This window comes from Oncorhynchus tshawytscha, linkage group LG14 (assembly GCF_018296145.1).
Source record: "Oncorhynchus tshawytscha isolate Ot180627B linkage group LG14, Otsh_v2.0, whole genome shotgun sequence".
In the NCBI taxonomy this organism is placed as follows: domain Eukaryota; kingdom Metazoa; phylum Chordata; class Actinopteri; order Salmoniformes; family Salmonidae; genus Oncorhynchus; species Oncorhynchus tshawytscha.
In genome coordinates this window covers 37,652,258-37,723,248 of record NC_056442.1, presented here as the reverse complement: position 1 = coordinate 37,723,248, position 70,991 = coordinate 37,652,258, and the positions used below count along the sequence as shown (strand labels likewise).

At 41.9% G+C, this 70,991-nt stretch overlaps 5 protein-coding genes across 11 annotated transcripts in view; 3 read left to right on the top strand and 2 right to left on the bottom strand.

Annotated features, from left to right (window-relative positions):
• Positions 1–5,921, top strand: part of slc37a4a (solute carrier family 37 member 4a) — a 20,856-nt gene extending 14,935 nt beyond the window's left edge. For all 5 annotated transcript variants that reach the window (XM_024445341.2, XM_024445339.2, XM_024445343.2 and 2 more), the window contains 4 exons: positions 3,145–3,230; positions 3,319–3,432; positions 3,534–3,672; positions 5,351–5,921. In XM_024445341.2, the coding sequence (XP_024301109.1) occupies positions 3,145–3,230; positions 3,319–3,432; positions 3,534–3,672; positions 5,351–5,517 (506 nt within the window). In that variant the 3' untranslated portion in view covers positions 5,518–5,921. The remainder of the gene's footprint in view (positions 1–3,144; positions 3,231–3,318; positions 3,433–3,533; positions 3,673–5,350) is intronic.
• A 51-nt stretch (positions 5,922–5,972) lies between these two features.
• Positions 5,973–7,411, bottom strand: trappc4 (trafficking protein particle complex subunit 4). The gene is made up of 5 exons (XM_024445347.2): positions 7,208–7,411; positions 6,883–7,057; positions 6,658–6,761; positions 6,427–6,553; positions 5,973–6,324 (listed from the first exon to the last, which is right to left on the bottom strand). The coding sequence occupies exons 1-5, from the start codon at positions 7,380–7,382 to the stop codon at positions 6,246–6,248; spliced, it is 660 nt and encodes a 219-aa protein (XP_024301115.1). The 5' UTR covers positions 7,383–7,411; the 3' UTR covers positions 5,973–6,245.
• A 124-nt stretch (positions 7,412–7,535) lies between these two features.
• Positions 7,536–9,998, top strand: LOC112267171 (40S ribosomal protein S25). The gene is made up of 5 exons (XM_024445349.2): positions 7,536–7,689; positions 8,334–8,429; positions 8,547–8,730; positions 9,579–9,749; positions 9,934–9,998. Exons 1-4 carry the CDS (start codon positions 7,687–7,689, stop codon positions 9,743–9,745), a joined length of 450 nt encoding a protein of 149 aa, XP_024301117.1. The 5' UTR covers positions 7,536–7,686; the 3' UTR covers positions 9,746–9,749; positions 9,934–9,998.
• A 3,508-nt stretch (positions 9,999–13,506) lies between these two features.
• Positions 13,507–34,219, top strand: LOC112267169 (gamma-sarcoglycan). 3 transcript variants are annotated; one of them, XM_024445345.2, is made up of 8 exons: positions 13,507–13,727; positions 17,237–17,434; positions 27,860–27,964; positions 28,735–28,822; positions 29,618–29,734; positions 31,230–31,302; positions 31,445–31,568; positions 33,369–34,219. In XM_024445345.2, exons 2-8 carry the CDS (start codon positions 17,240–17,242, stop codon positions 33,534–33,536), a joined length of 870 nt encoding a protein of 289 aa, XP_024301113.1. In that variant the 5' UTR covers positions 13,507–13,727; positions 17,237–17,239; the 3' UTR covers positions 33,537–34,219. The 3 variants fall into 3 exon arrangements, with proteins under 3 accessions (XP_024301113.1, XP_024301112.1, XP_024301114.1); XM_024445344.2 differs by having other exon boundaries at positions 13,508–13,727; positions 17,240–17,434; XM_024445346.2 differs by lacking the exon at positions 13,507–13,727 and having other exon boundaries at positions 17,258–17,434; positions 27,864–27,964.
• A 6,018-nt stretch (positions 34,220–40,237) lies between these two features.
• Positions 40,238–59,645, bottom strand: LOC112267167 (sacsin). The gene is made up of 6 exons (XM_024445336.2): positions 59,568–59,645; positions 58,944–59,055; positions 58,613–58,759; positions 56,985–58,467; positions 56,737–56,828; positions 40,238–52,840 (listed from the first exon to the last, which is right to left on the bottom strand). Exons 2-6 carry the CDS (start codon positions 58,957–58,959, stop codon positions 41,265–41,267), a joined length of 13,314 nt encoding a protein of 4,437 aa, XP_024301104.2. The 5' UTR covers positions 58,960–59,055; positions 59,568–59,645; the 3' UTR covers positions 40,238–41,264.
• Between the last annotated feature and the right edge of the window lie 11,346 nt (positions 59,646–70,991).

Genomic DNA, 70,991 nt, shown 5'->3' with positions numbered 1-70,991 from the left:
TGTGCTCCGCCATTTCGCGCACCTGTTTCTCAAGTGCTTTTATCTTAGCGTCCATAGATGTAGTTGAAGTTTCCACTGCAGCAATTCTCCCTTCCGCCTCAACAACACGTTTCACAACGCTCTGTATTTCAGCTGAATGGCCTGCTATTGCTTCCAAGACCGTTCTTATCTTAGCATCGATCACTTTAGTAATGTTATCAGTCATCTTTTGAATCATCAGGTCCATTGTGCCTGGATCCGCAATGGTGTTAGCTTCGCTAACGTTAGCTAGCTCCTCATGCACATCCACAGGGGTGGTGGTTTTGGTCGACTTCTTAGTAGTTCTATTGGGCATGTTGTCGGAGATTTTTGCGAAATAGTCGTCAAGACTCATTATATGGTAACTTATTTAGCCAATTCTACCACTTTTTCAAGCTAGGAGATTAATGTAAGAATATAAATTTACGAATGCCACGAGAGCTCGCTGAAACACTGTGTTCTCTCTACGGTGCCATTTTGTCCCCTGGTGGTTCCTTTTAACATGAGTCTTCAATATTCCCAACTAAGAAGTTTTAGGTTGTAGTTATTATAGGACTATTTCTCTCTATACGATTTGTATTTCATATACCTTTGACTATTGGATGTTCTTATAGGCACTTTAGTATTGCCAGTGTAACAGTATAGCTTCCATCCCTCTCCTCGCTCCTACTTGGGCTCGAACCTGGAACACATCGACAACAGCCACCCTCGAAGCAGCGTTACTCATGCAGAGCAAGGGGAACAACCACTCCAAGTCTCAGAGCGAGTGACGTTTGAAACTCTATTAGCGTGCACCCCGCTAACTAGCTAGCCATTTCACATCGGTTACACCAGCCTAATCTCGGGAGTTGATAGGCTTGAAGTCATAAACAGCGCAATGCTTGAAGAATTGCAAAGAGCTGCTGGCAAACGCACAAAAGTGCTGTCTGAATGAATGCTTACGAGCCTGCTGCTGCCTACCATCGCTCAGACTGCTCTATCAAATATCAAATCATAGACTTAATTATAACATAATAACACACAGAAATATGAAACTTTGGTCATTAATATGGTCGAATCCGGAAACTTATCATTTCGAAAACAAAACTTTTATTCTTTCAGTGGGCGGAACAGATATGACAGCTGGTTACACAAAAGAAAAGGGTCTGGGTTTGAGTGAAAGAGCGGGAAGACTGAGGAACAAAGGGCGAAGCTGTGCTATCGTAAATACAGTATCTTTTGCATTCTAAATTACAGCCCATTTGGAAAAGTAAAATGCAATAAATATTTACTCTGAGCTGCGCTTCGGTAGGTTGGTGGTAGATGGAAGGCAGTGTTGCCCAACCGAGTCCTTTGTCCTTTGAAGAATGTCTCTGCTGGTAAATTGAATACGTTGTAGTAATGTCGTTGTGTGGTAGATGGGATACTCTGTCTGTTCCTTCCTACCCTCGTTTGCAGCGGCTGTTGCTAACTCAACGGCTAGGAGGTATCACTTCTATAGTGAATAAGAGTTCAAAGTTCATACCATTTGCAACCAAAGCACACGCTGATGTTGGCTTCGTTCTGTAGTTAATATCTGAACCATTCTGACAACGGACCGTCATCCTCACGTCCTCGGAACAGGAGGTTATATTGTCGTCAAGGCTTTATATAGGAAGGGAGAAAAGGGGTGTGTTTCATAGTTTACAACCTATATCTCTTCACGTGGGCGGGCCACTGAGTCGGGCCTAATTCACTCATGAAATCCCAAATCTCACATTTTAGAAGCTAAAGTCACATTTCATCCCATCACGAATAATTTCGTATTCAAACATTTAAATGGAACAACAATTCCATGTGAATCCGATAACTCTGTATAGACTTTCACTGGAGAGTTTGTCATCTTATCATTGATGAGAATGTCTCAGATGACAACCGAACTGACATCATATTCATTAAGTACCACCGCATGCATGTTCAATTGGTCGGATTACCAGAATATAGTTCATTTCTCCCCACCTTCTGATGTTCCCAGAATCTCTATGTTAACCAAGGGCTTTGCAAATGTAACATCAGTAGGGTAGAGAGAGTAAAAAGGGGGGAAGAGGTATTTATGACTGTCATAAACCTACCCCCCCAGGCCAACGTCATGACACATTGCACAACCTTCAATGTTATGTCATAATTATGTACAATTCTGGCAAATTAATTACGGCCTTTGTTAGGAATAAATTGACTTCACACAGTTCGTAATGAGCCAGGCGGCCCAAACTGCTGCATATACCCTGACTGCTTGCACGGAACGCAAGAGAAGTGACATAATTTCCCTAGTTAAAAGAAATTCATGTTAGAAGGCAATATTAACTAAATATGCAGGTGTAAAAATATATACTTGTGTATTGATTTTAAAGAAATGCATGGATGTTTATGGTTAGGTACACATTGGTGCAACGACAGTGCTTTTTTTGCAAATGCGCTTGTTAAATCATCACCCGTTTGTCGAAGTAGGCTGTGATTCGATGAGAAATTAACAGGCACCGCATCGATTTTATGCAATGCAGGACACGCTAGATAAACTAGTAATATCATCAACCATGTGTAGTTAACTAGTGATTATGTTTAGATGGATTGTTTTTTATAAGTTAAGTTTAATGCTAGCTAGCAACTTACCTTGGCTTCTTGCTGCCCTCGCGTAACAGGTAGTCAGCCTGCCACGCAGGCTCCTCGTGGAGTGCAATGTAAGGCAGGTGGTTAGAGCTTCGGACTAGTAACCGGAGGGTTGTAAAAATGAATCCCAGAGCTGACAAGGTAAAAATCTGTCGTTCTGCCCCTGAACAAGGCAGTAACCCACCGTTCCTCGGCCGTCATTGAAAATAAGAATGTGTTCTTAACTGACTTGCCAAGACAAATAAAGGTGTAAAAAATAAATAATTGCAAATCGGTGTCCAAAAATACCGATTATCGATTGTTGTGAAAACTTGAACTCAGCCCTAATTAATCGGCCATTCCGATTAATCGGTCAACCTCTAGTGCCAGCTAGTGACCACTGCAGATTCATGACTAAAAACGCTAACCTGCCTGTTTTACCAGTATGCAGTAGACTGCGGTTGATAACTCAATAATAACTGCCTCTTGTTAAGTTTGACTGAATGCATCTCTTTTTCACAGGCAGTTCCTACATGAGTGCCCTAGAGGTGGGAGGCCTGTTGGGCAGTTTAGCTGCAGGATACTTCTCTGACAAGGCTGTGGCACAAGTGGGTTTATAGTGGCATCATACACTAATTCAGAGCTCTATTCAAATCACTGCAGTGTTTGTAAGGTACTGTATTTCTTTTTGTACAGCAAGGCATGAAAAGCCATGGAAACCCCCGTCATTTTCTCTTGATCTCAATGATGGCTGGGATGTTTGGTTCCATGTATCTATTCCGGATCACTGTCACGCCAGACAGCCCAAAGGTATAGTAAACACATCATGTTCCATCAAAACTCCTTTCAGAGCCAATACACTATTAGTCTGTTTGTTAGTTCATGTTTTGTTTTTTATGTTATAAATTCAGATGTGGATCCTCTTCTTGGGGGCTACATTTGGCTTCTCATCTTACGGACCAATAGCCTTGTTTGGCGTGATAGCCAATGAGAGTGCTCCTTCAAACTATTGTGGAACGTCACATGCTATTGTTGCCTTAATGGCCAACAGTAAGTTTATCTCAACCAAATTGTCTCAAATTCTAATTAATGCTTTTCTCACATTTTGTTGTATTGTATTCTGGTGTCTTGGCTTTACTAGCAGTACCAGACAGGTACACTACCGGTCAAAAGACCTACTCATTCAAGGGTCTTTCTTTATTTTTACTATTTTCTACATTGTACAATAATAGAGTAGACATCAAAACTATGAAATAACACATATGGAATCATATAGTAACCAAAAAAGTGTTAAACATATCAAAATATATATTATATTTGAGATTCTTCAAATAGCCAACCTTTGCCTTGATGACAGCTTTGCACACACTTGGCATTCTCTCAACCAGCTTCATGAGTTAGTCACCTGGAATGCATTTCAATTAACAGATGTGCCTTGCTAAAAGTTCATTTGTGGAATTTCTTTCCTCCTTAATGCGTTTGAGCCAATCAGTTGTGTTGGGACAAGGTAGGGGGTATACAGAAGATAGCCCTATTTGATAAAATACCAAGTTCATATTTTGGCAACAGCTCAAGTAAGAAATGAGAAACGACAGTCCATAATAAGACATGAACCTCAGTCAATCCGGAAAATTTCAAGAACTTTGAAAGTTTCTTCAAGTGCAGTCGCCAAAACCATCAAGTGCTATGATGAAACTGGCTCTCATGAGGACCGCCACAGGAATGGAAGACCCAGTTATCTCTGCTGCAGAAGATAAGTTTGAGTTCCAATCCCAAATAAATGCTTCACAGAGTTAAAGTAACAGACACATCTCGACATCAACTGTTCAGAGGAGACATTGTGAATCAGGCCTTCATGGTCAAATTGCTGCAAAGAAACCACTAAAGGACACCAATAAGAAGAAGAGACTTGCTTGGGCCAAGAAACACGAGTAATGGACATTAGACCGGTGGAAATTTGTCCTTTGGTCTGGAGTCCAAATTGGAGAGTTTTGTTTCCAACCACCGTGTCTTTGCGAGACACAGAGTAGGTGAAAGGATGTGTAGTTCCCACCGTGAAGCATGGAGGAGGAGGTGTGATGGTGTGGGGGTTCTTTCCTGGTGACATGGTCAGTGATTTATTTTGAATTCAAGGTACACTTAACCAGCATGGCTACGGCAGCATTATGCAGCGAAACGCCATCCCATCTGGTTTGCACTTAGTGGGACTATCATTTGTTTTTCAACAGGACAATGACCCAACACACCTCCAGGCTGTGTAAGGGCTATTTTACCAAGAAGGAGAGTAATGGAGTGCTGCATCAGATGACCTGGCCTCCATAATCCCCCGACCTCCACCAAATTGAGAGGGTTTGTGATGAGACGGACCGCAGACTGAAGGAAAAGCAGCCAACAAGTGCTCAGCATATGTGGGAACTCCTGTTGGAAAAGTATTCCAGGTGAAGCTGGTTGAGAGAATGCCAAGAGTGTGCAAAGCTGTCAAGTCAAAGGGTGGCTATTTGAAGAATCTCAAATATAAAATATATTTTGATTTAACACTTTTTGGGTTACTGCATGATTCCATATGTGTTATTTCATAGTTTTAATGTGCACTATTATTCTACAATGTAGAAAATAAAACCCTTGAATTAGGTGTTCTAAAACTTTTGACCGGTAGTGTAGTTCAACAACTAAATCTGTATATCCTATTTATGAGAACCAGCCTAATTGACATTCCTGTATCGTTCAGTTGGTGGCTTCTGCTCTGGACTGCCGTTCAGCACCATCGCCAAGCACCACAGCTGGGAAATGGCCTTCTGGGTAGCAGAGATGACTTGTCTCATCACTACCATCTGCTTTTTCTTGCTGCGGAACATCACAACCAAGATGGGTCACATCCCCAAGAAGACTGACTGATCACTACACCAACTCTCTGCTGTCAATGTAGGAAATTTAGGATAAGAATGTACATTCTTATTTACTAAGTGTTTTTGATTTGAAAAAGGCTCAATTGTATTGACGGGAGACATGGTCCTGTATATTCTTATTTTAAGAGATGGTGAGACATGGAGTTGAGCGAGGAAATATTTATTTTCACTGAAGATGTATTCAGATGCAAATACATCAACCATGTTGTGTTAACTCTTTTCAATGCTCATGGCATAAAACAGATCCAAGTATTGAAAATGTGTCAATATGATCATTTGAAACCAAGACACTTTATGGTCAAATGTACTGCTCACTTTTTAAATTGGCACTGTACTCATATGGGTGAAATGTGTTTGACTATATAAGACTTGAATAAAATACCTTATGTTGTGGTTTTAGTCAATTATAAAAATAATTACATTGGAAAGAAAGACTAGAGATGATAAATGTTATGGTGTTTATTCTTAAAGTATATACAAAAACAAAACATTCAGTATTTACATTGTATCCCAGTATAGCATATTCTCATACAAGTTATTCAACATTAGTTCTGAAATATCAGCACTGCTTGGAGACATGTTGACCCATATGCAGTGTACTATAGCCTCCCAGTCACAACAAACACAATTCAATGGATTGGCAGAAAAAGAAAAGAAATTGGAGCAATGGATACTCTGGATTTGCCTTCGTACACATTTTTTCAGGTTTGTTTCTGCTCAAGATCCAGGTCCAAAGTTAGCAGCTTTCTCTGCTATCTCCAATGCACCCTTCAAATTCTGATCAAAGAGTTCACACCTGTAACAAGAGGGCAAAATATATCTCACCAGGGTTGCTCATCAATGGCTTGGCTGACTCATGTGAGAGACAGAGGGCAGATATTTGACATGTGACAGTTACCTGATAGGCATCTCCAGAGAGTAGAAGGGGTTCTTGAGGGCGAAGTCTGAATAGATCTCGTAAATCTTCCTGAGGAGTGCGTCAATGCCAGACTGCCGGGGGTCTGCCAGCACAATGAACTTTATACCTGATAAAAAAAGATGTTGGCAGATTTCATTTTTCAAAACAAGAGCATTGCATGTAGACATCACATACAGTGACTGATAGCAGTGTTTGAATGCATGGCTTTACCAGTGAGTGTCTGAAAGCAGTGCAGTTTAAACATATCTGTCTCCAGCATCTCAATTCCTGAACTGCCAACTTCAGGGGACAGCTGTGAACCAATAGCAAACAACCTAGGAAAGAGTACAATACAACATGCAGCAAGATCATGGAAACGCCTATGTCACCATAGATAAATGATTTATTAATGTTAGAGCAGACAGGTGTAATAACTTGAGAACTGTAACTACTTACGAATGAAACATTGAAGCCAACATCAGTTTTTCATTTGAACTCAAGCGAGCCCTTCCGAAACGTATGGACACCGGATAGTTTGTTGAGTCTTTCAAGTATTCGATGATCTCCTTCCCATCCGCCGTGAACTTGCCGTTGACATCCACTCCATTGATGGACAGTAAAGCATGGCCCACTAAATTAATAGAAGTATGCGTGCACAATGTTAACAATAAATATAAAACATACACAATGCAACATTTGAGTTCCAACCATGACATATTACCAGTTATCACTATATACATTTTGTAAGCCTTGACGTTGACTTGCTGACAACTTACTGTACCTCGGATTCCATCGCGTTGACCAAATGATACAACAACTTTCTCATCGTGGATCTTTAGCACCAAATCTAAAGGATAGCTGAATGTTTTCTCTGCTTCTGCTCTCGGTACATAATTGTCATACTGGTAAATTAATCCCCCAGCCTTATTTACAACATACACACTGAATATCGCCATCTTTTCCTTTTTCTGCACAGCTGACGAAATTGTCAGGTGACAGGAAATATTTCAGACAAAATCAAATACAATCTTCAACAGAGGTAACTTTATCTGCGTGTTCATTCGTATTGTTTTTTGTTTAAGATCGCATCTATATTTATTTCGCAGATATTTTAATTATTCATTCTAAAACCAAGAAATAAAAAAATAAAAAACTACATTTCCCAGTACCGTACTTCAACATCCGCATGTACGGGTTCTCTTAGTGGTTGGTGCACGGGTTGAACGTCCTTTCACTCCGACATCTTGACGGTGGGACATCATGGTAAGGTCTTTAGCGTGGTTTTTCATTAAATTCGATGGCGAACAAAACATTTGACTCTGAAAATGTCTGTCTGAATAGATCAGGATGCGTAGTTGGAAAATATACTTCGTCCTGACCGTGGTTGTGGATGGAATGGCTCAGTTATACTAGTTGGATATGCTTGGTAGCTAGCTAACGTTACATGCGGCTGGCAGTGCTGATTGTGCACTGTATGATCAGACGACCATGGCCACATGTGTAGATATCTCAAGCCGACATTTCCCACCAAAAAGTATCAATTGATGAGATTATGCAAACTGCACGCCAGTTCTCTGCAGACCACTATTGGCCTAACTGAAGCCGGTTGTTAACTGACGTTAACAGGCTAGCTTTTAACATGTAACGTTAGCTAGGCCCTAGTTAGTTGGTTTAGGCTTATCTAACGTTTTACATTTGTTACACTAAAATGTTCAAAGATTAACATCATATTTGGTTCAATTCCAATTGAGGGACTCGTGGTTACCTTTTTATTAGCTAACCATCTTATTACTGTTGTCTGTTAGTGCACTGAAACATTTCCAGCTAACGTTAACTAGTTTTGGGAAATGTGTGGTGGTTAATTCAGCATCAGTTGGATAATGGTATTGCGATCTGTATTATTCCAGCCTCCTAAGGACGCCAAGGGGAAGGGTAAGGATTCTGGGAAGTCCAAAAAGGACAAGGATCCAGCCAACAAATCTGGAGGCAAAGCCAAAAAGAAGGTATGTCCTGGTATCAATCTTTTTTTGTGGGAGTTTAGATGTTCCTTTGGGGGTCATAATGGTTTAACTGTCAGGAGTGTGAGCAACATCATCAACTTCTCCATTTCCCCTGAGCAGAAGTGGTCCAAGGGAAAGGTGAGGGATAAGCTCAACAACCTGGTCCTCTTCGACAAGGCCACCTACGAAAAGTTGAACAAGGAAGTGCCCAACTACAAGCTCATCACACCAGCAGTTGTGTCTGAGAGGCTAAAGATCAGAGGCTCTCTGGCCAGGGCTGCCCTCCAGGAACTGCTCAGCAAAGGTAAAACCCTGAACCCTACTCTGATTCCCAACCAGTGTTCACTCAGGGAATTTGGTGAAATTGGGAAGTAGTTGGGTAGCTAGATCTGACTTCAATGCAAGAAAAGTATGTATAGCAGTTACTGAACTCGCATTTCAACATTTAGCTTTATTTTGGAGCCATAATAGTATTGCTTGTCAGAATAGGCAGGCACCATTTTGCATGGATTCCTTCCTGGTTCACTGCTCTGTCATATCTCTACAATAGTGTAGTTTTTTGGGAGGCTACATTATGTGGCAGTCTCCTGGGAGGATGTATATCTGGTTCAATTTTGAGCTTTGCTACAGCCAAACCCAGTAAGTCTACAAGGCACAGACTATATGGGTATGCCACAGAGCTGATGTAAAAATAAATAAAAAAAATCTGTTAAGCCTCATGTACAAATACCCATGTTTAACACTTCTCACTTGCCTTCCAAATGAAACATTAAATATTTTGGCGTTACTACAAAGTGAACACTTTCTAATGCTCGTCAGTTCCCTTTAAAACGTAACTTTTAACCCCAGTCGGCAGTAGTCTTCCTTCAAGGGAAGAAGATACCAGCATTTTGCTTCACCCACTATAATGCCTGCTAAATATGTGATCAATAACATTTGATTTTGAAGATACTGTCGTTTTGGTAAACATTGGCTCTGATCAGTGACTACGAAGACTGGCACTGCAACTTGATGTCTGCTCTTTCAGGATCATGTCTTGTGGATATTGCCTTAACATGTCAGGGCAGTGAATGGGTCAGTTGGTAATGTGGGACCATAGAACTTCAATATCTGTACAAAATAACTGACACGTTCCATTCTGCCCCCCTCTAGGCATGATCAAGTTGGTGTCAAAACACAGATCGCAGGTGATCTACACACGTAACACCAAGGGTCCCGAGGAGGAGGGTGGCGTTGTGGTTCCAGACAAGCCAGAGAAGCCTGAGAAGGCAGCTAAGGCATCGAAGGCAGAGAAGGGAGAGAAGGAAGAGAAAGCATAAACTGGTATGCGTTATGCTAGTATTCCTGTTGGAACTAGCCTACATTCTATTAACAATCACTGAAGATCGCTCACTACAATTCATTGTTGATTTTTAATGTTTTAGCATAAATGTAAACACAACATGTTAACAGGGCATGTTGGAGGACTACTGCTAAGAATCCCATCTAAAACCATGTTTGTTTTCAGGTTGTGCTCTTGTGATTCCTGCATTCAGATGTGTGATGTAAGGTGAATAAAATTCTGAAAATACATTTGCATTACATTTTTTTGTATTCCTTTTAATATTCTGAGGGACCAATACATTTCTGCTTCTGTCCATGTTAGTCTACAGTGGATGGCTGTCGTCTGTGAACTCATCATTTTGAACAGACTTTATAACTCCAGATATAGGGCAATAAGTCATTCAGTTACATTTGGCTGGAGATCTGTGCATCTAGTTTCAGTATGATAACTCCAATTGATATATTGTAACGTACACAGCAATTGATCTAGCAAAATCCAGACGGAAATGCCATTCAATTTCCACAGGACTACAAACCTTGACTTTGAGCAAATTGGGGTTACAATATCACATGCAAGAATGTTGCCTCTGCATAAACACTTGAACTTCATTATCACCCGTCATTGGCAATTCAAATCCAGGACTTCTGACCTGCAAATAACTGTTGATTGTTTTTAAAGTCTTGCCCCTCACATCAAATCAGTTTGAAAATGTAATCCTGGTGGGAGAGGACAGGGCTGTGGAGTGCAACATGAAACTGGTGTGAAGTGTTGTGGTATTACGCTGTCAAAATGGTGCTTTGGGGACAGAAGACAAGCAGGCTGAGGAGTCCCCTTAGAGGTGCCCTGCCAAGCATGTTTACACCTAATTTAATGTGTTGTGTTCAATTAGTATCAATGCTTCCCTTTCCAATGGGACTCGCCCAACCCTACATTTGTGCTTTCACTTGAGCGGCATTTGTTAATTTTGCCACCCATTTTAAATTCAGTAGGACTACCAGGTTCATGCAATGATCGTGTTACTGCATTCCATATAAGGTGGATTGTTTCCAATAAAAATTTTAAAAAGTCTACTTCACTGGGGGGGATATCCAATATGAGGGACCAATACATTTCTGCTTCCATCCATGTTGGAGTCTACAACGGATGGCTGTATGTATAGTGCTGTCACAGGCAACTGAAGGGTATGAGTTATTTATTGACAAATGGCATGAACTAAAACAACTGTTTATGGGCTTGAGTTAGGAATGTGTGAGATGCAGGGTAGTCTACTGATTGATGCTGTAGCTTGTCATTGAGCAGCGTGACATGGGGAAAAAAGCAGGATGCACACTGATAGATTCACAACCTCATCAACCACCATGAATTCCTCTGGCATCCCGCCTCAGAGAGTGACTTTAAAATATATATATATATTCCCTTTCAGAACTTAGTTATTTATATAAATCAATATGTATGCTACGGTGGCCAAATGTCACAATATTTGCATGTCATTTTCTCAACTCCGGATTAATTTATTAGTTTGTCCAGATGTGTTCATTATGAAACAATAAACCAGATAAGATGGGACTTGTTTTGAGTAGGGTAAAAATTGTCTCCAGCTCTGGACTGGAGCAAATAAAATAAACGCATCAAATTACAAGAAGTGTTTAAAGTGAAAATATATTTGAATACACAGTGCATTCGGGAACTTCAGACCCCTTGACTTTTTCCACAGTTAAGTTAGCCTTATTCTTGTTTTTTTTCCCTCAATCTACACACTACCCCTTAATGATAAAGCAAATGTATCAAATAAATTATCGTATTTCCATAAGTATTCAGACCCTTTACTCAGTATTTTGTTGAAGCACCTTTGGCAGCGATTACAGCCTTGTGTCTTGGGTATGATGCGACAAGCTTGGTACACCTGTTTGGAGTTTCTCCCATTATCTGCAGATCCTCTCAAGCTCTGTCAGGTTGGATAGGGAGTGTCGCTGCACAGCTATTTTCAGGTTTCTCCAGAGATGTTCAATCAGGTTCAAGTCCGTGCTCTGGCTGGGCCACTCAACGACATTGAGGCTTTTCCCGAAGCCATTCCTGCATTGTCTTGGCTGTGTGCTTAGGGTTGTTGTCCTTTTGGAAGGTGAACCTTCACCCCAGTTTGAGGTCCTGGGCGCTCTAGCAGTTTTTCATCAAAGATCTATGTACTTTGCTCCGTCCATCTTTCCCTCGATCCTGACTGTTCTCGCAGTCCCTACCACTGAAACATTCCCACAGCATGATGCTGCCAGGTTTCCTCTCGATGTGATGCTTGGCATTCAGGCCAAAGAATTCAATCTTGGTTTCATCAGACCAGAGAATCTTGTTTTTCATGGTCAGAGAGTCCTTTAGGTGCCTTTTTGCAAACTCCATGCAGGCTGTCATGTGCCTTTTACTGAGGAGTGGCTTCTGTCTGGCCACTCTACCATAAAGGCCTGATGGGTGGAGAGCTGTAGAGGTGGTTGTCCTTCTGGAAGGTTCTCCCGTCTCTACAGAGGAACTTGAGTTCTGTCAGAGTGACCATCAGGTTCTTGGTCACCTCCCTGACCAAGGCCCTTCTCCCCAGATTGCTCAGTTTGGCCAGGCAGCCAGCTTTTGGAAGAGTTTTTTTGGTTCCAATCTTCTTCCATTTAAGAATGATGGAGGTCTCTGTGTTCTTGGTGACCTTCAATGCTGCAGAAATGTTTTGGTTCCTTTCCCAAGATCTATCCTCTCTCGGAGCTCTACGAACAATTCCTTTGACTTCGTGACTTGGTTTTTGCTCTGACGTGGACTGTCAACTGTGGGACCTTATATAGACAGGTGTGTACCTTTCCAGATCGAATCCAATTTAATTTACCACAGGTGGACTCCAATCAAATTGTAGAAACATCTCAAGGATGATCAATGGGAACTGGATGCACCTGAGCTCAATTTCGAGTCTCATAGCAAAATGTCTGAATACATGTAAATAAGGTGTTTCTGTTTTACATTTTTTTATACATTTGCAAATATTTTTCAACTCTTTGCGTCATATTATTGTGTATTGTGTGTAGATTTGAGGAATAAAAAATCTAACTTTCTTTTTTTTTAGAATAAGGCCATAACTAACAAAATGTGGAAAAAGTCAGGTGGTCTGAATACTTTCCGAATGCACTGTATTGTCCAACGAAATGCTTACTAGCAGGTTCCTTCTCGACATTGCAACACCAATAATAAAAGTTATGAATACGAACACAGTGGAGGCTGTTGAGGGGAGGACGGAGCTAATAGAATTACATCAAACGCATATAAACTGTATTATATGCCATTCCACTTATACTGCTCCAGCCCCTACCACAACCCTGTCCTCCCCAATGTAGGTGCCAGCCACCTGTGGAACATAATGTAAATGGTGGTAGAATAGAATAAGCATTTTAGCATAAGTACTTAATACATGCTGTAATGTAGTCTGCCTGTTTCTTCTGTCACTGACAGCCCTCCATAAGACGAGCTATGTCTACCTGTCATATTGAAGCTGTCAAGAAGACTACTGCCAAACTCACTAGTGAAAGCTATAAGTGAAGCTTCTTAAATTTGACAAGCTCATGCTTTTCCAGACACTGGTATTCATGGAAGCTAAGGGCTCAAATCAGATTTTAGACAACTGTGATTTCCCTCCTTGACACTTTTGAAAGGATCCCAGACACCCTTCTGTATCTATGAGCAGTGGCTGCTCAGAGAGAGACATGATTTGAGAGGATAATCAAAAGAAGGGAAGCCCAAGGTAGAGAGAGGTACATTGGATATGCAGGAAGTGGGAGCGCCGTCCCGTGGTGATTAGTTGGGGCAGTTCCATGGTTAGATTTATGGCACGCAGTTGTTGAACGCCTGACAGACATCGGAGGCAAGGGCTCCACCGCTGCTACCCCTTTTTCTGCTGCTGCTGCTTCAGAGGAGCTCTGTTTGCTACCGGAGAGGAAGCTCTGTCTCAGCACACAAAGGTAGGCAACATGCTCTGCTTTCTTAACTACTTAATGTCGTTGCTACTGTATGAGTTAGTGCTCTGTGAATATCTTCATCTTTTGAATGCTCTAGTGTTTCAACTCAAGTCTTTACAGTCTAACCTTTGACCTGTCTGCTAGTGACATCGGTATCCCTTTTTGCTTTTTTGTTTCAATTTTTATAGAAAGAGAATATTGAATTTATATGTAAGTGTATTTATTTTCCCTGTTTCATGTGCTGGTAATAATTTTACCATACATCGTCAAGAATATTGGAAGACAGAAAAATGTTGTCAGTGTAACTCAGTTATAATTTATGTTAATTTCCCTTGTTACTGTATCATTCTGTTCATTAGTTTTGCTCATGTTATGTCCTGTGGCTCTTTTAAAATGTAGAACCCAATGCTATGCCCTATGTTTAGAAGTGGAAGCATTACAGCAGATGGGAGATATGGACACAGCAGCTTAGACAGACAAAACACTTAGCAGAGAATGGAGAGGGCTTGGCTTTCGATTGCCTTCTTTCTGACAGCTCACATCTGAGCTCCTCCGAGTATTGTTTGTTCCCCTGCAGTCTTTATAAGTGAACATCCTCCAGCTAACAATTTGAGAAAGTAATTTTTAACTCCCTCCCCGGCTTTGGAAGTTCTGCTGGTGCCTAATCAGGTCAAAGTGAGGTGCTAAGAGAAGCCTGGAATCTCAATTAGAGTCAGACCCTAGTGATTTAGACAGGCAGGCAGCAGTATACACAATACTGCTACAGCCCTTTAGCTTCACATGAGTGAAGACAGAACAGGGCAGTAAAAGTAGCATCACTGGTTTGAGGTTAATGGACAAGGGCCCCAAGATAAAAAAGCAACGGGAAAAGTCTATGAGGTGACTCAATACTCTTCATCACAGGAGGACAGTGAAATCTTATGGGACTATTGGGATTTTGAAATGTCTTTTGAAACCCTTTCATGTGATCGGGCCTCATAAAGAACTGTTCAACTGCTAGGCTTGTGTTCTGTGAAAGGGACATGACTAGCATTTTGTTTCCTAAAGCACATTAGCTGAGGAGGATTCTTTCCATGGCAGTACAGTGGCGTGGTTGTTTAAGGAATGTTTATTTGGGTTGCTATGTGACTGGGCTGGCACTCTGAAACTGGAGTCTGAAAATCACCAGGATGCTCCCCTCTGTTTTAGCAGTAGACCACATCCTAATGCTTCTCTTTAAATTAATTGGGCAGAGAAAATAAATTTTACACCTCAATATTTCAAAATTATTCAACCTGTATTATTCATTTAGGCACTCCACAGAATATTTTTACAGTGTAATTGTTTTAACACATTATGCACTTTCTTAAATTCCTACTGCCAACACACTACATGGACGTCTCTCATTTATATACTATGAGGCCGTTTTTTAAAGCAAGGGTATAAGCCCTGTGTGCATGTTCTTTTTAGTCAGATGTAGTTTGTATTCACTATAAGACGGGTCAAGAGGAAACTCATTTTGGGAACTGTTGAAATCCAATTTGTCATTATGATTCATCCTGATGACTCAGTCAAATTAATAATACAAATGGGCATTGGTATGAAAAATAGATATTCCACACAACAAGGATTACTTCTACAATTCCCTTGTGGAGGTAATCCTTGGGTTAGTTTTTTTTTGCTACATTTGTGTTGTAGTGAAATAAGGGCTATTTATCACTGTTGGGCTCTGGAGCCAGTGTGACAGGTCCTAGGGAGAGGTGGATCCTGGTGGGGAGAGATACTCTGTATCCTTTATGCCAACACGCTTGCTGCCTTTGCCAGTTTGCATGTTTATGGTAACAGCAGGAAACGAGCTGTTTATATACACAATGACTAGGCGTTATCATCTTCTCTGAAATATCTCTTCCTAGGGGACAGACCAAAGCAGGGAGCATGTATACTATTCATCCATTTACCTTTGAAATAGACACTAAGATATACCGCTGATTCATTAATCATGTATTTATCTGAAAAGCCTTTGGCAAGTTTTATGGAATTGGAGGTTACAAATTTGGAGTTTTCTTTTCCACAAAAAGCATTCAAAATTTATTGTGTAACAAAATGTTGTCTTAAACAAAAATGATGAGTTATAATCATAAAACAAAGAGCTATAATAGCGCCACACATTACCAGTTAACTCCCCCAGCCTCTCCAGATAGGCCTAACCTTATCATTATTAGTTGGGAGCCAGCCAAATTACACTGAGGTGCTGTTCTGGCTCATGTCGGGATAGAATTATAGTCCACAATGAAAAGTTGATCTTTAAACATGATGGAAACCATGTTTACTTCTGCAATAAGGCGGAGCATCTGTACATATGTAAATCACCCAAGCTGCTATGTCTCCATTCCTGACTGGCATGAAACAAATCAACTATTTAGTTTTTGTCAACAAGTTGAGATGTTAGTATGAAGTAAACAGCAGATCTTGGGGAAACTTGGCTGATACAGAAACTAAGTTGTTTGGAATGGTTTGTTAATTAAACATGTGCATTTTGCAGTATTGGTGTCGACTGCTGGTGAGGGGAGGACGGCTCATAGTAATGGCTGGAATGGAGTAGATGTTCCATTCCATCTACTCAGTTCCAGCCATTACTATGAGCCGCCCTCCCCTCACTAGCCTCCACTGGTGCCGACAGAGATTAAATGAATTTAACAGATTCATTCATTTGTATCACCTTTATCGGTCACATTTAATCATTGTGTCTGTGTATTCTTTACACACACTCAAAGAGAGTTAAACATGATTCTAGGATTCAGTGTGGAGATTATTTGGTGAATGGGGTTGTTTCATTGTCATTGATCGTGAAAGGCATTTTATTTAGCTATTGTCTACAACTCAATACATTTTCTTCCGGCATTGCCTTGAATGAAAGTATGAATGTTGATTAATACATTTAATGTGACACCAGCCCTGGCTCCATTCCTGTAGGGCAAAAAAAGCTATGGCTATGTACTCAGCTGTCACAGCCTATATTCTCAGCGCATCCTTGTGAAATATATTACTCATGTTTTCTCTGCTCTTATATGACATGAATGTGAAGAAGCAGCAATGCCTTTGCCATTTAGATCTCTGGTATTGTTGATTTATATAAGCATGCATTCCGACAGAACCCAAGAATCATAACAATCACGCTCGGCTCAGTTCTATTTAGTCTGGACTTAAAACGAAAGCCAGTGGAATGAGGAGGAGTTTTCGCTCTCTTGCTGTTAGCCATCTTTAATAAATGTTGGAAATATACTCAAGTTTTTCATCAGTGTTCTGGCCAGATATTCAGCTGATCAGTAGTAGCGTAGGTGTTTAGAATAATAAGAACATGTTTTGTACTGTACATGGTTGCTTATGCTATGAGGCAATTTCCATAAGATGAAGCATGATGATGATGATGATGATATTTATAAAGAGCTGCCACTTCAGGGTGATGTATAGTTGATGTCAAACATGTCCATTGATTTAAACTACCTCTTTTCTTGTCCCTGTGTTTTCCCCAGCAGATGGTGAGGGAGCAGTATGTCACCACCACCCAGGACAGCAGTGTCCCTGCCCTGGTCCCTGACTCCATCTATAAGATCGGGATCTACGGTTGGAGGAAGCGCTGCCTCTACCTGTTTGTCCTGCTGCTCATCATCATCCTCACCGTGAACTTTGCCCTCACCATATGGATCCTCCGGGTCATGTGGTTAAACACAGTATGTGGGGTCACTTAGCTCTAATTCATTCATAACACATGCTGCCTGACCTTTACAGTAGACTACACACAGATTGTTTGGTGCTTGTATGGACAAAACGCCATATAATCTTTCCTGTATCAATGAAAATGTGAGATGTTTGTTTTTGAGACCTTGTCTACATTCTGATTCTGCCCACATTTTTAGACAGTTGTAGACAATCAAAAGACACATTGTGATCAGATCATCCTGCCCACCTCCTTCAGTAGTCAGAGACACATTGTGTCTGGATATCTTACAAGTGTAGACAGATCTGGACAGAAACCATTTAAATCGTCATTATTCTGCCTTCAAAAATCCTTGACAGGTGGCACCATTAACTGATTACTTCAATATGTGTCTTGCAATAAATTCTTATTATTTTAAAAGAATAGCTGTGAAGTCATTTGCATAAAGGAAGAGACCAGGAAATCTGGTCGCAAGGCAGACACAGTTTAAAAAAAAAAATTATTTCACCTTTATCTAACCAGGTAGGCCAGTTGAGAACAAGTTCTCATTTACAACTGCGACTTAGCCAAGTTAAAGCAAAGCAGGGTGACACAAACAACACAGAGTTACACATGGGATAAACAAACGTACAGTCAATAACACAATAGAAAAGTATTTTTACAGTGTGTGCAAATGTAGTAAGATTATGGAGGTAAGGCAATAAATAGGCCATAGTAGAGAAATAATAAAACATGTGCAATTAAACACTGGAGTGATGGATGTGCAGAAGATGAATATGCAAGTAGAGATACTGGGGTGCAAAAAATAAATAATATGGGGATGAGGTAGTTGGGTGGGCTATTTACAGATGGGCGGTGTACAGGTTCAATGATTGGTAAGCTGCTCTGACAGCTGATGCTTAAAGTTAGTGAGGGAGATATAAGACTGCAGCTTCAGTGAGTTTTGCAATTCGTTCCAGTCATTGGCAGCAGAGAACTGGAAGGAAAGGCGGCCAAAGGAGGGAGTTGGCTTTGGAGATGACCAGTGAAATATACCTGCTGGAGCGGTGGTATGGGTGGGTGCTGCTATGGTGACCAGTGAGCTGAGATATGGCGGGGCTTTACCTAGCAGAGACTTATAGATGACCTGGGGCCAGTGGGTTTGGCGACGAATATGAAGCGAGGGCCAGCCAACGAGAGCATACAGGTCGCAGTGGTGGGTAGTATTTGGGGCTTTGGTGACAAAACAGATGGTATTGTGATAGACTACATCCAATTTGCTGAGCAGAGTGTTGGAGGCAATTTTGTAAATGACATCGTCGAGGATCGGTAGGATGGTCAGTTTTACGAGGGTATGTTTGGCAGCATGAGTGAAGGATGCTTTGTTGCAAAATAGGAAGCCGATTCTGGATTTAATTTTGGATTGGAGACGCTTAATGCGAGTCTGGAAGGAGAGTTTACAGTCTAACCAGACACCTAGGTATTTGTAGTTGTTGACATATTCAAAGTCAGAACCGTCCAGAGTATTGATGCTAGACGGCAGTCATCGGTTGAAGAGCATGCATTTAGTTTTACTTGCATTTAAGAGCAGTTGGAGGCCACAGAAGGAAAGTTGTATGTCATTGAAGCTCGTTTGGAGGTTTGTTAATACAGTGTCCAAAGAAGGGCCAGAAGTATACAGAATGGTGTCGTCTGCGTAGAGGTGGGTCAGAGAATCACCAGCAGCAAGAGCGTCATCATTGATGTACAGTTGAAGTAGGAAGTTTACATACACTTAGGTTGGAATCATTAAAACTCATTTTTCAACCACTCCACAAATTTCTTGTTAACAAACCATAGATTTGGCAAGTTGGTTAGGACATCTACTTTGTGCATGACACAAGTAATTTGACCAACAATTGTTTATAGACAGATTATTCCACTTATAATTCACTGTATCACAATTCCAGTGGGTCAGAAGTTTACATACACTAAGTTGACTGGGACTTTAAACAGCTTGGAAAATTCCAGAAAATGATTTCATGGCTTTAGAAGCTTCTGATAGGCTAATTGACATAATTTGAGTCAATTGGAGGTGTACCTGTGGATGTATTTCAAGGCCTACCATCAAACTCAGTGCCTCTTTGCTTGACATCATGGAAAAATCAAAAGAAATCAGTCAAGACCTCAGAAATAAAATTGTAGACCTCCACAAGTCTGGTCCATCCTTGGGAGCAATTTCCAAATAACTGAAGGTACCATCGTCACCTGTACAAACAATAGTACGCAAGTATAAACGCCATGGGACCACGCAGCCGTCATACTGTTCAGGAAGGAGACCCGTTCTGTCTCCTAGAGATGAACGTACTTTGGTGCAAAAAGTGCAAATCAATCCCAGAACAACAGCAAAGGACCTTGTGAAGATGCTGGAGGAAACAGGTACAAAAGTATCTATATCCACAGTAAAACAAGTCTTATATCGACATAACCTGAAAGGCATCTCAGCAAGTAAGAAGCCACTGCTCCAAAACCGCCATAAAAAAAGCCAGAGTATGGTTTGCAACTGCGCATGGGGACAAAGATTGCACTTTTTGGAGAAATGTCCTCTGGTCTGATGAAAGAAAAATAGAACTGTTTGGCCATAATGACCATCATTATGTTTGGAGGGAAAAGGGGGAGGCTTGCAATCCGAAGAACACCATCCCAACCGTGAAGCACGGGGGTGGCAGCATCATGTTGTAAAAGCTTGAAGTCTTGGGTCCTCCAAATGGACAATGACCCAAGCATACTTGCAGAGTTGTGGCAAAAAAGGCTTATGGTTAACAAAGTCAAGGTATTGGAGTGGCCATCACAAAGCCCCGACCTCAATCCCATAAAAAATGAATAAGTGTGTGTGAGCGAGGAGGCATACAAACTTGACTCAGTTGCACCAGCTCTGTCAGGGAGAATCAAAATTCGCCCAACTTATTGTGGGAAGGTTGTGGAAGGCTACCCGAAACATTTGACCCAAGTTCAACAATTTGAAGGAAATGCTACCAAATACTAATTGAGTTAACCAGGACGGCTAGTTGAGAACAAGTTCTCATTTGCAACTGCGACCTTGCCAAGATAAAGCAAAGCAGTTCGACACATACAATAACACAGAGTTACACATGGAATAAACAAACATACAATCAAAAATACAGTAGAAAAATCTATATACAGCATGTGCGAATGAGGTAGGATAAGAGAGGTAAGGCAGTAAATAGGCCATGGTGGCGAAGTAATTACAATATAGCAATTAAACACTGGAATAGTAGGATGTAGAGATGAATGTGCAAGTAGAGATACTGGGGTGCAAAGGAGCTAGATAAATAAATAAATACAGTATGGGGATGAGGTAGATTGGATGGGCTATTTACAGATGAGCTATGTACAGGTGCAGTTATCTGTGAGCTGCTATGACAGCTGGTGCTTAAAGCTAGTGAGGGAGGTAAGAGTCTCCAGCTTCAGAGATTTTTCCAATTCGTTCCAGTCATTGGCAGCAGAGAACTGGAAGGAGAGGTGGCCAAAGGAGGAATTGGCTTTGGAGGTGACCAGTGAGATATACCTGCTGGAGCGCGTGCTATGGGTGGGTGCTGCTATGGTGACCAGTGAGCTGAGATAAGGCGGGGCTTTACCTAGCAGAGACTTGTAGATGACCTGGAGCCAGTGGGTTTGGCAACGAGCATGAAGCGATGGCCAGCCAATGAGAGCGTACAGGTCGCAGTGGTGGGTAATATATGGGGCTTTGGTGACAAAACGTATGGTATTGTGATAAACTGCATCCAATTTGTTGAGTAGAGTTGTGACGTAGAAGTCGCGGGCAGCATTTGGTTCTTTAACGCACACACATATTCATCACTCCTCCCTGCGCCATTATACCATAAGTTAACAATGTGGGTCGACACACAATTTAACTTCTGTCTTGGTGCATGCATTTCACACTTGTCAATGTTCATATTTGAGAGATACAATAATTATTATACTTATCAATGTTGTGGATGAGCGCATTGTTTGTTTGTTCTGTTCCTCTCTCTCCATCTCTGTAGCTTCTGGGTATGCTGGAAAAGGACCCGAGCTAAGGGAATTGGGTTGGCTTTATAGTGCCTGTCCCAAATGGCTCATTAATGCATATGGGCATATTGAAAGATATTGTCAGTAATGATGTAATGTTGTAAATGTTATGTTGTGATATTGTTTAAAACCGTGTTGCAATGTATATCCTTTAGTATGTTTAGTTCATGGAAAATGTAGGTTTGTATTGTTAATTGATTAATTAATTAGGGTTAATTGTTCTGAGGGGAGGGGCTAGCCCTACAAAAGGAGCCTCTCTCCAGTCTCTAAGGGGGATTTTTTTTTGGATTGAGCTGTGGATGGGGCAGCATTGTTGTTAAGCTGTCCCATAAGGTAGACGTTGATGGCAGTACTGTTATTTTCTGTTCCGGAATCACTTGTAAATAAACACCTTTGCACAGAAGAACTTTTGCGGTTCCGCCATCTTTTTATTTTTATAGAGGTTAGGTTATCCAGTTTAGCCATCTGGCCTACTCTACGTGACAAGAGTATTGACGGCTATTTTATAGATGACATCGCCGAAGGATCGGTAGGATGGTCAGTTTTACGAGGGTATGTTAGGCTGTATGAGTGAAGGATGCTTTGTTTTGCGAAGCCGATTCTAGATTTTATTTTGGATTCGAGATGCTTAATGTGAGTCTGGAAGGAGAGTTTACAGTCTAGCCAGACACCTAGGTATTTGTAGTTCTCCACATATTCTAAGTCAGAACCGTCCAGAGTATTGATGCTGGACGGGTGGGCAGGTGTAGGCAGTGATCGGTTGAAGAGCATGCACTTAGTTTTACTTGCATTTAAGAGCAGTTTGAGGCCACGGAAGGAGAATTGTATGGCATTGAAGCTCGTCTGGAGGTTAGTTGACACAGTGTCCAAAGAAGGGCCAGAAGTATACAGAATGGTGTCGTCTGCTTAGAGGTGGATCAGAGAATCACCAGCAGCGAGAGCGACATCATTGATGTATACAGAGAAGAGAGTTGGCCTGAGAATTGAACCCTGTGGCACCCCCATAGAGACTGCAAGAGGTCCGGACAACAGGCCTTCCGATTTGACACACTGAACTCTATCAGACAAGTAGTTGGTGAACCAGGCGAGGCAATCATTTGAGAAACCAAGGCTGTTGAGTCTGCCAATAAGAATGTGGTGATTGACAGAGTCGAAAGCCTTGGCCAGGTCGATGAATACGGCTGCACAGTAATGTCTCTTATCGATGGCGGTTATGATATCGTTTAGGACCTTGAGTGTGGCTGAGGTGCACCCATGACCAGCTTTGAAACCAGATTGCATAGCGGAGAAGGTACGGTGGGATTAGAAGTGGTCGGTAATCTGTTTGTTAACTTGGCTTTCGAAGACCTTAGAAAGGCAGGGTAGGATAGATATAGGTCTGCAGCAATTTAGGTCTAGAATGTCTCCCCTTTTGAAGAGGGGGATGACCGCGGCAGCTTTCCGATCTTTGGGAATCTCAGACGATACGAGAGGTTGAACAGGCTATTAATAGGGGTTGCAAAAATGTCATCAGATAATTTTAGAAAGAGGGGGTCCAGATTGTCTAGCTTGGCTGATTTGTAGGGGTCCATGTTTTGCAGTCCTTTAAGAACATCAGCTATCTGGATTTGGGTGAAGGAGAAATGGGGGAGGCTTGGGCATCTCCATAGAGACTGCCAGAGGTCCGGACAACAGGCCCTCCGATTTGACACACTGAACTCTGTCTGAGAAGTAGTTGGTGAACCAGGCAAGGCAGTCATTTGATAAACCAAGGCCGTTGAGTCTGCCGATAAGAATGCGGTGATTGACGGAATCGAAAGTAGAGGTCAACCGATTATCATTTTTGAACATAGATACTGATTATAGGAGGACCAATTTTAAGCCGATACCGATTAATCAGACGATTTTTATATATACAGTGCCTTGCGAAAGTATTCAGCCCCCTTGAACTTTGCGACCTTTTGCCACATTTCAGGCTTCAAACATAAAGATATAAAACTGTATTTTTTTGTGAAGAATCAACAACAAGTGGGACACAATCATGAAGTGGAACGACATTTATTGGATATTTCAAACTTTTTTAACAAATCAAAAACTGAAAAATTGGGCGTGCAAAATTATTCAGCCCCCTTAAGTTAATACTTTGTAGCGCCACCTTTTGCTGCTGTAAATCGCTTGGGGTATGTCTCTATCAGTTTTGCATATCGAGAGACTGACATTTTTTCCCATTCCTCCTTGCAAAACAGCTCGAGCTCAGTGAGGTTGGATGGAGAGCATTTGTGAACAGCAGTTTTCAGTTCTTTCCACAGATTCTCGATTGGATTCAGGTCTGGACTTTGACTTGGCCATTCTAACACCTGGATATGTTTATTTTTGAACCATTCCATTGTAGATTTTGCTTTATGTTTTGGATCATTGTCTTGTTGGAAGACAAATCTCCATCCCAGTCTCAGGTCTTTTGCAGACTCCATCAGGTTTTCTTCCAGAATGGTCCTGTATTTGGCTCCATCCATCTTCCCATCAATTTTAACCATCTTCCCTGTCCCTGCTGAAGAAAAGCAGGCCCAAACCATGATGCTGCCACCACCATGTTTGACAGTGGGGATGGTGTATTCAGGGTGATGAGCTGTGTTGCTTTTACGCCAAACATAAAGTTTTGCATTGTTGCCAAAAAGTTAAATTTTGGTTTCATCTGACCAGAGCACCTTCTTCCACATGTTTGGTGTGTCTCCCAGGTGGCTTGTGGCAAACTTTAAACGACACTTTTTATGGATATCTTTAAGAAATGGCTTTCTTCTTGCCACTCTTCCATAGAGGCCAGATTTGTGCAATATACGACTGATTGTTGTCCTATGGACAGAGTCTCCCACCTCAGCTGTAGATCTCTGCAGTTCATCCAGAGTGATCATGGGCCTCTTGGCTGCATCTCTGATCAGTCTTCTCCTTGTATGAGCTGAAAGTTTAGAGGGACGGCCAGGTCTTGGTAGATTTGCAGTGGTCTGATACTCCTTCCATTTCAATATTATCGCTTGCACAGTGCTCCTTGGGATGTTTAAAGCTTGAAAATCTTTTTGTATCCAAATCCGGCTTTAAACTTCTTCACAACAGTGTCTCGGACCTGCCTGGTGTGTTCCTTGTTCTTCATGATGTTCTCTGCGCTTTTAACGGACCTCTGAGACTATCACAGTGCAGGTGCATTTATACGGAGACTTGATTACACACAGGTGGATTGTATTTATCATCATTAGTCATTTAGGTCAACATTGGATCATTCAGAGATCCTCACTGAACTTCTGGAGAGAGTTTGCTGCACTGAAAGTAAAGGGGCTGAATAATTTTGCACGCCCAATTTTTCAGTTTTTGATTTGTTAAAAAAGTTTGAAATATCCAATAAATGTCGTTCCACTTCATGATTGTGTCCCACTTGTTGTTGATTCTTCACAAAAAAAATACAGTTTTATATCTTTATGTTTGAAGCCTGAAATGTGGCAAAAGGTCGCAAAGTTCAAGGGGGCCGAATACTTTCGCAAGGCACTGTATATTTTTAATAATGACAATTACAACAATACTGAATGAACAATGAACACTTTTATTTTAACTTAATATAATACATCAAAAAAATCAATTTAGTCTCAAATAAATAATGAAACATGTTCAATTTGGTTTAAATAATGCAAAAACAGTGTTGGAGAAGAAAGTAAAAGTGCAATATGTGCCATGTAAAAAAGCTAACGTTTAATTCCTGGCTCAGAACATGAGAACATATGAAAGCTGGTGGTTCCTTTTAACATGAGTCTTCAATATTCCCAGGTAAGAAGTTTTAGGTTGTAGTTATTATAGGACTATTTCTCTTTATACGATTTGTTTTTCATATACCTTTGACTATTGGATGTTCTAATACGTACTTTAGTATTGCCAGCCTAATCTCGGGAGATAATAGGCTTGAAGTCATGAACAGCGCAATCCTTGAAGCATTAGTGAAGAGCTGCTGGCAAACACAGGAAAGTGCTGTTTGAATGAATGCTTACGAGCCTGCTGCTTCCTTCCACCGCTCAGTCAGACTGCTCTATCAAATCATAGACTTAATTATAATATAATAACACACAGAAATATGATCCTTAGGTCATTTAAATGGTCAAATCCGGAAACTATCATTTTGAAAACAAAACGATTATTCTTTCAGTGAAATATGGAACCGTTCCGTATTTTATCTAACGGGTGGCAACCCTAAGTCTAATTATTATGTTACATTGCACAACCTTCAATGTTATGTCATAATAATGTAAAATTCTGGCAAATTAGTTCACAACGAGCCAGGCGGCTCAAACTGTTGCATATAGCCTGACTCTGCGTGCAATGAATGCAAGAGAAGTGACACAATTTGCCTAGTTAATATTGCCTGCTAACATGAATTTCTTTTAGCTAAATATGCAGGTTTAAAAAAATATACTTCTGTGTTGTGATTTTAAGAAAGTCGTTGATGTTTATGGTTAGGTACATTCGTGCAAGGATTGTAGCTTTTTTGCAAAGGCGCTTTTGTTAAATCATCGTCCGTTTAGCGAAGTTGACTGTCTTTGTTAGGAAGAAATGGTCTTCACACAGCTCGCAACAAGCCAGGCGGCCCAAACTGCTGCCGATACCCTGACCCTGTTGCACAGAACGCAAGAGAAGTGACACAATTTCCCTAGTTAAAAAAAAAAAATTCATGTTAGCAGGCAATATTAACTCAAAATGCAGGTTTAAAAATATATACTTGTGTATTGATTTTAAGAAAGGCGTTGATGTTTATGGTTAGGTACACATTGGTGCAATGACAGTGCTTTTTTTCGCGAATGCGCTTGTTAAATCACCCATTTAGCGAAGTAGGTTGTGATTCAATGATAAATTCACAGGCACTGCATAGATTATATGCAACGCAGGACAAGCGAGATAAACTAGTAATATCATCAACCATGTGTAGTTAACTAGTGATTATGTTAAGATTGATTGTTTTTTGTAAGATAAGTTTAATGCTAGCTAGCACCTTACCTCGTCTCCTTGCTGCACTCGCATAACAGGTAGTCAGTCTCATGGAGTGCAATGTAATCGGCCATAATCGGTGTCCAAAAATGCCGATAACCGATTGTTATGAAAACTTGAAATCGGCCATTCCGATTAATCGGTCAACCTCTAGTCGAAAGCCTTGGCCAGGTCGATGAAGACGGCTGCACAGTATTGTCTTTTACCGATTGCGGTTATTATATCATTTAGGACCTTGAGCGTGGCTGAGGTGCACCCATGACCAGCTCAGAAACCAGATTGTATAGCGGAGAAGGTACGGTGGGATTCGAAATGGTCGGTGATCTGTTTTGTTAACTTGGCTTTCGAAGATTTTAGAAAGGCAGGGTAGGATAGATATAAGTCTGTCACAGTTTGGGTCTAGAGTGTTTCCTCCTTTGAAGAGGGGGATGACCGCGCCGGCTTTCCAATCTTTAGGGATCTCAGACGATACGAAAGAGAGGTCAAACAGGCTAGTAGTAGGGGTTGCTACAATTGCAGCAGATAATTTTAGAAAGAGAGGGTCCGGATTGTCTAGCCTGGCTGATTTGTAGGGGTCCAGATTTTGCAGCTCTTTCAGAACATCAGCCATGTGAATTTGGGTGAAGGAGAAATGTGGAGGCTTGGGCAAGTTTCTGTGAGGGGTGCAGAGCTGTTGACCAGGGTAGGGGTAGCCAGGTTTAAAGCATGGCCAGCCAGTAGACAGATAACAGTCACATTTTAATACCATGTGTAGACACATTTCTGGAAATGTGGGCATAACCAGAAAGTAGACAAGATCAGAACAAAGGACTAATGTTATACACCAGGTATAAAGGGGGCTTTGGGGTAACTGAAACAACACAACACACCCTGGGAATATAGTGACTGCATTGGCAGAGCAAACACATCTCTGCTGCTTTAGTTTGAGTTTAGCCTCAGCCCTGGAGGGTATAGACACATGTATCTTATCCTTGGCATCCAATTGCTGCCTGATGGGATGAATCAAATTCAATATTTCCCCTCTAGTCGGGTAAGCTTAGTTTTATACACATTTCATGATTTCTCCGTCCTTTTGGAATATAGCCTGAGAGAAGTAGTTATTAGATGGAATTGAAATCAGATTCTGCTTTTGTTTCACACTATTGGATCATTATCAAAGTAATCATATATTCACTGCAGTATGGTTAACTCCCAACACTAAACCAGCAGAGACTGTCACCTGAAATAGATTCATTCACCATCCAGAATTAAAAACAACACATGGTGTCACAAAAATCCTTGGGGACACTATGGTCATGGTTAGTGAGTTCATTTGTTGCATTATACCCTTTGCAATGTCTTTTCTCTGATGTATTGTTGAGTTCATTCTTTCTGCTTGTCATTTGAGGAAGGGATGGGACATCTAAAAGTAACAGCGGAGGGAGTGAGGCTTGAGGACGGCAAGTCAGAGTTCCTCTTTCCTCTCTACGCCCAAGAGATCCACTCCAGAGTGGTAAGCAAACAGGCTCCTACACTCCTCTTCCTTCTTCTCTTCGTCCCTCTCCTGATCCTCCTCCTCAAACACCCACACCCAGTCCAATAGGTTTGTGTGGAATAAAGTGGTCTGCCTGCCCAAGCTCTGACTCACTGTCAGGAAACCATAGAGATCAAAGTTGTTTGTTTGTTGAGCGGTTCCTGTTAAGAACGCTGGGCAATTACATCAAAACAACTTTTCTGAGGCATAGTCATTAAATTCGGCATATTTTTATATCACTCTCTTGCGTAGTTGGGAAATGTGTCTTACTCAATGAGCTTTGGCAGTCCCTGTGGATGCACAATGCAGCGAGTTCCTTATTAACCTCCTGAATATTTGTGGTGGAAAACAGTTGGTGTGCAGCAGATGGCAACACTTTGCAGCAGTTGTTTACATGTTATTGTTTTTCCTCACTCTATCTTTATGAGCTTCATTAAAAAGGAAATGTATTCACCATTTATGGACTGACACATTCATCAATGAAGTCTACAGTTTCTAACGAGATTCAGAGTTCATTATATACAACCTGATTTTCACAACCTCCCCAAATAGGTTACATCTGTTTAGCCCATTGTAACTAAATAGTGTTTTCTGGAAGGTAAGAGGGATGACCAGGGACTTGAACCTGTGAGCAGAACGATACATTTTTTTGTAGCGTTCAAAATGTTCAATTACAGTCCTGTCCAGTGATATCTGATAATGACGTGCACAGGATGCTCATTGATGACCGAAGAGTTATTTTCTTCCAGGACTCCTCTCTCCTGGTGCACTCATCTGAAAACGTCACTCTCAATGCCCGCAATGAAAATAATGATGTCACAGGAAGTCTCTCCGTAGGTAAGAGGACAGAAAACACACATACCTACTCACATAAATCATGCTGGTGATGTTCATATAGATTCAACTGATATGTGGAGAATTCAGCAATGTCATTAATGGACTTGTCCTGCAGCTCTACTGTATGTAATACAACATTAGCAATGACAAAAACGCATATCCCCTTTCATATTCCATCAGATTGCCATTAAAACCCCATTTAATCAAAAACACAGCTTTCTATCATCAGCACCAGAATGGCCTATCTGTAACACCAAGGCCCTCAGGCCTACACAGACTATTATTTGCACACCTTTTATGGCTGGCCAGCGGGGTTCGTTGACAAGTGTACCATAATTAGAGGGGTAACAAACGACTTAACTAATTATAGTATTTCACGAGGCTGTTATGTATTCTTGGTTGTTATGCCATAAAAGGCATTGACCCGTCTGTGACTCTCTGTAAAGGAAGTTTAAGACCGTTGAAGACCAGTTATTTGGTCTATTCCCCCTCAGACTTAAATAGTTTGGAAAGAACATCTTGCTCTGTTCTTCTATAGAAGATGGTATTGAAGTGTTTTAAATATCTCACTGCCCAGAGGCAGTTGTACAGTAGGTATACCTGCAACTTTTGCTTTTTTTTCTATGAGAGAGGTGACAAAGTGGAAAAATTCATTCAAATGTTAAAGCTGCGTGCATAATTTAGATGTTTTAGTGATACAGCATATAATATCTCAATTATTTTAAGCCTATGTCTCCCGTTCCCACAGCTTTGACTGATTTTGGTCTCTAATAATTCTCCCTGGTGTCATTTCAGGTCCAGATGTGGCCCAGGGAAATGCACTGAATTTTGTCATCAGCTCCAACACCAAGACGCTGTTTTCTGCAGATGACAAAGAGGTGGTTGTTGGAACAGACACACTTCGTGTTACAGGTACAATCATGTCTGCAGTGTCAGTGTCTGTCACGATCGTTGTAAGCATACTCAGACCAAAGCCTAACGCGATATGGGTTCCACATTTTTTATTATAAGTGAACCGCACAACAAAACAACAAATAATAAACAAAACGTGACATTTTGGAGTGCTCACGGTCAACAACACAAAAACAAGATCCCACAAAACACAGTGGGGAAATGGCTGCCTAAATATGATCCCAATCAGAGACAATGCTAAACAGCTGCCTCTGACTGGGAATCATACCAGGTCAACATAGAAACAAAACAACCTAGATAGGGACACCCCCCCTAGTCACACCCCGACCTAACCAAAATAGAGAATAAAAAGGCTCTCTATGGTCAGGGCGTGACAGTGTCACACCACTTAGCCCATACATGTGTATACAGCATTCTAGATAGGACCTACGAACATGGTTTTCATTCATTTTCTTGTAATTTAAAGGAATGAGAGCAATGTACTGAATCACTCAGTATTTTTCTTACACACCATGTCAAATAAAAAGTAATGACTTTGATAATGACTGGACTGGAGCAGTGTGACTTTTTCAGCCAAGTTGTCCTTGAAACGGTATTGAAAGTCAGAAGCTCATTCCTCTAAAATTAGAGGAAAGGTGACAGAAACACTGCTTTTTAATCGAAGATGATTTGTAGTAAAGTATCTTTATAATATAACGTAAATTGAAGCTAACTAATGCTACATGCTCAAGTTGCCTATTTTCCTCAAATATATTTGTTGTGTCCAGTTTTAGAATTGGTGGGAGGTCAGTGCCCTCATGCTGTGTGGGGTAATTAGCTGAAGAGAGTGCCTGTTGATACCTTCATTATATCTCAGTCATCTGGACCCTGACTGACCGCTGAACAGTGACGTTCATTTCATTTTAGCAAGACACTGAATGCTGTAATGTAACAGCAGAAATACAGAGCAGAAGTTAATACAACCTTCGCCAGAAAACCATGCACAAACAGAACAAAGCTAAAGTTGTGTATACTGTCGCAATAGCACTCTAAGACCTAGTGAGGCTCTATAGTGTGATGTTAAGTGAGCAGCTTTGCATGCTATGGTAACACATGATTGGAAAAGGCTGATGGTAATAATGACGCAATTAGCTAGGCAAGGGAGCTGTCACCCACAGTGACTAAAGCACTGCAAACATATTCTCTCCTTCAATCCAGGGGGTTGGAGGTGACTGAGCCAGTGCACATGTCATCCTCTCGCTAACACCAGATGACAAGCACCTAGGGAAACAATTGACAGTCAAAAACTGTAGAACCACTCACACTACATAGTAGAATTAAATAGAACACTATTTAATGACTGTAAGTGGCTTTGGAAAAAAGTGTCTGCTAAATGGCATTTATTATTATTATATATTATTATTATATATGATATTATATTACAATATGTAACATGTATCTCCAATGATGTTTCATTGTAATTAACTATCCACTTACTGTGTTTGTTTTTATTTAGGTCCAGAAGGTGCTCAGTTTGAACACTCTGTAGAGACACCCCTGCTCAGAGCTGAGCCCTTCAAAGACTTGAGGTAGATGTTGAATCTAATAATCACTGACCTCTTGGAAGAGGCCGATATGAAATATGAACTCTTAATTCCATGCAATTTGTTGATTCTTTCATCACAGTCACACGTGGAACTGATCAAACTGATGTTCTCCTGTGTGTTCCAGGCTGGAGTCTCCAACCCGCTCTCTCAGCATGGATGCACCAAAGGGAGTCTTTGTCAAAGCACTGGCCGGGAACATCGAGGCGGCATCTAACATGGATATTCTATTGCACTCCAGTGAAGGACTGGTGAGGCAATGTGTGATTTACTTGCTATTGACTGACAGTACTGTACTTACATTTTACACTACATGTGGCAGAGACATGTACATTTACTCACTGGCCTTGATATTTATAAATAGCAGTCATGCTGTCCCCTAATGGCATGTAAATGCATTTCAGTAGTGTTGTGTAATTGTATGTGTTTCAGCAGTGGCGTGTAATGTATGTGTTTCTGCAGTGGCGTGTATGTATGTGTTTCTGCAGTGGCGTGTAATGTATGTGTTTCAGCAGTGGCTTGTAATGTATGTGTTTCTGCAGTGGCGTGTAATGTATGTGTTTCTGCTGCAGTGGCGTGTAATGTATGTGTTTCTGCAGTGGCGTGTAATGTATGTGTTTCTGCAGTGGCGTGTAAATGTATGTGTTTCTGCAGTGGCATGTAAATGTATGTGTTTCTGCAGTGGCGTGTAAATGTATGTGTTTCTGCAGTGGTGTGTATGTATGTGTTTCTGCAGTGGCGTGTAATGTATGTGTTTCTGCAGTGGCATGTAAATGTATGTGTTTCTGCAGTGGTGTGTAATGTATGTGTTTCTGCAGTGGCGTGTAATGTATGTGTTTCAGCAGTGGCTTGTAATGTATGTGTTTCTGCAGTGGCGTGTAATGTATGTGTTTCTGCAGTGGCATGTAAATGTATGTGTTTCTGCAGTGGTGTGTAATGTATGTGTTTCTGCAGTGGCGTGTAATGTATGTGTTTCAGCAGTGGCTTGTAATGTATGTGTTTCTGCAGTGGCGTGTAAATGTATGTGTTTCTGCAGTGGTGTGTAAATGTGTGTGTTTCAGCAGTGGCTTGTAATGTATGTGTTTCTGCAGTGGCGTGTAAATGTATGTGTTTCTGCAGTGGCGTGTAAATGTATGTGTTTCTGCAGTGGTGTGTAAATGTATGTGTTTCTGCAGTGGTGTGTAAATGTATGTGTTTCTGCCGTGGTGTGTAATGTATGTGTTTCTGCAGTGGCATGTAAATGTATGTGTTTCTGCAGTGGCGTGTAAATGTATGTGTTTCTGCAGTGGCTTGTAAATGTATGTGTTTCTGTAGTGGTGTGTAAATGTATGTGTTTCTGCAGTGGTGTGTAAATGTATGTGTTTCTGTAGTGGTGTGTAAATGTATGTGTTTCTGTAGTGGTGTGTAAATGTATGTGTTTCTGTAGTGGTGTGTAAATGTATGTGTTTCTGTAGTGGTGTGTAAATGTATGTGTTTCTGTAGTGGTGTGTAAATGTATGTGTTTCTGCAGTGGTGTGTAATGTATGTGTTTCTGCAGTGGCGTGTAATGTATGTGTTGCAGTGGCTGCAGTGGTGTGTAAATGTATGTGTTTCTGCAGTGGTGTGTAAATGTATGTGTTTCAGCAGTGGCTTTGTAATGTATGTGTTTCTGCAGTGGCTTGTAATGTATGTGTTTCTGCAGTGGCGTAATGTATGTGTTTCAGCAGTGGCTTGTAATGTATGTGTTTCTGCAGTGGCGTGTAAATGTATGTGTTTCTGCAGTGGTGTGTAAATGTATGTGTTTCTGCAGTGGCTTGTAATGTATGTGTTTCTGCAGTGGCGTGTAAATGTATGTGTTTCTGCAGTGGCGTGTAATGTATGTGTTTCTGCAGTGGCGTGTAATGTATGTGTTTCTGCAGTGGCGTGTAATGTATGTGTTTCTGCAGTGGTGTGTAATGTATGTGTTTCTGCAGTGGTGTGTAAATGTATGTGTTTCTGCAGTGGCGTGTAAATGTATGTGTTTCAGCAATGGTATGTTCTGCGTCTGACCCCGCCCTTTGTTGTCTGTGTAGGTAATTCTGGATGCCGAGACGGTGCGTCTGCCGAGTCTCCCCCTGGGACATGGAGGGGTGTCTGGAAACGCTCAGGTACTCTACGAAGTGTGTGTCTGTCCTAGCGGAAAGCTGTTCCTGTCCAAGGCTGGGGTCACCTCCATGTGCAGCGAAAGCCAAGAGTGCTAGCGAGTGTCTTTGCCATCAGATTATACCATATTGAATGAAAATGCCTTTAAATTGGGTACTCTGACACACTTTCATATAAAGCAAAAAAACGATCACAACTTTTCAATTCTGAACAAAACTGCCAGGTGAACTGCAGACATATCCTCCAAGTAATTTATCTATGGTGCATATTATTGATGGAAGTTACATTTGAGACTATTTTACTATGTAACTGAAACAGTGACATGACAACTTTATACCACATTAATAAGTGGCTTACTTCTGCAGTATAGTTGTTGATACCATTTTATGTTTACACTGAGTTGAGATATTTTATAATTACGGTATTATGGCTGGGCAATGAGGAGCTGGTTAACAGATTATATCCTATGCAATGTGTTTTATGTGGGCCCGGTTTCCTGGACCCAGGTGAAGCTTAGTCCACAATGGAGAACCTCCCAATGAAAGTGATTTTTAGTGTAGGCTTCACCTGAGTCCGGGAAACCGGCCCATAGTGTATTAATGTTGGGCAAATGGAGAGAAAAGGATGATATGATCTAGTCTGTAGATATATACCAAACATTGGGAACACCATCCTAATATTGAGAACAGCCTCATGGTGTCAATTGTTCCACAGGGATGCTGGCCCATGATGACTCCATGTTTCCCACAGTTGTGTCAAGTTGGCTGGATGTCCTTTGGGTGGGTCATTCTTGATAGACATGGGAAACTGTTGAGCATGAAAAACCCAGCATCATTGCAGTGCACCTGGCACCTACTACCATACTCCGTTCAAAGTCACTTACACCTTGTGTCTTGCCCATTCACCATCTGAATGGCACACACACAATCCATGTCTCACTTGTCTCGAGGCTTAAAAATTCTTATTTAACCTGTTTCCTCCTCTTCATCTACACTAATTGAGGTGGATTTAGCAAGTGACATCAATAAGGGATCCTAGCTTTCACCTGGATTCACCTGGTCAGTCTATGTCATGGAAAGAGCAGGTGTTCTTAATGTTTTGTATACAAATGCAACCTAGTTATGGTCTAAGAAAGATCATATAAAATCGAGGTACAGTGGAGTGTGTTTGTGTTACACATTCATTATGCAGCGTTAAGCAATCTGATACATCTGTTGCTGGAGATCTTAAAAAGGGACTGTTTTCGCAGGTACTTAATTTCCTCTCCCAGTTCACCAGCTGCCACTGTGTTTCTGTAGTTCTTTTCATTCATGCATTTATTGTGTTTGCTTAACATTGCAGAATGAATGTGTTACACAATCTGTTACATCCAATCCTGTTGCTAGAGATTTTCAAAAAGTGACTGTGTTTTTCCAAGTACTTAATTTAATCTCACAGTTCACCAGCTGCCACTGTGTTTCTGTTGTTTTTTAAATGTATGCATTTATTGTGTGAAATGTATTTATTTTTATGTTTTTTTGTGTGTGGCCATATATCACAAACCCCCAAGGTGCCTTATTGCTATTATAAACTGGTTAACAACATAATTAGAGAAGTAAAAATAAATGTTTTGTCATACTCGTGGTATACGGTCTAATATACCACGGCTGTCAGCCAATCAGCATTCTGGGCTCGAATCACCCAGTTTAGATTAGTCAGTCAAACTAATCAGTATACTGTAAGTAATAACTTTGCAAGAATAGGAAATTAAATGGATAGTGTGACATTTTGGCAACTAAGCCCTTTGTTCTACTTACCCAGAGTCAGATGGATACCATTTGTATGTCTCTGCGTGCAGTATGAAGGAAGTTGAAGGTACTTTCTGGAACCATTGCTAACTAGTGCTGTGACTGGAAGTGTACAGGAACGGCTAGCATGCATTTTCATCAATCTCTCAAATTTGCTATATTTTCTTTTTAAATACATGGTTGTGTTTCTATCTCCTTCCTTGGTATAGGCCACGACATTAAATATGTTATGATGTCTCACTTCTAATCCTATTGCACTGCAATACTGTAGCCTACCCATAGCCAACTGTCACATAATGTCAAGGTTACCAGTCTATTTACTTTTGCGCATGCTTGGCTATTGAATTAACAATTGATAAATGGTAGCCTACTATCTGTTGTGTGGCGGGAATAATTTAAACCAGTTATGTCAGAAAAGGAAACACGTCCTGCAATGTGATTATGATATAGGCATATATAATAAAAGTAAAATAAACACATTAGATGACATGCTGCTATGCAATCTCTTTACCAATGCATCTGTTTTATCATTAGGCCTACGTTTTAATGTTTTTATTAGCCTACCATCATAAATCCCGTACATCAAACACCTCCCATTTTCCCCAAACGAGCAATAAACCTATTTGTTGCAATGCAGTTGATCAACCTTCTAAAAGTTGTGTACACAAATGGTTTGAGATTTGCGTGGAGATAGGCACTTTCCTGTCATGTTCACAATTGATAAATACAAATCTTTGCAGGAAAACTAGCGCTCGCAAGGTTCAGAGTATTTTTTTGTGCATAAGCCCCTGTAGCCTATGTGTTCTATTTTAGGGAATATTTATTGTACATTTTGATTTTAGAAAAAAATGGTAGCTTCTTAGTTATCTTGTCACGACCTTGACTGTAATATAGATTCTAATGCGTTACTGTTCACCCATGTTGTATACATGTTCGCTTGTTGTCCTTATACAGTAAATATTCTAGAATTGTCAGTGAAGTTGATGTTTTGATAAAATTGTGGAACATGTTTGCCAGGTTTTGTATGTTTGAATAAAACATTTGTGCTATTCTTGTAAAAAAGCTCCTGTCTTTTTAACAGAATACCATGTATATACAGTGGGGAGAACAAGTATTTGATACACTGCCGATTTTGCAGGTTTTCCTACTTACAAAGGATGTAGAGGTCTGTAATTTTTTATCATAGGTAAACTTCAACTGTGAGAGACGGAATCTAAAACAAAAATCCAGAAAATCACATTGTATGATTTTTAAGTACCGTAATTAATTTGCATTTTATTGCATGACATAAGTATTTGATACATTAGAAAAGCAGACCTTAATATTTGGTACAGAAACCTTTGTTTGCAATTACAGAGATCATACGTTTCCTGTAGTTCTTGACCAGGTTTGCACACACTGCAGCAGGGATTTTGGCCCACTCCTCCATTACAGACCGTCTCCAGATCCTTCAGTTTTCGGGGCTGTCGCTGGGCAATACGGACTTTCAGCTCCCTCCAAAGATATTCTATTGGGTTCAGGTCTGGAGACTGGCTAGGCCACTCCAGGACCTTGAGATGCTTCTTACGGAGCCACTCCTTAGTTGCCCTGGCTGTGTGTTTTGGGTCGTTGTCATGCTGGAAGACCCAGCCACGACCCATCTTCAATGCTCTTACTGAGGGAAGGAGGTTGTTGGCAAAGATCTCGTGATACATGGCCCCATCAATCCTCCCCTCAATACGGTGCAGTCGTCCTGTCCCCTTTGCAGAAAAGCATCCCCAAAGAATGATGTTTCCACCTCCATGCTTCACGGTTGGGATGGTGTTCTTGGGGTTGTACTCATCCTTCTTCTTCCTCCAAACACGGCAAGTGGAGTTTAGACCAAAAAGCTCTATTTTTGTCTCATCATACCACATGACCTTCTCCCATTCCTCCTCTGGATCATCCAGATGGTCATTGGAAAACTTCAGACAGGCCTGGACATGCTCTGGCTTGAGCAGGGGGACCTTGCGTGCGCTGCAGGATTTTAAGCCATGACGGCGTAGTGTTGGTTTTCTTTGAGACTGTGGTCCCAGCTCTCTTCAGGTCATTGACCAGGGCCTGCCGTGTAGTTCTGGGCTGATCCCTCACCTTCCTCATGATCATTGATGCCACACGAGGTGAGATCTTGCATGGAGCTCCAGACTGATTGACAGTCATCTTAAACTTCTTCCATTTTCTAATAATTGCACCAACAGTTGTTGCCTTCTCACCAACCTGCTTGCCTATTGTCCTGTAGCCCATCCCAGCCTTGTGCAGGTCTACAATTTAACCCTGATGTCCTTACACAGCTCTCTGGTCTTGGCCATTGTGGAGAGGTTGGAGTCTGTTTGATTGAGTGTGTGGACAGGTGTCTTTTATACAGGTAATGAGTTCAAACAGGTGCAGTTAATACAGGTAATGAGTGGAGAACAGGAGGGATTCTTAAAGAAAAACTTACAGGTCTGTGATAGCTGGAATTCTTACGGGTTGGTAGGTGATCAAATACTTATGTCATGCAATAAAATGCAAATGAATTACTTAAAAATGATACAATGTGATTTTCTGGATTTTTGTTTTAGATTCCATCTCTCACATTTGAAGTGTACCTATGATAAAAATTACAGACCTCTACATGCTTTCTAAGTAGGAAAACCTGCAAAATTGGCAGTGTATCTAATACTTGTTCTCCCCACTGTATATATTATTGTTTGAAATGATGTATCTGAAAATACATTTTCCATGAACAGTATAAATACCATGGGGAAAAAAGGATGATCAATCTCTTTATTTTAAAAGTTCCATGATCACCTTCCTTGCGACAATAAATATATTTAAAGCTTTTCTACAATGATGTCCAATGCGTATTACTTTCTTTCCATAATGTATAGCACTGATGCACTCTAGTGAGGCACTTCTGCAACAGTAGCACAACATAAAAAATCCCCCAGCCATGGCTCAAAGAGACAAAATAGTCAAACATGCAGTATTTCCTGGTCCATGGACAATCCCATGCCACTGCCTATAGTCACAGAATGCATGCCCATACATTGGGATACTTGTTACTTCTCCAGTGTTTCTGTACTTAATTCCTGTAGCTGTTATAACAAATCCTTTAGTTACGCCATTACAGTTCAAATAAAACAAAATATATAACATATATATATATAAATGTGCCAGCAACTGTACCTTTAATTCTTTAATATATTCTCACTTTTACGGTTACCATTAAGTGTATTTTACTGGTTATGCATTATATAGAAGAAAGGTTGAGTCAATTTATTTGGGGGAATTTATTAACTATGGCACTGCATACATCAAGATATACATTTTCCCCTAGTAAAGTTTGTCAAAAATCTATTCAAAGAATTCCCCTTGGCTGCACATCTCAGGATTATTAGAGGTGTAATAAGACAAACAGATATCAAATTAAAAACATGAGCAACAGTATGTGGACCCCTGCTCGTCAAACATCTCATTCCAAAATCATGGGCATTAATATGGAGTTGGTGCCCCCTTTGCTGCTATAACAGCCTCCACTCTTCTGGGAAGGATTTCCACTAGATGTTGAAACATTGCTACGGGGAATTGCTTCCATTCAGCCACAAGATGATTAGAGAGGTTGGGCACTGAAGTTGGGCGATTAGGCCTGGCTCGCAGTCAGTGTACCAATTCATCTCAAAGGTGGTCGATGGAGTTGAGGTCAGGGCTCTGTGCAAACCAGTCAAGGTCTTCCACACCAATCTCGACAAACCATTTCTGTACGGACCTTGCTTTGTGCATCGGGGTATTGTCATGCTGAAACAGGAAAGGGCCTTTCCCAAACTGTTGCCACAAAATTGGAAGCACAAAACCGTCTAGAATGTCATTGTATGCTGTAGTGTTAAGATTTCCCTTCAATGGAACTAAGGGAACCATTATTCCTCCTCCACCAAACTTTACAGGTGGCACTATGCATTCAGGCAGGTAGCGTTCTCCTGGCATCCCCCAAACACAGATTAGTCAGTCTGACTGTTAGATGGTGAAAGCATGATTCATCACTACAGAGAACGTGTTTCCACCGCTCTAGAGTCCAATGGCGGTGGATTTACACTACTCCAGCCGACGCTTGGCATTGCACATGGTGATCTTAGGCTTGTGTACGACTGCTCAGCCATGGAAACCCCTTTCATGAAGCTTCCGACTAGCAGTTATTGTGCTGACATTGCTTCCAGAGGCAGTTTGGAACTTCACAGTGAGTGTTACACTATTCAGCACCTGGCGGTCCCATTCTGTGAGCTTTTTGTTTGCCTACGACTTCACCGCTGAGCTGTTGTTGCTCCTAGATGTGTCCACTTCACAACAACAGCACTTACAGTTCAACAGGGCAGCTCTAGCAGGGCAGAAATTTTACGAACTGACTTGTTGGAAAGGTGGCATCCTATGACGGTGCCATGTTGAAAGTCAATGAGCTCTTCAGTAAGGCCATTCTACTGCCAATGTTCAACTATGGAAATTGCATGGCTGTGTGTTCGATTTTATACACCTGTCAACAACGGGTGTGGCTGAAATAGGCAAATCTACTAATTTGAAGGGGTGTCCACATACTTTTGTATGTATAGTGTATCAACAATATGCTGCCAGTGTATTTATAGTCCCAAAAATTATGAATGAATATTAAAACATGAAAAGAGTAAAGATATTTGACAAAAACAAGCACCACACAAGGATGCCACCTGCAATATTCCTCTAATATGAACAGATCAGACAACCAAATGAAACAAAGCTTGATTCAACTTTGGCAAAATATAAGTGTTACATTATCTATCCATTGAACACCATGGTTCTTCATTACAGTGAACTACTTATTTATCATGAGTCCTCCAAAAACTACCTGATATATCATGGGGCGGCAGGGTAGCCTAGTGGTTAGAGCGTTGGACTAGTAACCAAAAGGTTGCAAGTTCAAAACCCCGAGCTGACAAGGTACAAATCTGTCATTCTGACCCTGAACAGGCAGTTAACCCACTGTTCCTAGGCCATTGTTGAAAATAAGAATTTGTTTTTAACTGACTTGCCTAGTTAAATAAAAAGTTTTTAAAAAAAAATCATACATACTCATCAGTATACAGATAATTACAGTAGATGTAGTGTACAATTGTGCTCCTAAAAGACGCCATTCAAAGTCTGATAAACGGACAAAGAGTCCAGTGGAGAGACATTAAATGATGATAAAACATAATCTAAAGTATAGACATATGAAACCTAGATGTACTGTAACATTAATCATTTTCCATTCAGTCTATTTCTCCCAATCTGCTGCGGTGTCACAAACACTCTACAAGTGCAAGTACCGGAGGAGTTTTCAGAAAGTGCTTTGGCCATTTACAAGAAAAGGCTATGATACAGAACATTTACAACTTATTAAAAATAAATATTAACCAACCAACCATCAAAATATAAAATAATTCTGTTTTAAAAGTACAAATATTATTGTAATTTTGTTAGTTCATTTTCAGATGTTGCAAATAGAACACATTGCATGACAACAGTGACAACATGAGAGAATTGGCTAAAATCAATAAATTTGACTCTTTAGATGGTAACAAAGAAAGCACAGACAAATGGTTGTCTATGGCAGGAAAAATATACTTGTATAAAAGGTCAAGTAAAAAAGCAGCATAGTTGTACTCAATTATCTGACAGCAAATATATTCAACATGGGACTTTGATTTAAAAAAGTATTGCTGGGGCAATTGTATGTATAGCATTGCAGCTAAAGATAATTTGTGTCTTTGTAAAATGGTACAGCCACGTCAAATTACTTTCAGACAGCTTGGTGTTAGGATATGAAGAGCCATTCATGTATACATTCTGCATTGGCCACTGAACCAATTGGCTTACTGCATATCTAAGCTGCCAGCTGGATACTTCATTTAGCCTCAAAACAATAATATACATATCACTATTGCACACAGCCACTGTAATCTTCTATTGTTCAGAGGATCTATGCATATATTTTTTAATTTAACATATCTGATATGTTCCAATACCATGGCAGAATTAGATTTTTTGCTGCACAAAAGTTTCAAGTTTGATGATGATCCGTGCTGTACATTCCATCACTCTCATTGCCACCTCAGACGTGAATCTGTCATTGGGGATCTGAGGAAAGGGTAAGAGGTCAGGATAGCGAGTTCTTAGGCTGTCCACACCATACCCCTCCAAGATGTTGACATCTTTCGCAAGTCCTGCTAGCTGTGGGTTGTACTCTTCCACTTTCTGTGCCAGTGATGTGGGTTTCACATCCTTGTCTGACTTTCCTCTAACAGAATAGTCAGCAGCTATCAAGGCTAGTTTTGTAGCCAGGTAGCATTTGAAACACACCCACTCATTGGCATTTTTGTGAAGGTCATTCCGTGCAGAAGAAAAATTGGCTCTTGCTTGCCTGAGCCACCTGCGGGCTTCCACAGGATTGCCAACAGACTTGAAGGTCGGGGGCACAAAGAAGCGATTAGAATGTGATGAACCTGCATAAGTAGTGAACTGCTCCCGGAACTGCTGTTTCTCAGACCTATGGCTTGTTGCCTCTTGGTTCCACGATGTGTAAAATCTTTGAAATGAAAACTTCTCTGACTGGAAGCGGGTGGAAGATGTTGAGAAAGTTCTCCTGGATGCTCTGTCGGTGTTCTGCTGATCTGTCAGAGTCTGCTTCTCCATCCTGTTGATTTCATTCTGTAAGTGCTTGAAGACCTCTGTAGCCACGTCTAGATTCTCTGCATTCTTGTCCGGATGCCACTTGAGATACAACCGGCGAATGATCTTCTTCCTTTCCGTTTCAGCGAGCTTCCAAGCTTGCTCAATAACTAAGGTCACATCTTTTAGGATTTCTGGCAATGCACTAAGTCTTATCTTTTTGGGAGATTGTTTTGTGGGAGGGACTTTGTGATTTTCCTTTCTAGTGAAAAGGGGAGGCACCAATCGTGGACCAGGACCAGGAGAGCGACATTCTGGGGGGGTTGTTGGAGTCGATGGGGCGCTGCTGTCTCGGATATGAGCACTTTCCTCTTGTCTAGAGAATTTGTATAGATCAAGAGAACTGACTATTTTGTACTCCGAATATCCAATGTCAATTTGGAAGCATTTCCCAAGGAAGCTTGGGTTGTCCTCTTCTTCTTTCTCCACTTCTTGAACAATGATGGCATACGTGTACGTGGGCTGATATCCGCCATAGACATCCCCTCCTTCAGAGTCCACAAGGTAACCCACATATTCTCCTGGGTAAAACACATTCATTGGATCCATGAGGAGTATATGGTGTATCTCAGCTGGTATGGGTGTCCCAGGGAGAGGAAGCTCGAGTTTTGAGGGCTCTGTGGAGTCATACTTGACGCCAAGGTTGTCCAGCTTCTCTGTGATTCTGTAGATGTCGTTACAGCCCAGCATAGCAATTAGATAGGAGGTGTCAGATATCAAGTTGTCTGTTGCAGATTTAAGTGTCATCGCCAGCGCTAAGAGAAAATTAATGTCTTTGCTGTCTGAGTGTTGGATGTACAGATGAATAACAGCTGTACCATACCTTTTCAGGAAGGCAAGTGTTTCACTCCGGCTGTGTGGGATAGGGTTGCAACCTTTGACTCTTAGTGTTGTCTGGAGTTTCTCAAAACAAGACACCTTCAAACCCTCACAAAGTGCTTTGCACAATCGTATGGCTTTTTCCTCATTCACAAGGAATGCATTGTCATTTTCATGCTTCATTATTCGTATCAGTCCTGTGATGAACTGTTCTGATGACAGTAGAAGCTGAAGGCGACCCTGAAGGGAACAGAGAGCTCCAAACTGGCACATTTTTGGAGAGTCCTCATCCAGCTGCTCCTCAAGGATACTACTCAGGAGTCTTGGCCTTAGCTTCTGTGGGAGCAGCATGATCAGCTTTGTGTGGAAGGAATGGTCCTTGCCAAGATAACACTGACTCATGTCCACAAGCATCTGAACGCCTACATTACCCTGAATTCTGCTCTTGTAGTGTGGGGCATCGTCAAACACTAAACTGTTGGATTTGGCTAATCTACCATCGTGACTTGGCAGGTAAAATATCAAATCTCTGAGGCTCTCAAGGTCTTTGCGTATCTGAACTGGCTCATTCTGTAGGCTTTTGAATAGCCCTGAGACAGCCCTTTTCACAGTTCTCATTTCATTCGGATCGAGCTGCTTACCCTCTGAATTTCTGTGAATGCGGCACAGCACTTCAACGTATTGTTTTGTTGATACAACATCCTCTGTGCCCAAAAGCTTAAACAGCTGATGAAAGATGCCAAGCTCTAGTGGTAGTTTGTATAGGTACGGCTTGAAGTCCGATTCATTGTCCAAGTTGATGACAACCTCCTCTGGCTTTAGAAGTTTCCAGCCCTCCTCAACCATGATGAAACTCACCCCTCGTAGCTGGAAGCGAAACTCTCTTTTATCTGCATTGAGAATTTCGTAGGTGGATCTCAAGACTTTGTTTCTTGTTTTCACCATATCATCATCAGGATTGGATATGTTGCAGATATTTTTGCAGTTGCTTATCACTTTGTCCAAGGGGGGTTCCAAGTTGACACTTAACATGGTCAGCACTAAGTTCAGTTGTTCTTGGCCAGTCAGCGTGCTTCCCTCCTGGTCTTTAATGGCTACTGGTGTGGCCTTCTCTGGGAGAATGGGACATGATGTCCATAGTAATTGAATGATATCAGTTTGCTTGAATTTTGGATTGACTTGAGACCCACTGAAACGTATCAGAGGGAGAGTGCCATTCATCTCTTGGAATTGAGCATGGAGCCGGATCAGCTCAGTGGGTGCACGCTCAGGACAAAGGAATGCTATCATTGACAGCTCTTTGAGGAAAGCGCCAACCAATAGGTCTGTCCTCTCATTGAATATGTGGTTAAGGAGAACATCAACAATCATTTGGGCTTTTTCTTTGGACCAGTTCTCTGTCTGAGCTTTGATGCTGACTTCTTTTGCATACTGGAGAATTTGCTGCTGAGAGACAATGTGTTTGAGGCCTATATTCCTTAGGAATGTGATCCATGAGGTGAGAAATGCTGTCCCATTTTTTGGCTTTGACACTTGCTCAACCTTCTTGAAAAAGTCATTGGGTATGAATGTTTTTGGAGGGAGCATCACTTCGAACACCTTCACTGTTTGATCATAGAACATTTTGGTAGACTTGAGTCTGTTTGTGTAGTCATAGATGAATGACAGACCTTCTAGTTTCTCATACAGATGATCCTTCATCCCACATGACTCCTCCATTGCCATAAGTCTCTCCTTCAGATAGACAAGGTGCTCAATTCTGGCATCGTATGACAGGTTGTCAAACTTTGGTAGGAGATGCCTCAGGTAGACTTCCAGATCATCAATTGGGCAACATCCAAGGAAACTGTACAGTTCCTTCAACTGTGGATTGTCTACGAGAAAGGCGAAGGATGTTGTGTGAGCCCATTTTTCCATATCTGCAGAGGGAATGCTTTTTGCCAGAACAAAGCATGACCCAAAGTTTGCAATGCTGATGTATCTGCCACTGACTGCTTTAAAGCATGGGAGCAGTTTCAGAGTTTGAGCGTCCTCTTGGGTGAGATTGATCAAATTGCAGTTGAAGTACAACAGAAGAGCCTCAAACTCTTTGTCAGTTAAACTTCCTGTTTTGAAAGCTGCCGTCTGAATCATGTACTCCAGTGCTTTCAGGATGCTGGAAGGATTGTCTATGTTTGCTGTATGCTGTGCCAAAAAAGGCAGGACAGGATTCTCTTTGAAGCATATTTTGTTGATGGCAAGCTGAATGCATCCCCCTTTCATTAGGATGTGAAATATTTTGTCATTTTGCCCATTTGGAAAGATAGCTGCGCTTATCAAACTCAGGGGTAGTAACACATCGTGATCAGGGACAACCAACTTGTTGCTTGAAACCATGAATTTGATTCCTGGCAGCAAAGCCCAGTCTTTCAGTAGGTCGAGTACAGTCTCAAAATTGGGTTTGATGCCTGCCTGTTCTTCCTTGACTGCAATGTTCTCACTGATGAAGTGCCACGCACCTTTCAGCCAAGACTCACTGGCATAGCTGTCTCTCCACTTCACAAGGATCCTTGTTCTGTATTCACGCGGTAGAACAGAACTCAAAAGTTCCCCGAAACTGCTGATGTCGAAGACCTTTGCAACACCTAAATTCATCAGGATGTTGTTGTACTTCATGTATAGTGTGTTCATGAACAGCTCTTTCCTTGATGAGACCAGTTCATGGTGTGTTGACAGAAACTTTGGTTTCTTGGAATCAAACACCTGGAGTATGTTGTCCATTGTCATCATCAGTGGTAGCCCCTCTATGCTGATTCCATCCTCCTCTACGTCTTTGAAGCAGTAGTCAACCAGAAGCTTCAGGCTGTGGAAGAGCTTGTAATTTGACTGCTGGAGTCGACAGGGAAGTTTCCCAACTTGGCAAGATGTGTCTGGGGACGAGAATGTGAGGAGAAAGTTTCGTACATCCTCTGGGGTAACATAGCTCACGGGAATGCCTGCATCATCCAAACAGATGTAAAGACTGGCTGTTTCGTCACAACTGTGGACCAAGTTGAACCCCACATCCGAAAGCAGGGCCTTGAGTCGGAAGACATTTTCTGCAACAGACTTGCGTGAGGAGATGTTGTATTCTGAGTTTTTCAGATGTTGAAGTTCATCTTGCAGCAGATTGTCAAAGAATGCACGACCTTTGTTGGCAGAGGATGTGTTCACCCAGGAGATGTATACGGCAGAGTGCATGTCTGTGTTGTCAATGTGGGGAGCCCTAACCACAGGAAGGAGACGTTTCAGGTCAGCATGAATGCAGGTGTACACTGCTTTGACAAGACAGTACCAATCTGGCTGGATGTCAAGTCTGTTGACTGGGAAGAAGTACAGGAATTTCCTCAAAGTGTCTTTGACAATGTGAATTGGTGTTCCCTGTAACACAGTCATGGTGGGATCGGGTCCCGGGAAGTATCGTCTTTTCAGCTGAATCAAAAGCTCCACATAGGCAGGAGCTATCAAAGATGTCATCAAGTTGTTGTTCCAGTCACTCCTCACTCCTACTCCATTGTCATCTCTCCATAGGTTTCTCCTGGCAGAATCTAAGGCAAAATGCCCATTAACATGAAAGGGCAAGCCAGTCTCCAAGGAAAGGGGCAGAAAGCAGAATGCTCTGTGGGGCTTCTTGTAGTTGTGGCTTACACATGCAGCCACCCCTCCACGTGGAAAGAGAGTAATGTCTTCATTTTTGTGGGCTGAAATCACACTCTTTGAGACTTTCTCTATGCAGGAGAAGCCAGATCGATTGCAGACCATCCAAGTTGTTAGATTGCCATCGGAGTCCTCTATATCCATTGAGTAGGTTATCTGCTGGACTGGGATTTGAGTGAGCTGCTTCTTTTTTGTCACACTATCCACCACTGAGGCATGAAACTGCTTGCGTTTTAGACGGTCACCATCTGTGATTTTAGCAGTCACAGAGTATAGCACCTTCAGGTCACCTGTAGCTTTCTCTATTTCACAGATGGAAATTTTCTCCATGTGGTTGAGGAACATGAGGAGTTCTGCCCCATCGGTTTTTAGTTTATCCAGAAGGTTTTGCACCATTCTGTCTGATGCAGGAACAGAGCTGATCTCTGATATTTTGGCCATTTCTGTTGAGCGTATGGGGAATCTGAACATTGTGCATCGCTCTAGCCTGAAATGAGATCCCAGGTAAAGATTTAGCACATCAGAAAATTGAGATCTAAAGTCAGAGTCCAAGTCCCTAAACATTCTACCAGGACTAACAGATGTCGCCCCGGGTGCAAATCGTGCATGTGGATCGAAGATGCAAAGAATGTCATTGTTTGAAATGAAAGACGGGCAGTCTGTGATGTGATACACAGAGTTGAATCCTATGCCATATTGTCCAGTTTTACCAGGATTTGCTTCTTTTGTTCCTCTTCCTAGGTTCTGGATTCCTCTGACATCATCCTCAGTGAAAGGCTGATTGTTGTAGACACAAAGTGATGGGCCTTGCATTGGCAACCATTTATCATCAAATATTCTGTCTGTGGGGTGGATTCTTGGATCAAAAATAAAGTAGATTTCAGTGGCTTTAGCATCATCTGCATTCTGCAGGAGCTCCTTTAGCATTTCCTTCTCTGATGGGTAAGCGTTGAGGATACTTTTAATTCTACTTGTGAGTTTCTCTTTTTGTCCAAACTCACTTCCAAGTGTAGTGAAGCAGATATTTGAGGCATACCTTTCCAGGGCTTTGTGGCGTTTGGGAACTGCTCCTAATTTCACAGCAACCTCCCTTGGAATATCTACATGGCAATATTTCACAGTTGTGTCTCTGACTTTGATCCAAGGACAGTCATTGTAACACAGAGACTTTGATGGCTGCAGTGTAAGATGGATGTCAGGAAGGAGAATTTCCCCGTAGGTAGCTTGGCAGAATTCTTGGTTTTTGTCTCTGATTAAGCCCCATATTCCTTCACTAATGATTCTGCGAGAGAGCTGAAAGTAATCCTCAGAGAGGGCCCTTCTCCCACACTCCTTTTTCACTAATTCAAGGACTGCTGAAAAGTTCTCAACTGTGAAGCTTGACTGAACCCCAACATTCTCAAAGAGCTCACGGCAACTGTTTCTGTACTTGTTGGGAAGCTGGTAGAGATATGGTGCTGCATCAAAGTTCTGGTAGAATGCAACTTTGGAGGGCTCAACATAAGTGTTCTCCACCAGAATGGAGCAGAAGGTTTTCAGCTCCTCATTGATCTGTGTCTTTGCTTTGGCATCCTGGAGCATTTCTTCATGTAGGTATTTGTAGCAGGCATTGGTGATATTTTCCTGATACAAAGTAACTCCGTCAAATGACTTAGCAAGTTCCTTAAGTTGACTGACAACTAGTCCAACTGTTGGCTTTCTTATCAATCCGAGAGAGTCTTTTACTGCCAATGTGATTGTGCCGCACCCTTTGAAAGATGGAGAGTTCTCATTAAGGATAGGCTTTATCAAGCACACTGTATCCTGGTGGTCAGTCGTAAAAAGCTCTTTGGCAGAAAACATGGTGGACGGGTGGAAAGTATTCCCATGCCATGGTAGTGAAAACCCTGCAGGCTTTGTCAGAAATGGAAGGAACTTTATGTCCTGTAGCTTCTCCAGTAGTTTACTTGCTCCCGAGTCTGTCATTTTCAGCTTCTCATCAATGAGACTGAGAATAATGCTGCTCCGAAGACATGCAGCAGTGTGATCATTTTCATTTAGATCGAACACAGATTCTGCACGTTCAATCAAATCCTTCCAAGAAAGGTCATCTTTGACCATTCCCAGCTGTACTAGCTTGACCAAGCAGACTGGATTCATGTAGTCTTTTGAGGTTCCTTCTGGAAATCTTCCATCTTCAGCGTTGTACAGTTTTGCAACTCTTCCTTCTGGATGGATTAGTCTGGATGGTATGACTAATTGATGAGTGGGGCCAGAGCATGGGATGCATGGAGTCTCTCTAAGAATTGATGCAAATTCATCCAGTTTGCCATTCAAGACATAATGCATTAGTGGGTCACGAAGTTCTTTGTCGATGTCTTGAATATGTGGGAAAAAGACATCTAAGAAGAACTGCTTTTCAGTCAGGGTGTTCTCTATCAGCTTCCCTTTGCATCCAGCATCATCAAAACCTTCCTTGACCCAGTCAGGCAGCTCAACAGCACAGAGGTCTTGCGAGCTGCTCTTCTTGAGGTATTTTAGGAATATCTTGAAGGCAGCAGGGCCAATGTCTGGTCTACAGAGCAAGGAGTCATCTAGGAATCTGACGTACTTGATTGATACCCAGGTTTTGCCATCTGAGAAAACTTTTGCATGGTCCCCGTCACCCCCTTTGGCGATCTCTTGGTAGACTCCTTGGCTGATCACTGTGAAGTCATCGTGTACTACACTTGGATCAGGCCATGCTACATAGTAGCTGTAGTCAAGCAGTTCTCCACTTTCTGCCATCGAACGCAGCATATTGAGTGCTGCTAGGTATGCCTGGACAATCACGTGTCTCATGAACACTGAGTTCCAGTGTCCTTTGGTGTCTGTCTTCCAGATCTCTTTGCGGTTAGATGTCACAGCAAAACAGCCATTTATGTGGACTGGCAAACCTGTTTTGATTCTGAGAGGTAAATAGCAAAACACTTCTCCTATCGGGTTGATGTGGTTGGTGTTATCCTTCACTGTCCATTTTCGATTATCCTCCTCTGAGAGCAGAACAGCTACACCCCCACAAGGCACTAGTCCAAGTCGTTTTCCATTCTCACCGAGTGAAAATTTTAGAGCTTCGGTCACATCCATACATGAACAAATGAGCCAGTTTGTGAGATCAACTGCCTTTTGGGGCATTTCGTCTGTGAGTCGTCTGTTTTTTCCGTCTTTGGCAGCCATTTCAAAGTACGAGGAAGGATCCTCCTCTGAACCTCTGAAAAGGGGTGACTGGAGATCAACTATGCGCTTGAACACATTGTGAAACTCCTCCACCACAATGCGTATGATACAGCCAGACTTGGGAGTGTCAGCAGGTACCCTGTTGGTGGCTGCCACCTTTTTCATGACTTTTGCTGCAGATTTCAGAATGCTCAGAGGCCCATATGCAGCTTTGGATGACCATACACTTTTGTTGATAGTGACAACATCCTGTGCTGCTGCTGGATTGGGCTCTTCATATTTCAGGTACTTCAGTACCATGGAGCCAACATGCTGAGTGAAGAGAATGAGCCGGTGGCCACATATGCTGAACTCATCAACAAGGGAGTAGATGTCTGGGGTGTTGTAGTAGACACTGCTGATTTCACTCACTGATGCCTCTTGCTCAGTCCTGAAGGGGAGTCTGAACAGTGTTCCATCGTACTTGTACGGAGACTCTTGTGCAAGAGGAAGTTGGCAATTAAAGACATTGATGAAGGGTTTGAATTGATTGGGGAACTTTCTCAGCCGTTTCTGCTGTTTGCTCCAGTTGATCTTAATTCCCGGGTTTGACCTGTCTTTAATGTGCTTGCTGATGTGGTTGATGTTTGGATCGAACATGATCATGAACTCTCTGCTCATTATGATGGGGATGTCAGTGATGTGATAAACTGAGTTGAAACCTAGGCCAAATTTGCCAACTTTGTCTGCCTCACATCTCTTCATTGAACCACCTAACCTTGTTATGTTCAGAAAGTCAGTGTCAGAGAATGTAGAGTTGTTGAATGACCATAAGGAGGGGCCATGGCATATAAGCATGCCAGGGTCAAGCAGGTTCTCTCGAATGTCAATATTCTTCCTCATGTCTATCAGGAAGCTACACTCCGTAGCACTCGCATCATCAGCATTCTGAAGAAGTTCTTTGAAAATATCTGCGACAGATGGATATTCTTCTAGAATGTTCTTTATTCTCACTGTCAGAGGCTCCCGTTGGCCTGATTGTTCAAAGCCAAGGTTTTCTGGGTTTATCAGTCTCGTACTCAAACAAGGCACGTTCAGCCATTCTGCTGTTTTCATGGGGATATCATCATGGACTAAGATAATGGGCTCTGATGTATCATCAAGCAAGTCATGTAGATCCTCCACTTTAATGTCACAGTAGGTGCATTCATGAATGGGTTTCATGGCCAGTTTGCTTGGATCCTTGTAGCAAAGGATTGGTACATGCATGTCAATGTCCACAGAAATTTGACTGTTATACAGCCATCTCAGAATATTTATCAGGAGGAGGAGATCATGCTTACTTTCCTCTTTAGTAATTTCTTCATCACACCTTTGCCTTACTGTTTTGATCACATCGAACACATGGCTTGGGACAACCTCTTCAACCGAACCACAGAATTTGAAAAGTTTGTGAAACTTTGCAATGGTTTTTGGCAAAGAGTACAGGTAGGGTTGCAAATCGAGGTCAGAAATGGGTTTTAGAACTGTGTGACTAGGTGATGAAAAGGTCTTGCCAGTCCACACCCAATCAAATGGCAGTGACTTCATTGCCTCTCTTGCATCTTCAAGGTGTGCTTGCATGAAGTCATAAATCTCAATAAGGATCTGTTGGAATTGATACCAGTCTTCTGTGGTAAATGCTTGAGATCTGTGCCAGTCATTCACTGCCTTTAAATGCTGTAACACTTGATCAATCTGTGGCTCTATAGATAACTTCAGGGCCTTCTTCATGCCGGCAGAAGTGCGCTCCACAAGTGCAACTGAAGAGCCTACCAGCACTGCATGGGATATATCGCACATTTCTGAGAATGAGCAGATGTTATGGGTGTCTCCCATCCAGGCAAGTGACTTTGGGTAATTTACAGGTCTGTCCTTGCAAACTGGCACCCATTTCAGTTTTTTCAAGGAATTCTGTGCTTCTGAAGACTTTACCAGCTTGGTTTGTCTATTCAGTATTTGCAGCAGTGTTTTCGCTTTCTGTATAACTGGTTCCCATTCTGGCTCATTGCCACCCTGCAATTCCTCAATCTTCTGTGCCACCTGGAGTACATCTTTTTCGCTGAGTTGTACTTCGTTTTTCAGTCCAAGTTGTCTCAGTGAATGTAGCATATCAGGAGAAGACGTATATGTACTTGTGGGAAACCTATTATTTTCCTCCATGTAGAAAAGATTCTGTAAAATCTCCAGCTCAGGATCAAAAAGGTCTGTAGTTGCAACAGTTTTCCCTGCAGATGTATGAATGAACTTTAGAGCCGAAAGCCATCCAATCACAGCTTTGTTTTCATTCTTTAGGAATGACAGATGCTTAAGGGCCCAGAGCATTATCTTAGTGATATCCTCTTTTGAGTAAAACCCTTTCTCCATGTCTTGAACAACCAACTTCAAGCAGTCAGTGGTCTTCACCTGTTCCACGTTCAGAATCTTAATGAGGCGAATGGATGCCTCATCACTGCAGCCCACAACATTGATGGATAGTTTGACGTCTGGTGGATACTTCGCAGTATGGTGTAAAGCCCTGGCTCCTCTCAGTGAGGTATATGTTGGGATGCCTTTCTCTGAACAGGGCCCTACTTTCTCAAATATTGTCAGCTCCAGGAGGATACGCTTCTCTTTCTCTGTGATGTCAGACAGTCCTGCCAGGAAGTCCCTCAGTGACACTTTCTGTTTGCTAGAGAAGGATGAGACCAGGCTTGCCACTCTCTGGGTTGACGACCTGTCCATGATTTGCAGTAGCATACTGGGAGATGAAGGATGGATGTAGTTCTTCAACAGAGGATGCTGCAAACACAGGTCCAACTTTTTCATCACTACTACCCCAAGTTTTTTCATGATTTCAAGAAGGCTTTCAGAAATTAGGGCCTCTTGCTCATCCACAATGATAATAGGGGATGGGGTTTTGAGACGATGGAGCTCAATTGAGTCCACACTTTCTTCAAGGGGCACATTTGGGATCAATGGCATGTCTTCAAAGGTACTAAGGTCATCAGCAAAGTTTATATATAGATGCTTCCAAACCATTTTAAGCCAAGAGTGTGTAGGATGCTTCTTCTCTCGGTTCCCATGGTCCCACTGGACTGTGAAGTCTCTGGTAGGCCAGACTGTCGAGAGGATCTCCTTTATGAGTCGAGCTGACCGTTCAGGAGTTAGCACTTGTACCTGAGTGCAGGGTCTTCCTGTAGAAGATAGAAAAACGCAAGTTAATATAACCTTAATGATGACTTTCTCAATGACGATTCATAGGAACTACATATATATAGCCCAACGTTTCATTTAACAATGTTTGTCCTGCAGGTATTCTAGGTGATTTATTAGCTTTACTGCACAGCCCCAGGTTCATTCCCATCAACACCACATGTATCAACAAGATAAATTCGCATTTTGGACCTGGAATGTAGTAGGGATCGACAGGGCATTAGAAAATCAAGTAGAGTCATATACACTGCTCAAAAAAATAAAGGGAACACTAAAATAACACATCCTAGATCTGAATGAAATATTCTTATTAAATACTTTTTTCATTACATAGTTGAATGTGCTGACAACAAAATCACACAATCAAATTTATCAACCCATGGAGGTCTGGATTTGGAGTCACACTCAAAATTAAAGTGGAAAACCACACTACAGGCTGATCCAACTTTGATGTAATGTCCTTAAAACAAGTCCAAATGAGGTTCAGTAGTGTGTGTGGCCTCCACGTGCCTGTATGACCTCCCTACAATGCCTGGGCATGCTCCTGATGAGGTGGCAGATGTCTCCTGAGGGATCTCCTCCCAGACCTGGACTAAAGCATCCGCCAACTCCTGGACAGTCTGTGGTGCAACGTGGCGTTGGTGGATGGAGCGAGACATGATGTCCCAGATGTGCTCAATTGGATTCAGGTCTGGGGAACAGGCGGGCCAGTCCATAGCATCAATGCCTTCCTCTTGCAGGAACTGCTGACACACTCCAGCCACATGAGGTCTAGCATTGTCTTGCATTAGGAGGAACCCAGGGCCAACCGCACCAGCATATGGACTCACAAGGGGTCTGAGGATCTCATCTCGGTACCTAATGGCAGTCAGGCTACCTCTGGCGAGCACATGGAGGGCTGTGCGGCCCCCCAAAGAAATGCCACCCCACACCATGACTGACCCATCGCCAAACCGGTCATGCTGGAGGATGTTGCAGGCAGCAGAATGTTCTCCACGGCGTCTCCAGATTGTCACGTCTGTCACATGTGCCCAGTGTGAACCTGCTTTCATCTGTGAAGAGCACAGGGCGCCAGTGGCGAATTTGCCAATCTTGGTGTTCTCTGGCAAATGCCAAACGTCCTGCACGGTGTTGGGCTGTAAGCACAACCCCCACCTGTGGACGTTGGGCCCTCATACCACCCTCATGGAGTCTGTTTCTGACCCTTTGAGCAGACACATGCACATTTGTGGCCTGCTGGAGGTCATTTTGCAGGGCTCTGGCAGTGCTCCTCCTGCTCCTCCTTGCACAAAGGCGGAGGTAGCGGTACTGCTGCTGGGTTGTTGCCCTCCTACGGCCTCCTCCACGTCTCCTGATGTACTGGCCTGTCTCCTGGTAGCGCATCCATGCTCTGGACACTACGCTGACAGACACAGCAAACCTTCTTGCCACAGCTCGCATTGATGTGCCATCCTGGATGAGCTGCACTACCTGAGCCACTTGTATGGGTTGTAGACTCCGTCTCATGCTACCACTAGAGTGAAAGCGCCGCCAGCATTCAGAAGTGACCAAAACATCAGCCAGGAAGCATAGGAACTGAGAAGTGGTCTGTGGTCACCACCTGCAGAACCACTCCTTTATTGGGGGTGTCTTGCTAATTGCCTATAATGTCCACCTGTTGTCTATTCCATTTGCACAACAGCATGTGAAATTTATTGTCAATCAGTGTTGCTTCCTAAGTGGACAGTTTGATTTCACAGAAGTGTGATTGACTTGGAGTTACATTGTGTTGTTTAAGTGTTCCCTTTATTTTTTTGAGCAGTGTATTATCATTTGCATCAAGACCATATGGGCTCAATTAGGCAAACAACAAGCATTTTATTACAAATATTTCTAGTTAAGAGAATTTGATTAACTACAACACTCAAAAAATCCAAAGCACAGCAAAACATAACAATTATATTAAGTTACCATGCACAGCATGGCAAGCACAACACACACTTAACAAGCTAATATTTAATACACTCAATGTCACATCACAAGACTGCCATCAAATTCTACAATGAGTTCTAACTAAATGACTGATACACAAAGATTGTGCAAATTCCTGCAATGAGCAAAGACAAAGTGCGTTCCAGTGACATGTTAGAATTCACACTGCCAGAGAGACACACTTTTCTGGGAACTCACACAGCTAAACAAATACAAAAACATTATGGGCACTATGAAATGTGATGTTTTTCAAATTGGAGGGAAGGGAACATAATATTTCAAACGCTCCCGCCTCCATAAAGGTTCAGTCTTTATCAATGTTGAGGCAATGTTAGCTACTGTTCACATTAAATGTATGATACAGATTAGAGTTTGTATAGTGCCCATTAAAACAATGTATTGGTTTGGGTTAATGTAAAAAATGATTCCAGGACACAACACCACATGTCAAAGTACCTACCTGAACACCCCCAAAGAAATTGTTGCACTGCAATTACATTACATGACATGTTTTAGACATTTAGGTTAGCATGTTGATAACTACATCCTCCAATTCCCCAAAATTAAATGATGTCATTATAGTTGTATCAATGTTATTTTAAAATGTAACTGTAATGGATTTTACTTTGATATACTAGCTTGCATTGATAGCAGAGGATACAATCAACCTGCCAAGAGACTGTGAGGACAAGGGGGTGATTCTGAGGATGAGTCCCCAGATCACACATGGGTAGCTACAGTGGCAGACAGTCAATGCCTGCAACAGCCACAGTAGGGCAGCGATCATATAACACCGCCGAGGTAGGGGAATTCTAGTGTCTCTAGCTGAGGATCATACAGATGTCGTTCTCAATGGCTATGTGTGAAGGGTCTATTGTGTGAGAGGACCTTCTATGTGACCCACTTAATGAAGTGTAATGAGGATAATTCAATCTCTGATGCATGTAGCAGCACCCAAGGCTGTGTCCTAGCTATGAGGTGGCAATGACAGACCAGCAGAGAGCCAGAGAGGTGTAAGGAAAATTACTTAGGCTTTGAGTAAAGTAGAAAGTTGGAATTCTGTCAACTCGTAAAATTAAAGTGATAAATATTATTCAGGATTGCAGTATTTTTCTGAAAGGCAATATTCCAAATGAATCCATGTCTATTTACAGAAATATACTGGATACAGTTAGAGCAGCATATTATTGCCTCACTCCTTCAATCTAGCTACCACTAGCAGTCAGAATGATGGAGTGTACCTCTCTGCCCTGGATAGACCTTTCTACTGTTTCACAGAGAACTCCTAGCTCAACATGAAGAAGACTTCAATGCTATATTATGTCCAGATTACACACACTGTGAAAACAATGTTTGATTCTGAATTTATTTGTTATGTGGCGCTCAGGATGTGGACAAGTTGTGTTCTCTGGACCGTGCAGCAAAGGGCTTTAATTGACAAATCTGCATATTCCCCCTGACTGGCTCCAGGCCCTTTTGGCACACTCCTGGTTGGGTATGGGAGCAAGCATGTCCAGGATCTGATAGCAGTGAACAGAATGTGAGTCACCCCCATCTGCCAGCTCACACACGCACTCAGCAGTCATAAATTATCTATCAGCAGTGCACCAGGTTTAATGTCCCCCGGGGGCAGCAGGGGAATGGGGTGACCAGGAGTTATTACTACCTGGCTACGAACCTTACACATCCCTCAAAGAACACAGGGTGAACTAGGCAGTGAAGGCAGTGAAGCTACCGTGTAACAATTTTAATCTGCTGTATGTTGAACTACAGTTTAGACTGCATGTCTTCTAGATTCATCAATTCTATTTCCTAGAATTAATGTTGGTGTCCAAATCTAATATTAGGATTAAGGTGGGATCCTCCGATGACTGACACACCCCAGACATGTGAGTGGGGGATTTACCTCTGCTTTTGGCTGCATCCTTTAGGCTGCTCATAACTGATGGTTTAATGCCCTCCAGTATGAATCGTCCCTCCAGTCCAGGGTAAAGAGACCTTAACACAAAACAAAGAGAGAGTACACACTTTTATATATTAGCTCACAGGCTGCAATCTAGCATATTGCTGATAGTCAACAATACTTGCATTCAAATGTGTTTTTGTGTGGTTTTGCTAAGGCATAGAGAAAGTCTGAGGACTTTAATTCTGTACCTGGGGTATTCTTCCGAAGCAATGTAAATTGCATCCTTATCACTGACAGAGGAGGAGAACGCTGCAAATGTCTCATCTTGCAAAGGCAGCAGCTCTAGTCCAATGAGGTCGCTGTAACCTTTGTCGCTGAGGACAAACTCCAGCAGAAGCAGCTTCTCCTGAGAGGTCCCTTTATGTTTGGCCTTCCTGATCACCTGCCGCACCAGATGAGGGGTCACCTTCTTCACAGAGGCAGGCCCCATTACGTATGTGTCCAGGACCGCGTCTACAGCGGCAGGCACCCTGGCCACCTGCATCCCTGAGCTTTGGAGGTAGCTGATCACCGTCTCTGTGATGTCCACATCCATGTCCAGCTCTGAAAACACAGCATCGTCCACCTGGATCCAGCTGTTAGTGAGAGAGTAGACGACCTGCTGCTGTAGCAAGTCATGAAACAGAGGCTCCAGTATGGGCTTCCAGCGAGGCCTGATCCGGTTGAGGTCTGGCCAGGCCCCGTAAGTACCTCTAGGGAAGAGGGGGAAGTCTTGGTCCTTCTTGGTTTGGATCCTCTTGATGGCCTCCATGATGAGGGTGAAGTAGGCCCTGGGGATGATGGTGACGATGAGGAGTTCGTTCCAGAGCGCTGCAGGGTCCCTCCACTGGTCCACCTCCCGCCATTTGATGCTTCTGCGATTGTCTGTGAGGCCAAAGAAGCCACTGACATGGACCGGCAGCCCCGTCAGGCTCTCCTCTCCAGGGGGGAGAGGCAGGAAGCAGAAGGCTCGCCCCAAGAAACAAGACGTGGCACCCTTGTCCTCGTCGATGCGGGTGAGAGGCAGGGCGATGCCGATGGTGGGGATGAACTTCAGGTCATCTGCCAGGGAGTCCAGGTCACTGCACAAGCCCCGGCCCCCCACTCCATTACACACAAGCCAGGTGGTCCTCTGGATCTCCTTGGCTGTCTCGTCCTGGGTCTCGATGTTGACCTGGTAGGTGGCGCACGTGACAGTACTGCTGGGTACTCCATTGCTGTAGCTGTCTGTGGCCAGTCCCAGGGTCTTTAGAGAGTTAGGACGCTCTAGCTTGTCTTCTGGGTTCTCTCCTGCTGTCACCTGGAAAAGCATGCGTTCTGTACCGTCTGACTCACGCACATGCAGGGAGACCTTCTGAACGCTCTTGAGGAAGAGAAGCACAGTGTCAGCGTCGGCTTTGAAAGACTCGAAAAGCTCCAGCACCTTCTCTTTGTTGTAGATGTTGGCGCTCAGCTGGGAGGGCTTAATGCGGAGGGGGAAGCGGAACATAGTTCCAGAAAAACTGCCGTCCTCGATGGGTTTACCGGAGTTTCCAAATAAGCCGATGAAGGGCGCAAACTGGTCGGTGAGCTCTGTGATCTCCTTCATATCTGTCTTCAGGTTCCAACACTGCCCAGACTCATGGGCACCAAACAGCGTCTGGTGAGGGTCCAGCATGCCAATCTGTTCCCCACTAAATATACTGGGGACATCTGAAACAAACATTCAAACAAAATGTATTTATTTATTGATTAAAGGTAACTTAAAAACGTGCACATTGAAAGATATATCAAACATAATACTGAATAATCACCTTACCCATTTGCAGGTAAAATAATATTTCAATAAAAGCCTCACCTGTTATGTGGTACACAGAGTTGAACCCAATACCAAATCTTCCAACTTTCAAAGGATCCTCTCTCTTTCTGCTCCTTGCTATCTCCTGAATTCCATTCCAATCTTCAGTCGTGAACACCGCATCATTGTACACATACAAGGCCGTTCCTAAAACCGAAACAAGATCATCCAAATAAGATCATAATCTTGATGACAGTTTTTAGATGTTTGCTGCTGCTATGGAAAAACCAACAAAACCATTTCTCACTACTCTGCGACTTTTCTTACTGGAAACAAAAATGTCCCTATATCTGGTCAACTGAATAATCTGTGAGAATGAATAAAAACCTACCTTGATACTGAGCCATGTCATGTGACCAAAGTGACTCCACTCCATACTCTGTCTCATCGTACAAAAACTTAACCTCTGTGGCTCCAGCATCCTCAGCATTCTGTATCAGCTCCTGCAGAGAAAAACATTGAGATCTTTTAAAACAATATAAAGGCTCAGGGCTTTGTTTTGTGACATTAAGATACATACATACTGTACATACATAAATACATATGATACATACTGATATAAAGAAAGATGTTATGTGCATACAGGGTTTTGTGCATGTCGATATCAGTGCATTATCACACTATTACATTGTCACAGAGCTTCTGAACCATCATCTTCACGGAAAGGTTCAAACTTTTGGAGCCTTTCCTTCCCCCAGAGGTATTGCATCTTCCAGGGCAGTGTGAAATGAGTGGAACGTCGCTAGGTAATGAGCTTCCATTGTCTTAACAGTGAGAGTGAGTGTCAGGCCTATTTTCGGAACCAAACCAATGTGTTTTCCTATAATCACCTTTGCCTGGATGTCATACTACTAGGAATGGTTGTTCATCATCACCATCAATGAGTCCATGTATTTGGCTACTATGGACTCTTACAGTAAGTTAAAGCCAGACAACATGAATACATTGTACTTACTTTCAGAATCTGTCCACCTTCAGGATACCTTCTTAGAATATCTTTCAAAAACTCGACCAATGGTGGTGTCGTCTGTCCAAATCTCCCTGTAAAAATAGCAGTGAAATAGAATGTTATGTGAAACATATACTACCCATGAAGAACTAAACTAAAAGATTATGAACACCTATGTGAAAAGTAAGAATTGATTCATCCCAGAACTGTTTCCAATAATCTATTATCTTACCTCCCCCTTTCAGGCCCCTTCCCTCCAGTGTCATGCATACTTCAAGGCTTCCCATGGGCACCATGGTCCCAATCTGTACTTTGTCATCCAGCTGAAGTGAGGGGAGACAGAACACACCATGAGTACTATACAATATGCTTGTCCTTAAGCTTTAGTAACTGCACTGGAACTGTAATTAACATCTTGTATGCAAAACCCTAAATATGATTGCTTCAAACGATTAATAACCTGACAAATATCTTGAATTGCACATCAGATCACATTTATTTATTCGCTGCCATATAGGCAGCCTATGATCATAATGCACAAGACCATTAAATTGAACAATCTTCACAGCATAATGAAGTACATTTGACTGTCAACCAGGTAAAATCTTGGGGTGGCGTTATTGCACAGGTGTTAGTGTGATACACAATCCCCCTCTGCACCTAACAGGATCGATACTGAACAGAGCAGGCTGGACGTGCACCAGCAGCAGGCAGGTAGGCTTACACTAAGACCATTATCTCTCGCTCTCCAAGGTGAAAACCCTCATCTGCAGCGTCACTTGCTTCGCTCAGCACTTCTGGCACATGAACAAGCAGTCCAGCACGACGAGCCCTGCTCTGCAAACCAAACCTCTCATCACAGAGGCCGTCTGACTACTCACATACTGGTACTGACTGGCTAATACCGATTGTCACTTTTTCTTGCTGGCCATGGTTTGTACAATATTGTTACTGATATGTAAACGATTAGTCTAATAGTTGAAATGAATGAGGATGGCGCCGGAGGAAATGGCTGCCGTTTTACAGGCTCCCAACCAATTGTGCTATTTTATGTGTTTTTTCACATTGTTGTAACTTATTTTGTACACAATGTTTTTGTCACCGTCTTTTATGACCAAAAACAGCTTCTGGATATCAGAACAGCGTTTACTCACCTCAAACAAAGATTTTTTCTTTAACGAGACACAGACTGCTACCCCTCGTCTTACCGGAGGCATCTGTTCAGTCTTGCTGATGCGCGGTCTGTGTCTATTTGTCAATAATAGCTGGTGCGCAAAAACAAATATTAAGGAAGTCTCAAGGTTTTGCTCACCTGCATAAGGGGCAGAGTGGCATTTCCCGTATGGTTGATTAGGATCTCCATATTGCAAATGTACGGTCCCTTACTAGACGTCCGCAGGTGTTATTAAAATAGGCTGATTCCACCAGATGGTGACTGGCTGCTTATTGCAAATTGACAAAACATCACCAAACGGACACGGACTTTTCTTGTAAATGGAAAAGACTTCAAAGATGAAACTTGGTGAGCACAGGTTTGGCCAAATGTACTTTTAGCCCAGAAACAAGATGGTGTCGAAGCCGCAACGCTCTGAGTTAATGCCCATTTTCTAGGATTAAAGGTGAAAAACGGTAATACAGCGCTAATTTGACCACTTCACATTAAAGTACATAAACCTACGGTGTAAGGAAAAAAAGAACCAGACATTTATCTATCGTAATTGACAAGAAATCATACAACGTCCGTTTAGTGATGGCTAAACAAATGTGCTTTTTTCCAAAAAGTTACAGATCCAGTTAAGGCGAATTTCATTAAGACGGGTTTCAGGTGCTCTATCTGATTTCTGTGATTTTCTGTACTCACCCACCCACACAGTCATTGTGGAGTGACACAGTGTGGGGCTTACTGACACAGCCTACAGCCTGCAGCCTGCAATAGTTACCTGTGTTCGAACCATCAAAGAACCGTCAGACCTAGAGCTCTGAAACGTTATAAACCTGTTCTAGGTATACAGTTGGTAGTGCACTGTGAGTTATGTGGCTCTAAAAAGTTCTCATGCCGAGAAACAGCCTTGTCCATTTGCACTAACCTCAATTCATTTTTAACGTCGCAAAATTGACGTCACTTAAAAAAGTCCCAGAATTACAAGACAGCCTTGGACCCTAAAGTTTCTGTCCGATAGCTCTTTCAGAGAACCTGTAGCAATGCCCGGACAAAGTGAATTTTCAGCACTAATTAAGGTCGCTACTCGGGCTCTGAATAACCTATCGACCCAAAACTCGGGATCCGGGGTCGCCTCAGCTAGTCCTACACATAATGTCAGAAGAGGATCCGCAGCTCAAATGTAACTATGTTTTTTTATGGTTTTAACCGAAGGCGCTATGAATTGTGGGCCAGCTCTGAAATATGTGATAGTTGGCTTCTAAAAGAGTTGAACAAAGTAAGCTTGGTGTCAGTAGGATATCTTATTGACTGATGGCTGACTTGATGGCTGTATAATATATTGGCATTGTACATTTTATATTATAAATGGACAGTGTACATTTCCAATGTATTTAATGAGGGATTTTCCATCATCAAATGGACAGGCTGAAATCAACACCAACGAGCGATGGAGAGGAACCACTATCACTGCTCGGCCATCCCGAGTTCAACGAACCGGTCAATTGGGCATTTCTGCAGTATATTAGAGCATGTCCAATTCGTGATGGTAAATGTCCATTGTAAGACATTGCAAATTTACAGCCGTGCACCTGGTAATTGAACAGGTTACTAGGAGCGTATTTTTAATATGGCTCCAAATGTCGTCAGGGGGATGTTTTTCAAAAACATTTTTAAAAACGACAGTCCCACTTCTCTCTCATTGCACCAACGAGCAATGGAAAGGAACCACTATCACTGCTCCGTCCATCCCGAGTTCAACGAACCAGTCAATAAGGCATTTCTGCAGTATATTAGACCATGTCCAATTTGTGATGGTAAATGCCCATTGTAAGACATTGCAAATGGACAGTTTACATTTGTCCATTTCCAATCTATTTAAACCGGGATTTTCCATCACCAAAATGGACAGGCTGAAATCAACATCAACGAGCGATTGGACAGTGTCCATCACACATATGCTATACCGTCAGTGTGAACATGCTCTTCTGCAAGTGGACAGTGTCCATTGCCAATGTATATCCATATGGACTTCCATTACGAAATGGACATGCTGAATCAACATTAATGAGAAATTCTTACTTCCTATGATCAAACATGACAAATAGACCTTCTAGGTTGATTCAGGGCTTAACATAGTGATATATATCATTTGGTTAGTATATACGACATTTGGACATTTCTTATGCCATTTGGACATGGTTCACTGACTTTTGGGTTTGGAAGCCGATTTCCTATGATCATATATGACAAATGGATATAACATCCTGATTTGGTACCTTCAATACTTATATATTCCATTTGGACATTTTTATGCCATTTGGTCATGGTTCACTGATTTTTGTGTTCAGAAGCCGAACACATATATGATCATATATTGCAAATAGACAAAACATAGGCCTTGTGGACAAACTCAATAAAATAAGACAAATGTATGTCCATACGTCCAATCCAGACGCTTATAAGAAATCCCGCTATGCCCTCAGACGAACCAACCAAACAGGCAAAGCGTAAATACAGGACTGAGATTGAATCCTACTACACCAGCTCCAACACTCGTCAGATGTGGCAGGGCTTGTAAACTATTATGAACTACAAAGCCAAGCCAAGCCACGGGCTGCCCAGTGACACAAGCCTACCAGACGAGCTAAACGACTTCTATGCGCGCTTCAAGGCAAGCAACACTGAAGCATGCACGACCAGCTGTTACCAGCTGTTCCTGACGACTGTGTGATCACGCTCGCTGTAGCTGTTGTGAGTAAGACCTTTAAACAGGTCAACATTCACGAGGCCTCAGGGCCAGACGGATTATCCGGGCATGTGCTCGGAGCATGCACTGACCAAATGGCAAGTGTCTTCACTGATATTTTCAACCTGTTCCTGGCTGAATCTGTAATACCTACATGTTTCAAGCAGACCACCATAGTCCCTGTCCCCAAGAACACCAAGGTAACCTGCCTAAATGACTACTGACCCGTAGCACTCACGTCTGTAACCATGAAGAGCTTTGAAAGTCTGGTTATGGCTCACATCAACACCATCATCCCAGAAACCCTAGACCCACTACAATTTGCATACCGCCCCAACAGATCCACAGATGACGAATGATCTCCATTGTACTCAACACGGCCCTTTCCCACCTGGACAAAAGGAACACCTATGTGAGAATGCTGTTCATTGACTACAGCTCAGAGTTCAACACCATAGTGCCCACAAAGCTTCTTTATTTTTACGCTGCTGCTACTCACTGTTTATTATCTATGCATAGTCACTTTACCCTACCTACATGTGCATATTACCTCAATTACCTCAACTAACCTGTACCCCGGCATATTGACTCTGTACCGGTACCCCCTATATATAGCCTTGTTATTTCTCTTTTATATTTGTCTTAAAACTGCATTGTTGGTTAAGGCTTTAAGGGCTTGTAAGTAAGCATTTCACAGTAAGGTCTACACCTGTTGTATTTGGCTCATGTGACAAATAAAATTTGATTTGATCATGTGCAATCACAAGATCTCACTCAGCAACTAAATTCAACACAGGTCAGGTACTAGGCTAGGCCTAAATGAACTTTCCATGTAATCTTGTGAGTGAGAGTGCATTAAGGTTGCTGGTCTTAACCTGCCAATGAATGGCCCCATTGTTGAGCCAATGAGATGTGTATAATAATAGCACAAAATGGTGTAAAAGGTTGAAAGAGAAGGCAGGGCTTTCAATCTGATTGAAGCAGGCATGAATCGTAGTATATTCTGACTGACCATAATAGGCCTACTAATACAATACTGGTAGTGGTGCCATGTCCTACCTCTGAGCTTGAAAAGCTTCAAAGCCCCTAATTCTCCAAAGAACTTTAATGTTTTCAGTTTACAGTTGACATTCAGTGTTTTTTTCTCCTTCAGATGGTTACTTAACCATCTTAGTTAATGATTTTTTCAGAGTCAGCGGACTCTCAGAGGCACAATGAAGAATATGGAGACTAAGTCTAAACTTGTTACACCCTTAAGTAAGACATTGCCAAGCTAAGTATGGACGCTGGGACAGAGCCAACCCTTCAGATAGATAGCTGTGTTCATAATCAAATCAAATAAATTAGATCTCAACTTGCATAAAAGTCAGTCAGATACCCTTCTCAACTCTGTTAGACTGGGCAGAGAGAGGGCTCCCTGTGGGTATTGCAGCTGATCTAGGATAGTTTGTGGGCGTGGACTGTGGCTAATTTCTGAGGGTGACATCAGAGGGGCTGACAGCAGGGATCCACCTGCTCCTTTCCCTCAGTCAGTAAAGGCTCAGCTAAACAGTGGGTCCTGCAATCATGTTAATCATGGCATACATAACAACCCACGTTTTGCAACACAACATAGAATACAATGCAAAAGCTATAAACATGTACCTACTACAGATCATGTAAATGTTGATCAAAGTTATGATTAGCTACAAAATGTAATGTGTAACATGATAAGAGCATAAGTGACAAAGAAAGTTGTCTGCGCAGTCATGCTTCCTATTAATATGAGCTAGGCACACAGGAGGGCTTTCCATGAAAGAACGGGAGATAAAACTCTATCCCATAATGCACATAGCCACCAAGACCCACGCATGGTGAACAATCTGTAGCAGCAAACACTCAGTTGTCTAATCCCAAACCTTAATCCTGAGCTGTGGTGGTCTCATGGAGTGTGAGTACCTGAAATGATTCCTGACACCTGCTCTTAGCAGTAGGCCTACCAGTAGGCCTAGGACTTACTGAACATAAACGCAACATGCAACAATTTCAAAGATTTTACTGAGTTATAGTTCATATAAGGAAATCAGTCAATTGAAATAACTTAATTAGGCCCTAATCTATGGATTTCACAAGACTGGGCAAGGGCACAGCCAATCAGAATTAGTTTTTCCCCACAAAAGGGCTTTAAACAGACAGAAATACTCCTCAGCAACCCATCCCCAGACCAGAGTATGTGAGCGGAGTGGAGTGGAGCTGGAGAGGAGTGTGCCCAATTTGACTGGAGCGCGGAGCAAAATTCCCAAAGACTGAAGCATAGGTCTTCTCGCCTACGCTCTAATTTCGCTTCAGTGGCGCTCACTTCACGAGCTCAGGGCATGCCCGGCCCTGCATGCATTTGTAGTCTACTTGTGTGCTGCTATAGCCCCTTGCTTTAGCTACTGTCATGGAGTTCGCTAAATATTTTCAGATAGAAACTGATTAAACTCACAGGTGCAAAATCAAAGTGACTTACAAAGATGAGGACCAAGCGCAAGAGTGGTAGTGCAGTGATGTAGTGTCCACAACTAAAGAATCATTGTGGAATCTGAAAAGACACATATCCCAAAAGCATGATGGTGTACTTACTATGTGCACATGCTAAAAGAAAGGAATGAGGTGGGTAGATAACTGTGTCATTGTAGCAAAGTATTAATAAACAAAAAATCTGATCTCTTAAATGTTTGTTGTATAGGCCATAAACAATAGGCCAGAATTGATTTTGTCCCAGAACTTTTTGGAGTTAGAGCTACAGGATACAAATTTCTGCCTGAAGAAGCTGGCCTTTGCTTTCCTGACTGACTGCGAGTATTAGACTGCACATTTTAGAGTGGCGTTGTCCCCAGCACAAGGTACACCTGTGTAATGATCATGCTGTTTAATTTGCTTATTGATTTGCCACACCTGGCAAAGGAGAAATGCTCCCTAACAGGGATGTAAACAAATTTGTGCATAACATTTTAGAGAAATAAGCTTTTTGTGCGTATGGAACATTTATGGGATGTTTTATTTCAGCTCATGAAACATGGGACCAACACTTTACATGTTGCGTTAAAATTCTTGTTCAGTATAGTTGCCTAGTTTAGCAATAGGTGAGACCTGTCATCAAGCTCGCCTTAATCTCATATTAGAGAATACATCACAGGCTACATCACATAGAGCCTACTTTTGCAAAACATGAAAAATAACTGTCTGTAATCAAAGGCACTCTTGATCACAATGACTGGAATTCTATCAAGAGATAAAAACCAAAGGGCCTTGAAACTATTGAATCAATACACTGTCCTATCAGACTGGTGATAAACCAATAAAAAGTAGTCCTCTCAATGATGAAATTGTTAATGGTGAAGAGTACGTCATTGTAATGTTGTTGCCGCAATAGAGAGCCATTAAATACTTCGGAAATGTATCTGTTGGGGAAAATATTAATCAAGGAAATACATCATGTTATTCCCTCAGCCACTATAGTAAGGGGAAATTTGACCAGGTCAATGCACAGAATGTGATATAATGAAGATGGTATCAACATGTTCCAATATTGAATAAGGACATGTTGGAAAGAGACAGGCTTGACTGCACAAAGATGTCAACACTAAAAACAAAACATGGAATGTCATGAGTTCTAATCCTGCCCTGGAAACACAATGGGTATTTAATCAGCAGCACTGGCTGTGATACATTCCCTAAATCCCTACATTTCTGGATGTTTTTGTTGTTATGTAGTCAAACAAAGTGGCCAATGTTGCTTACTAGTAGAACACATATTTTCTGACAATCTAACCAGCACTTATGTAGCCTACATTGACGTTGGGTGTGTTCGGGAATTCACTATGGAGTGCAGGAGTGCGCTTTGGGCTTTCATAATTTCAGAGCATTGTCAGATTGTCCATTTGTAAGCTTTTAGCTCTCGGAGCATTCAGGCCGCACACTGGATGCTCTGTCCAAGGAGTAGGGTTGATCCAAGCGTTCTGACCTCACACTCACAACGGAAGTCAAGCACCCAAGCTAACTGGCTAAAGTTAGCTAGCTTATTCCAGACATAAATGAGAAAACACCTCCCTCTGACCATTTTACTTTCCCTACAGAGCTGGTTAGACTATTTTCATGTTATCTAGAATGTTGGTGACTGTAACATGCTGACCACACCGCTCGCATCGAGTGTGTGAGCTTTGCAAAATAATTGACACATACATGTTATTTAATCAATGCACCCACATTGCTCGCGAGCGTCTGCATAGCCAGGCGCTAAAATAGAACTTGGTTATATTTGTGACGCTTGTCGCACTGCAAATCCCTCTTCTCCCATATCCTCATTGGTTTTTAGGAGCATATACCCACAATGGGTGATTGAAAAATGAACTGAGGTCCACATTCCAGAGTAGTTGGTGGTGGTAATGCACCTTAAAGTTGGTTGCCAATCGCCATATAAAGTCCAAAGAAGAAGAAGCCTGAAGGAGGAGAGATTACTAGAAACGAACATGGTTTATCCTATTATCTGTGGATTAATTGTCGGAGTAGAGGACCTTGTGCATTTCAGGTAAAATAACAACCCATTGTTTATATCCCAGGACAAATTAGCTAGCAACAGCAAGCTAGCTAGCTAAATTGCCAGAAATGTTTAATGCTTTTCGACCTGTCCTCAAATTAATATAGTTGGTTCAGAGTTTGTTTTGATATTTATACTTGCATGTCCTGACAGCGTCTGGTGTGGGTGGGCAAAATCAACATGCACGTGATGGTGCACGTGGATGCATGTGCGTGAGCGGTCTGGTTAGCATGTAACTAATTTAATTACGTTTTTTCCTGACACCAGTCATATTCAACGGGTGTTGAGCGTTCGTAAATTAATCAATTATTCTGCGTTCTGGTACACTCAGACGAGAATGCACTGAAATCGGAGTAGATAGCCAGAGTGAATTTACAAACGCACCCTCAGGATGGAGCACTTTAACTTCCTCTATTAAAGAACTTTTAAATACATCACACAACAATAAACAATGGTGGAGTATGAGAAGCAGACGAGATTAAACAATAGTGTCTCACACAGGATGTATGTACAGACAGGGGATTGTCTCTTGTCAATGAATTTCACCATTGTGCTCTCATGTCAAGCATTTAATCTACTGTAGTCAAACTATGCCAAACTACATTTTCGGTCATTTCAGTAATGAAAATAGCTACAATTTGTAAAATTGCTTTTTTACCTACCACTTTCCCATTGTGAACCAGCTGCTGCTCGATGACAGGCAGGTCGCTTTCTTCATAGATGAGTTGCTTTATGTCCCTAACAGCTGCAGAATGAGGGACCTGGTAGGCCCTCTGGCCAATATACTCATGACGGACTGTCACCCATGGCAACCTAGAAAACACACAAAAAAATCCATGTATTAGTTATTTCTTTGTCCTGGAAAGAATGGCACAGTAAATCATAGACGGCATTCTTCATTTGGTAGGTCACAGGCATAGAGCAACGTCAAGCTTACAGGGTGATGTTCAGGGACAATATTATTCAAGCAGAGCACTGATTCCATCACAAATTTAAATTTGTGTATAATTGTAGTGTACATGTTTCCTTGGTCATCCTGAGTTCACAAGACCAGATGGCTCTTCTATTGATATGTAAAGAGCACAGAATACTGGTAGCACTTAAACATAGGGAACAATGGGGTCAGCAATGCTTGCTTGCAGTTTGTATTGATTAAAGAGAAACCTGAGTATATAACCTAAGTCACATCCATTTGTTATCTAACGTTTCAATATTGCTTGTGTTTCTTGTGTTTTCTCCTCTGCATCTGAGAAATACTGTCAGAAAAATGACCACCAATTCCAAAAGGTTCAAGATGGTGATAGGCCATATGGACATAGGCCATGTGCACTCAAGTACAAATATCAGCACTTTCCCGAAAGGGAATAGCTAGATCCTGACAGTAATATCTTCTAGTGTAGCAATAACACTGTTTATAACTCTATTTAGGCTCTGTCTGAGTAACTAATTACAGAGATCTGTATGCATATATTTACTTATGCAACAAATATTGATTGTGCAGGCAGCAATAAAGGGTAATAGCTTTGCCTATTCTGCAAACCACCTGAATCAAGCTGCCATCTCTGCAATGTCCATATTTCTACAAAAAAATGGGTGGGGCATTCGACAGGGAGATGGATGGAACACAACATGTTCTAGACAAAGGTTCACTATAATGGAAATGCGTCTTCTATAGACACTTCAGAAATCACATTAGGCCTTTATTTTATAGGTGATTGTGACATCTGATTCCAGGGTGTCAAGACAGGTGCTGAATACTGCAATGTATAACTAATTGGTGATAGAGAGAATAATGGTGAGTTAACACCTCACAACATAGTTTAACAGCAGTTGACATAACGTTTGATTGGGGATGTTGATGAATAGGCCTACTTCAGCCCTCATGTTTAAATTTGAAATGTGTAAACATCGAACTTACCATGGGTCTCGACAGTTTGCCATCACTTCTAAGCCTTTTTCGTGCTATGTCCCCGCGTACACATTCATTGGACTTCTTTCTATCTTCTGCACTGAGCGTTGGGAAACTCCACCCGGGAAAAGACTGTCATACAAACAAACAGGACCGTTATTTTCTCACAATACACCTCACAACGTTTTCACTCGAGCCACTTATCTAATGTATATTTATTGTTATTCGTTTACATTCCATAGGATACGTACAGTTAGCCAATGTTGCGGTTGTAAGAAGCTTCATTTAGCCATTCCCCCTCAATGGGTTCCCCGCTAAGGCTACAATGTATCACTGCGGTGCTCAGTTATCAGCTATTCAGTAAAACGGCCACTCACTTGTATCCCGCCAAGACATTCGATTCATGATCTTGTAATCCAGCTGTATCTTTTCAATAGAATCTGTGTTTCTGAAAATTATAGATATGGAAGTCGTAAGCAAGCAAATTTGTGAGGCTACTTCCTACATGGTAATTCCTTCAAAGGCGCTGTTTCTAATAATGTATTATCAGTGCATGTGATAACTGCGTCTGTTGCGGGTTGGCTGGACTGCTGGTGGGAAGCTAATGAACTCTGGTAGTTGTAGTCACGGCAGTAACAAGATTAGAAACACATTGCAGTCCCTCTCAAATTGCGTCCATCTAGCTACTTTCTCATAGAAACCCATATTATTATGGGTTGCAAAATAAGCTATGGTTATAATATTAATATTTTGCAGGTGATGCATTAGGTTATATGTTACACTTTCTATGTCTGTAGTAAATCAATTTCAGTTTCTCAGCTATGTTATAGTCTTTAGAATTAAGTAGTTGTATAATTCAATATAAAATAATCATCTCTGAAAATGCTTCGATAATATTTATGATTTTGGTGCAGTGCAATTGGCATCAGTATCCACTGCAACGTAGAAAAATGACATCACCCAACCGTAATCAAGGACTTTCAGCACTTTAAACGATCCATCTCCACGCGTTGACATTATTTTATGCTTAGCATGTCAACAAACCTTTTCGC

Excerpts from the sequence above, each read along its gene's own strand:
- trappc4 (XM_024445347.2), bottom strand. The coding sequence starts at position 7,382 with ATGGCGATATTCAGTGTGTATGTTGTAAATAAGGCTGGGGGATTAATT. Across the intron at positions 6,554-6,657 it reads CTGCTTTCAGACACTCACTG|GTATAAAGTTCATTGTGCTG; the intron begins GTAAAGCCATGC and ends TTTTTTTATCAG. Across the intron at positions 6,325-6,426 it reads TCTCTGGAGATGCCTATCAG|GTGTGAACTCTTTGATCAGA; the intron begins GTAACTGTCACA and ends CTCTTGTTACAG.
- LOC112267171 (XM_024445349.2), top strand. Across the intron at positions 8,430-8,546 it reads GAGGCAAAGCCAAAAAGAAG|AAGTGGTCCAAGGGAAAGGT; the intron begins GTATGTCCTGGT and ends TCCCCTGAGCAG. Across the intron at positions 8,731-9,578 it reads CCAGGAACTGCTCAGCAAAG|GCATGATCAAGTTGGTGTCA; the intron begins GTAAAACCCTGA and ends GCCCCCCTCTAG.
- LOC112267169 (XM_024445345.2), top strand. The coding sequence starts at position 17,240 with ATGGTGAGGGAGCAGTATGTCACCACCACCCAGGACAGCAGTGTCCCT. Across the intron at positions 17,435-27,859 it reads GGGTCATGTGGTTAAACACA|GAAGGGATGGGACATCTAAA; the intron begins GTATGTGGGGTC and ends TTGTCATTTGAG. Across the intron at positions 27,965-28,734 it reads AAGAGATCCACTCCAGAGTG|GACTCCTCTCTCCTGGTGCA; the intron begins GTAAGCAAACAG and ends ATTTTCTTCCAG.
- LOC112267167 (XM_024445336.2), bottom strand. Across the intron at positions 58,468-58,612 it reads CTCTGTGTACCACATAACAG|ATGTCCCCAGTATATTTAGT; the intron begins GTGAGGCTTTTA and ends TGTTTGTTTCAG. Across the intron at positions 56,829-56,984 it reads GCTTCGGAAGAATACCCCAG|GTCTCTTTACCCTGGACTGG; the intron begins GTACAGAATTAA and ends TTTTGTGTTAAG.